The following is a 60,948-nucleotide window of genomic DNA, read 5'->3' as shown; positions in this document are numbered from 1 at the left end:
TGGTGATCTCTGGAAAATATTAAGCTGCAAACAGTTCTTTGTGGCTAAGTGGCAGATTTAAATGTTTCATTTCCTAGCAGTTTTTCACAAATTTTATTTTAATCATGATCTTTCTGTCACTGTGCACTCTCCAGTGTTGTCTATTGCATTAATTTAATTAAGTTTGTATTTTTTGTTTTTGTTTTTTTTACTAAACCAATGAGATATTATCAATTCACTTCCATGATTGTCTTTACCAGTACTACACCAGAATGCTAATGGTAACATTTTGATTTTTACCATTTTTTAATGCTGTTTCTCAAATCTGCAGAGGGTCTTGTAAGTTGGAAGGAAGTTCATAAAGAAGTGACACGTGACAAGTGGTTTCCTCAAAAGACAGTGCTCCATGCTAAACTGAAAGGCAGTCACTACATGCATGTCGTACAAAAAACATAAATTGCTTGTTAAAAACATGAGTTGAAGTCCTTCCTTTGTTCTGCCACAGACTCCTTGTACCTGTCTCTGTACCACTGTCCCTTCTGCAATTAGAAATGTTTGTAGGCAGTCACTAATTCCTAGGAGTTGAAAATGGCCTGCTGGAATGATCTGGTGCCTACTTGCCTTCTAGGCCCTGCCAGGCCTTTTCTCAGGAAAGCTGTGCCTGGAAACTTCCTAACAAACAGCGAACATCCTCAGAGCTGTTAGTAGGAGGGATGCTCTGTGGTAGTGACCGTATCACTGTTAAGTTTAACACTGTGGTAAGGGGAAAGTAGGTTGTATAGGTTCAGTGTGTGCATACTCGAATTTGAGGAAGGGAATTGGAAGAACTGTGGGACATTTTCACCACAGATTCAGCATGGAGAATCAGACAGAAATGAATCTGTGCTGAACTCAGTAAGTTGGGAGGGCACGGGCTGATAGGGCCTGGTGCAGGTGGAGCCCTGAGGTGGGCCTGGGCTCCGCGGCCCTGTCGGTGCTCGGGGCCTCGCCAGTTGAGTGAAAGCCATTCTTGTGTTGTGCTGTGCTGCAAGGAGGAAGGGAGAGCAGAATTTGGCTCAGGTGCATCTGCATCTGGGGATAGAGGAGGCAGCCCAGAGGACTGGAAAAGAATTTGGGCCTGAATCTTGCACCACAGATACTGCAGAGGTAAAAGCTGGGTGGGATCATCCCGGGTGCCTGTGGGGGAGGGGCTGCCTCAGCCCAAAAGGCCACAGTGGGGGTATGCACATGCCCCTGTCATGCTGTTGGTGATGTCTGCTCTGTGTGGGTCCTGCTTGAGCCACAAGGAGTGCTTGGGGAACAGGTGGTTGAGCAGTATCAGCCATGTTCAGGTTCTGGATATAATTTGTTCTCTTGGTGTGGTCACAGTCTTTCCAGATTAAAGTCAAAACCTGAGGAGAAATTCAAAAGCTGCTCTATGCCCCTCAGTGCAGACCAGGCAGAGTTTTTAATCTGTTCTTTCCCACAGCTGTATTTAACTTCTCTAATTAGCTCCTCATGGCCTTAATTGCATTATTAATAAGTGAGATAGTGGGCAATTGCTTTCGTGCATCATATAATTGCTGCATTTTTCTGTCATGTCTGTGGAATCCAACTCAGATTGTAGCTGGTGGCATCATCTTCAGCCTTTTTTTCCTGAGTGAGGTCACGAGTTACTGTTAAACAATCCTAACCTTATTCAAATTGATCCATGTCAGTGTTTAAGACCTGCGGAGATTGTGGCCTGAGGTAGTTTGGCGGGAGGCTGTGAGGTCATCAATTGAAGCACCATAGAGCAGTGCTGTGGGCACACAGTGCTATTTTAGTAACGATGAGTAGCTCCCTCAGGCTGACTTACGAACATTTGCATTTTTCTTCTTTTTCTTATGGCATCCTTTTCTACTTTCCCTGAAGAGACTTTGTTGTGATAATTGTGTTATGTTAATTTTTGCCTAATTGCATCAATATTCTGCTTTGGCTTCATGTTTTACAACACACTATACATAGACTATTACATTGTGATTCAGTCCTATTATGGCTGTTGCTTAATTAACTGCAAAGAGAGGACACGCACCATATATTCAGCACTTTTTGCTCAGAAAGTTTGTGAATGTACTGAACTGCTAGTCTTGGAAGACTGCCTTCTGGTACTCGGCAGCTTGTGGTGTACTTGATTACACTCCTCTAACGGTGTTCCAGGTTTCTCATAATTCAGAGTAATAGGAAAGATTAGAAAAATGTGGTTGTTCTATGATCTTACTTTCTCAAGTTTACTATCATAAATCATCCACAGAGCCTGCAGCTGCTGCTGTTGAAAAGGGCAATCTTATCTTTTCCTCTCATCCCCAGGAATGGCTGTGCACCGCTCTCTTTGTGTTGTTGCTAGCAGTTGTGTGGCCAGGCAGGTGGCAGAAGGAAGAAAACAAATTAACTTTCAGCTGTATCAGCAACTTGATCTGACTTGCCACGTCCAGTGATTGCTAGTGGTGACATGAAAAAGGGTAGGGTCAGGGAGATGTGAGCGTGGGTTCAGATGGGTTTAAGTTGCACTTGAAACCACATCTTAAGAAGCTGCATAATAGGAGAAAAGATTCATCTGAATACTGAATCTTGAAAGAGACTTCTGTTTTGCTTTAATCTTTCTAGCCTGTGGACTTTTGTACTCAGCTGTCTGTTACCACCTTCCTGCATACTGTGCAATGCAACCTCTCTTCCTTGCTTTCACATTTCAATTTTTTTTTTTAAATTAGCAGTTTGCGAATGAGAAATATTTTTGCAGTTTCTATGTCCATATTTTTTTTTAAGCTTCCTATCATGCTGCTTTATCTAGTATTTATCTGTACAATTGAATATTTAGTGAGCAGAAGGAAGTTGCTGGCTGAAGAACTATGGGATTGTATTTGAAATTCTTCTGGTAATACTAATATTTCATCCCATTGTGTTTTGCTTTTCTTTGCATCTTCTGTTGATCGTAGAAGGTAGGTGATCAGCTGCTGCTGCTAGATTATGAATGGTTGTGCCTTTTTCACGCTCTGTGAATAAGCCTTATTTAAAATAAGAACTTATCTATTAGCTTGACTGAAGCTTTCTTTTTACTTAACTTTTATACATACCTGAAGTCTGCTGTGTGTTTCAGGTGTTTAATACAGCTAATTAATAATTTTTAGGTAATGGTTTTTATTGTAGCTGTATAGTTTGTAATAAAAGTTGTCGATGTTCCTCAGTTCCAGAACTTTCATCAGGAAGGTTAATTTTATTTTTTATTGTGTTTTAATTTTAATTTTTAATATTCACCTTGTATTGAATGCTGTTTTGTTTTTGTTTTCACAATATCCATCTTACTGATGTATTGATTTATAGGCCTTCAGCTTTTAGGATGAAGTCCTATCTCATCTAACAGACCGCCACAAACTTTTTCTGAATTTTCTTTAAGAAGCATCCAGGTTTTCTTTTCTTAACCACAGCACGTATTTGAGATGCAGATGCAGAATCTTCTCTTTATATATGTAATACTGTAACCAGCTAACATGACTAGGGCACAGTATGGTGCATCAAAGTGTATTCTCTGATAAAACACGTATTTCCTAATGGGGATATTCTGTGTAAATGATCAGGCATTATGGATTCAGTGGAAGACCACGTGGATTTTTACTTTGGTTTTGGCATTGTTTTCCTTATACTGCCACTCAGCGGTCAGTAATGGTGTGTCTGGAGATTCCACCTTCAGGTGCCTGAAAAATGGTTATCCAAAATGTCCAGCACTTTGTTTTAGGAGATTTTATTTCATGATAGGATCACGCTAGAGCTAAGTTTCAGTATTCAGATTAAGTCTTGCTACATTGCCAGATGAAAGCTTTTTTAACCACAAAGATTTCAGGCAATGCGATTGTATCCCATGCCAAGGACTTGCTGTTCTGCACTAGGGAAACAAGATTGCATTGCCATCCATTTAGAGAAATGAGAATCATGAAAGAGCAAAAAGTTTCACTTCGTTTTTTAAAATCTCCTCTTATTAATGTTACATATGAATCTTGAGACATTGTCTAAATTAGATAATTAGATGATTCATCTACTCTAAAGGCCAGTGAGGGAGTGGGAACATCTAGAGGGCAACTCAAGCTAGCCCGAAATCATTCCAGTGGAATGAAAAATGGAGGTAAAATGAAAAATTCTTCATATCCAGAAATGTATGGCAGTATAGAGTTGTGATATTTTAAAATTCAAAAATATTCTAATTACACTTAGATAATCAAATGCTTTTGAATGCAAAATATTACTTTACAGATAATTGAATTATTTCCATTTTAGTGCTTACCTGATTGCTTTATTTTTTTTATTAAATACATTGCAAAGTGGTGAATGATTTTGATCAAGAAATCATATGGAATGCTTTGGTCTTCTTTGTTTTCCAGAACCATTTTATGTTCCATATGCGTTTTGATACAATTTAGCAGGACATGTCTGGGGTCTGTTCTGGAGCTGCAGATAACTGTGTTCACTAGTACTCTTCTATGAACGTTCTTCAGGCTTTAAGCTCTTTGAAGCAGATGCGTTTTGTCTTTTCTTTGGTTAATCGCATCTTCTGAAATCATTTTCCAATCTGTGATGGAATAACAGTGGTCAGATTTTACAGCAGACAACTTATTAGGGAGATAACTTGGGAATCAAACGTATGCTGTTATTAAATATTCCTGCCATTAAGGATGTTTGTAGAAAGAAGCAGTTTTAACTGCAGTAAACTCATCAGACTGCTATAAGAGTAGGGTACACAGCATAGTCACCACAGAATTGTGCCAGGACCTGGATTTTTCTTGTATTTTTCAATTAGGAAAGTTTATAGAAACTTAGAAAAAGTCATCTCTCGATGAAAGTGTAGTACTGTCAAAACTGTTCTCTCCAGAGCTAAAGAGGCAGTTTGAGTTCTTCCTTCACGCTCCTTATCTTTTACTGGCTCCATATTGCTGATGGAGTTGTGGGCTAGGGATGTGGAAGGCTCAATAAAAAGATATCCAGTGGTAAAATCAGAAGGGAAATTTCTGCCCGAGTCTCAACAGGCAGGAGGCTATCTTCAACAGACGTGTCTGAGGCAAGAGGAGTAGCACAAAATCAAGCTGTTTGTAAGAGGAGAGTGTTTGGGAAAATCAGTGAAAGTGATGGAATACGGAGGCTATGACAGTCACTGACTGACCTGGAAGAGAATGCATTTTGTTATAGAAAACAGTGGCCTTATTAGAATTGCTTACAGAACTGTCAGTAGAAAGGATGATAAAAGGAAGAAGAGAAGATGGCATGTTGAATTATATGGACAGAGATGCAGAATACAGGAGAGGGAAGGCAGCACTTGGAGGTAGTATGCGCCTATCAGTGCTGCTTTGGGCTGCTGCCATGCAGCACTGGCTGTGTCACTACAGGAAGGAAATAATCTGTGGCACACTGTGATGGTCAACATTTAGAATGAAACCCAGTCCCAAGACATCAAGTTAAAGGAATTTTTAAAAGAAATGCTTCTTTTTTTTATCCCATTAGACAATAAACTGGAGATTTATGTTTTGGAAGGAGGGGGTGAAGCAGGTGGAAGCAGATGGCTTGTGGGGATTACCAATAGAAATGTAATAGAAGAAATGAGAGAGCCAGAAATAAATAAGAAGCTTGAACTACATATTTCTATGCTGAAATAAATGAGCTGAGTAAGGCTGCAATTCAGCAAGAGCTTTTCAAAAGCTTCACCCAATCCAGCCTTATTCAGCAACAACATAGTTTTTAAAAAATGCCAACCTGCAAGTGAACAACACTTAGTAGTCTGTTGAATTATGAGTGCTCTTGAAAATGTTACACGGTAATAGGAACTTCAGGCAGACCTCTCAAGTGAGGACAGTCCTTAAGCAAGGGTTTATGTCCATTTCTGAATCAAGACTGTAAGCGTTACTTCCATGACAAATTGATTTTCACAAAGCTTAAGGACAGGATTTAAAAATTTTTAAAACAATTAAATGTTCTCTTGAATTAGAGCCCAGCTTAGCAGGAGGAAACAGCTGAAGCAGAAAAGATAAATTCATTGAGAACATCTAGAAATTGCTCTGGGAGTAATGTGAATGGAAATTGGGAAGACAAACTTAAACTGAAAAGGATTGATTTAAAATCTAGAAAAAATGTGCTAATTTGAATTTTTTCTTTACCTTTTCTCATGCTTCATGAATGACTGTTTAAAACAACAACAAAAAAGACAAATATACGCATCTAGGAAATATACAGGTCCTGAGGACAGTGAACATTATGCATTTGCTCTTGGAAAATAACCTTCTTAAGGCAGGAATAACTAACAGAGTGGTAACGGAGTAGTAGTGCTCTCCATTTAAAACTTTCCTACTTATTAATCACCCAAATCAGTCCAAGCTATCTTGTCTCAAAGTTTAAGCTTTCACAGTTCATGAAAATGTGGAGTTAGTTATGCAAAATAATTCTGTCACCACTCTGTAACAAATCTTTAAGGTTTACTGAACACATTGGAAAATATTCCAGGAGAACAGCTGCATAGGATTAATCATTCTCAGGGCAAAAGCTGAATTTTTCAGACGTTTGCATGCACTTCACAGTCTCTCAGAAAAATAGCATGTTCCTATTTAAAAGCTGAAACAAATCAGCAGTTATTTTTAACAAATTTGTTGTCTTGACTAAGCAATCAACCAACAGAAACCTCTGGCAATCTTTGAGTTACAACTGAGCCCTTTTGGATATGGGCTTTCATTAAATTCCAGCCCCAGAGCAGCACCTGCTGATGGATGTCCAGTCCCTGTGTGCAGTTAGGTTGGGGTCAGGCCTGGCTCTTTGGCAGTTGGTGTCTCAAAGCCTCCACTGCCGGTTGCTTTCATGGTGCGTGGTGGTGACCTCACCTGGGGTGGGTGAGGTCGTCACTACTTACCTTATACTGATGGTATGAATTTAACAGATGTCTGCCGTCTCCTGGGTTACTGAGTATATCCAAGTTCATACATATACCAAAAATAACAGAAGCTGTAATTTATTTTTGTCTCATCTGGTTTTGTTTTCTTTAAGCAAAGGGAAGCAAGTAAATAACTTACGATATAAGGAAACTACCTGTTTGGAGATATTTCATGCTTCAAATCACCTGCTGGTTTACCACATCCAGTCCAGGATGAGAGTTTTGTTATCTCTTTCCATAGTGATAGTTGTGTCAGTCTTAGTTGATAGGAATGCTGAAGTCTATGGGGCAAAAGCTTGATGAAACAGTAGCCTTTGCTTTGTGGAAGCATTTTTTTTGCAAGTTAGTGATTCCACCCGATGTATTAACATCAGTTAGAGTTTCCAATCTAGAAAATTAATTATTTTTTCTCCTTATAAGAATGGACCTTCTCATTCTGATCTTGCATGTGCCACTGTGTTTGTGGGAAATACTCCATAATAAAATAGATCAGAATGAGAACTCAGAGTGTTCTGGACAATAGATCTGGAATGTTTGTGTGGAAATTTCTTCAGAAGATTTCTGAAGATGCACAGAGTTCACCACCTGGCAGGCTGCTCTACTGAATTTTGCAGCAATAACAGTGAACAGTAAGTGACCCAGCAAGGACAAGACCCGCTAATCAGCTGCTGGTGATGTGGTCTGTTGTTTTGTACTGTAACTAGCTTTAAATGTATTCAAAATAGAATTGTCATTTTTTGTGATACAGGCCAAAAACCTAGAATTCTGGTCTATATCCTTAATTGTTAATAACTGAATGTGATGTAATTTTCCAGCTTACTTCAAAGCCTAGAAAAAAGAAAAATGCTTGAGTAAGAAAACAGTGTGTGAGCATTGCTCAAGTGAGCCTGCTAGACTTTTCTAGCCAGAATCCAAGAAGAGCAAGAGATCGCATTAGAATAATTGAACGTCCTGCATGCCATCCCAGTGATTCTAGGATTCAGTAACCGCAGTGCACCTGGCGCCAGACAGCGTCTCATTTTCAGAGTATTTCTCTGGATAAGAGTGATCCAGCTGTCAAATAATGGGTCTGCAGAACAAAAAGATAAGCATTATACAGATGTATGAAACTCTTGTCAGATTATGTTTCTGAAAGAGCAAAGTTTAAAAGGAATTCATGAAAAAATAAGCCAACAACGCAAAACAACCAGCAATAGTTTTTTAGGACAAAAATAACATCATCATGGCAGGGGATAAGTCAAATATTAAGCAGGAGACAACTGCATAGTTCTAGGAGTAAAGAGCTGAGCTAAAACAGGGTTGTGTGAAACCACACACAAACACATAAATTATTAAAATCTATTGCTGCAATTACTCAGATGCTCAGTAGAATGAATTAAAACTTGCCTGCAAAGAACTAAACAACAATCCCTTAACCCTACTTCTGCTGTTTATAGGCTTGCTTGGTGCTTATGGCTTATAAGTCTGGAAAAGGGATACTGTTTTATCTGTTATATGAAATTTGCTTTTGAAGGAAGTGTATTAAATCAATGACAACAAATCATGCCAATCTAATTGTTGTTATTATTATTTTTTAAAGTCATTCATTCGGTGAAAGTGATGTTCTGCTGTCCAGCATCAAGCCCTTGGTAGCCAGAGTTTTGAGTAGTATTGTCCCATCGCTATACCTCTGCAGCTCACCATCAAATTGTGCCAGTACAGACTAAGAATATTTCAGCCAGCTGAATTTATATGAAGGAGTGATGAATGCTAATGTTCATTCTGATGTAGTATTTTTTCTTTGCTGGAACTTAAAGTAATTTTTAATGGTAGCTACATATATGTTAAGTGGTTGGGGATATTGAGGCTGGTCACAGTGCCATATCCAAAGGGCCAGTGTGAGAGTGAAAATTTCTTGATAGGTAGCTGTTTACATGCTGTACTTGTAGCAAAGATGTGTGCACATCTGTGTGCGTGATAGGCATTTCATGAAGAACTGAGTACACTGATGTTTTTTTAAAACACCATTTCATAGGTGGAATGTGTATCTGTAGTGGAGCCTTTATTCATCTCTTTATATCTTATTCTGTTTCTTTACAAACCAACCCTAGTTTTGTTTGGTTTGGTTGTGGAAGCCCTTTCTCTTGTTGATTTTGGAGTGCTGCCAATTTGTAAAATAAATAAAAAAAAATAATAAAAAAAAACCTGAACATCTGCACCAATGTGATTGATCAACAGCCGTGCTTTTGTTCTCCAAAATACAGTCATCTATTTGAGTCCTCTAGACTCCTCTTTAATCAAAGGAAATAGAAGGACAGACCAAATGATAATTTATCTCACATACCCTGGATACCTATCTTAACATGCGAGTGTTAGGTTACTTGGTTTTCTGGTTAATGCAAATTTATTTAAAACATCATTAGCTAATGAAGTAGGTATGTGTGTTTATGTATATAAAAGAACATCATCTATTCCATTTCACCAGAGTATCCAAGTGATAGAAGAAGGAGTTTTTGAGTAAGTGAGTTAAGTGGCTTATGGCAGGGAGGTTGGTAATTGGTGATCTATGAAGTCCCTTCCAACCCAAGCCATTCTGTGATTCTATAAAAGACTGTCCTGGGCTGGGGGAGAATGAGTTGCCAATGCTTTTGTAATGCGTTTTAATTTTTCTGTTCTCAAAAATACCTTTGTAGTTAAGTGAGTAACGAGACAAAAATATGTTGCAGGATAGTCCCAGTAAGCAGTTTTTAGGTTTGGATCCTGTGTTTAGCTGCATGTTCTTCACTTACCCTTGAATTATGTGTCTAGATATTTGAATGCAGTTTAAGATTGAGCCTTTACAATGTTCAGGATTCTGCTCTGACATTCAAGTTAATAGGAATTTTTTGCCATCTTGTGTGACACCTGCACATAAGTACTTTAGAACAAAAGCATTTAGAAATAAATACATTTACTTTGCTTTTTGCTATAAAGTCTTTGGTATGAGAAAGCACGTTTGTAATACAGATAGCACCTGCTATGTAGTATATTCTTCATATAAGTTGTTGCATGTAGATTTTTTTGTGAACAAAATTTGGTGCAAGGAGTTGAGGTAGAAATCCTATGTGATTCCACGGTTTTTGTTTTGTTTTCTGTACCTGGGCTATAATTGGAATCTTTGCTTTATGGCAGGTTTCATTTTCAGAGAGATGGGTGACTGCTGGAAGACAAGGCTGGTTTCACAACACCCAGCTTCAATTTCTCACTTCACCAAAGGCCTTCAGTGTGACCTTGGGTGAAATACATAATCTCAGATGTCCAAAGATACTTCTGAGAACATGAGCAAATTAGGATCAGTCATATTTCTATTTCACTTCCTCATCTTTCTCATTTATTGTGAAGAAAGGTCCTGAAGTTGTACAAAACAAATGAAGTAAAGGTTTTGTGGTGCTCAGAAATTGCTGTAGGGGGAATTACAAGAGAAAGCAAAATTATAATTCCTTTCTGGACGGCCCTTGGCACAGCCAACAATCCCCTCACAGTGCCATTGTGTGTAGCTAATGAGTCCCCTGTAATGCAGAGCAGTTCACTTCATTATTTAAAAGTTTAGGGACCATCTTCAACTGTGGCAGTATCACAAGCTGTGCAAGCTGTTACCAATGTTAGCAAAATGCCACGTTCTTTCCATCCAAAAAAGACACCCTGAAACCCAACACTGGCTATTAATCTGCCCAGCTCCAGTGGGTTTAGTGAGTAGGTCTCCCACTCACTGCTTTTCAACGTAATGATAAACCACTGCAGGAGTGATGTCCTTTGCCAAAGCTGTCAAGAGGAGGCTGGATATTTGTTACTGAGTGAAAGGTGACATGCTTATTTTTATACCATGTTTCTGACTAAATTCTATGAATGAATTTGAATGATGGCCCAGATATTACCTCAAGCAAGCGCTGTCTTCTGTGTCAAAGAATGTTGTAAATCAAACCAAGTATAAAAATTCAAAAGCCCCTGAGAACACTGTAGAAGTAATACAGTCGTGGCACGATAGAGTAGCAGTACAGCAGGCACTGTTCAATATAATAAATATCTTCTGGTACCAGTAATGAAGTGAATACTGAGGTGAATTAAGCAAAACTTTTTCTATTGAAAATTACAGTTAACGTCTGAAACAGTTATCAGCCCCATCTTTTATAAAGCTGTACATGGAAACGCTTATGAAACACAAGGTAAAGAACTGTTTCCTACAGACCTGTTAATTATTATGACAAAGAACAGAGTATTAGAATAAAAAAAAGGGGAAATCAATGAGAGTTGGAGAAGATAGAAAATACTGATAAACTCTTTTATTTCTGTTTCTTTATCTCTTCCGATTGCTTATCATTACTGTTTCCATCTAATGTAGTAACAATTATCTGAGGGTATCTGAGAGTCATGCTCATGACGTTTTGATAAATTGTTAATTTCCATAGTAATGTGCTTCATTTTTCTTCCTCTGTTACAGAATTAGCTCTGACGGTCTCTGGAGGAACTTGAGAAGTGTGGAGGTTGGAAATGAATCAGTTATGCATCAGCCACATTTTATACTCTTGTCCTGAGACTAAAGCAGTTATGGTCTGGGCTCCTGGTTCCAGAACTACAGGTAATACATGTGGCTAAATCACATCAGTGCAGTAAGGTTGCATTAGAATAAAAAGTCAAGCACCTTGCCTGAGATCTCTGATGTATTTGCTGGAACTGTCAAAAACTTTAGCTGGGCTATGATTTAATTTTTTTTAACAAAAATAAGAGGTTAGTTAAAATGTAATTTCTATCCCTTTGCTGCATTATATTTTTTCATGTTCATAAAAATGGGCAAGAAAAGACTATAAACACTGGTGTTTTATAGTGTTAGGCAATCAAGCTCTAGCAGCAGTATTGTCTCTTTCCTCATGTCAATCTTTGCTGCTGTCAAAATAATAAGCTGCACATTTAAATCATTCTGGATCATCCTGATTTTCTGTAGGCTCAAGCCCTTCTGAGACAAAGTGAAGAGTTCTTGTTTGTAATGGGCTCTGTGCAGGTAAACTTTCTCTGCCAAGTTCATCTGTTAGCTGCCACTTGCACTTACAGCTGTTGTCTGAGAAGACTGAATTGCTTGCTGTCTGATTTGTTTTTATCCTTTTGTGACACAAATGAGCTCAGTGCTGTGTGACTTACCTGTGATTTTCCAAATGGCAAGCACAACACTTCAGTTTGTAATAAGGTCTAATGGGCATGAAGCTTGGTGAAAATGAGCACAATAGCAGCTGCTATTCAGTACTAGCATTTAGTTTCAAAGGAATACGCAGATTTTGTGTACACCATTTCTTTCTAGTGATGTGTTCCAAGTCTACAATGGAGACATCTTGGGAATACTTACAAAGAACTCAGTCCAAACCTCACCCCACCGCACACATCCACAGTGGCATGAGGGAAAAGGTATTGTTGTACTTGCTTACCATTATAAAAGGAAGGGAGAATAAATATTCTGATGCCATTTTACAAGCCAGTGCTGCGTGCATTTCTGAAGTACTGTGTTTAGTCTTCCTCTATACCATTTTTATTTTATATTTTTTCATTTCCTTCAAGGTTGTGGTTAGGAAGTTTCTCTATATGAGACCATATTTCATGGCAGTCCTGGGTTAATAGCTAAAAAAATGACTAAGACTAGTATAGTAGTAGTAAATTTTAGGTGTTATTCTATTCACTTAGGAGTTCCTGATTCCTTTATTCCTGTAATACATTTATTCAACAAGTTGCTGTTGCCCTTACAAAACTCTTCTTTTCTACTATCTCCTTTTATTTTCATATTTTGTTTTAAAAACGAAAGGAACAGCTTTAGTAAATAGAGATGTATGCATGTTGTTTGAAAGACAATACTCTAGAGGTAATGATTTTACTGAGAAATTTAATCTACAAAAAAACCATTTCATCCAATTGTGTAGTCTGAAAACATGATTTATGTCTGTGAAAAGGGGAAATTGCTAATAAGCAGATATATTTTCTTATGTCAGTGAATGAACACAGTAAAATTGTTTCCATGGCAGAATGGTGAAGAAAAAGAAGGATGACTAACATAAACCTTCATTTTTATTTCTCTGGAATGATCATGGTGGACTATCTTAACCTATAGTGTGGTTAATATTGTATTGCGCTATAAGGTTTGAGAAATTGGGAAGTGTGAATACTGGAAAACATGGCTCAAAGCCAGAGAAAGCAAACTCCATGAATCTCCTCCAGGAATCCTGTCAGACTCCCCAAGTTCCTAGTGTGAAGTTGGTTTTTGTTTTCAGGTGTGATACCTTTTACAGAGGCAAATTCTTAGCAATAAATCAGAACTGACCCAGTCAGTAGTGGGAATATAGTTTTGTAAGGATTACGTTAGATTCTTGCATGACTTGTTGGTCTTAAGATAGAGTCAGTTAAGTTGTGAAGATCAGTGTCCATCTCAGTTGGTAGGGAAGGATGCGATTTGCCCATTGTTGTCCCCTTAATCATTCCCTATCACTACTGTGTTTTGTTTCTCTTATGTTTATAATTTATTGGAAGTGATCACCTAGCTGTGGTTGGAATTCGTTGTCCCAGGAGGGACTCTTCACATCCAGCTGAGGCTACACTATACTGCCTAAAGCATATTTACTGCCACATTTAAGATAATGAACATAAGAAAGCAATCAATGAATGCTGGCCCGCAGGCAGTTTGGTCAGGTTTCGCTTGCTATTTGTTCAAAAGTTTAGGATCTGTATGCTTTACTCATATAGTTTTTCTGTTGTAACCAATTGGTTCAGGGTGTTCTTATATATTTAGGAATATATATGTACCTATATTCTTACATATAGAATATAAGAATAATAATGAGACTCTCAAAATAAGAGCTACGTTTGACTGTTCCTCTGATTTTAGTCTTCTAGGAAGACTAGTTGCATGCTCTGTGTGGGAAAGTCAGTGTTTCCCTTCACTACCTCCTCTGCAAACATAAGAAAAGTCAGTCTGTGATGTTAATACTTTTTTAGCTATGCTGGTAGGTAGCAGCAGAAGGTATTTGTGGAACATCTGTAGTTAGTACAGCAAGAAACGTGTAGAAAAGAAACCATGTGCCTGCAAGAAGATTGGTAGGGCTTACTTGTCCGTCTATACTTGTCTGTCTTGTGCATCTTGGAATCAGAGTCTGATTCCTGTTCTGCTAAACTGGAGCTTAAGAAGAATGTTTTTTGATGTAACACTTGTAAAGTCTTGGGTCACTATATTGCTACTTTTTGACATAATATTCCATGTAGACTTAACCTTTACTATTAGCATGTTATGTCTGCAGGTGGTAGTCCAACTTGTATACCTCTAAATAAGAAATGCATATTGACCTTGACTAATAAAAGTGTGCCACAGACAAGTTGTGGTGCTCCTTTATAGGACCTGTACTGAATCTGGGGCATGGATTTTTTCCCATGCATAATCAGGCCAAGTAGGTTAGTGAGACTGGGAATTGCCTTGGAGCATGTCCTGAAATCTCATGACAACAGCAGAAAACCTGTCAGTCCTACAGAGTAATGAAAAAGCAACCTATGGTTTTTCCCCCAACATATTCCCCTGCCAACCAGCACACCCTCCATTTAAGATGTTTCCACATTGGCTTTTCATGTTTATTAGACATATAGAAGGTATCATGCCGAACAGACGCTGATTTTCCTTTCCTTGCTCTCAGTGGTAATTTCACCTCTCCTAGAAGGCTGCTCAGTCTTAGAAAGTATTTCTTTAATGTTTCTACTCCCACTCAGATTTTTAACAGATGTCTAAAGCTGTAGCTTCTCTGAAGGATGAATAAGACCATGACTCTGTTGGCTGGTTGGACTTTTTAATGTACTCCATATGGAAGTAAGAAAAACATTAAAACGTGCTTTAATGTTGACAATGTTAGCTAGCAAGGAGAGCAAGATTGGGCTGTATGAGCTCCTTGGAGGCCTGCAAAGAACCAAACAAAAACCTTTTGGAGAAAAATAACTTTGCTATATTCATTGTTGGTTTGTCACTTCTATTGTGTATAAGCTGGAGAATGTGAGATAGTGGGGAAATGCTGGGTTGAGGTAGACTTCTGAGATAAGTGGTGAAGAGTAGGCAATAGTTTTGCCATAATGTCACCATATGTACCACTGTCACAGGGAAGGTCATGTCCCAGGCATCTTGTACCCGTTACCTCAAGTAGACAGCTGGTGTAGGAAAGAGTAGTGATATGCAGAATGGGATGAGTTTTCTGTACAAATCCTGAGATTGGAAAAAGAAGAAAAAAATCAGAGAACATGGCTAATCAGAGTGCTTTTCTCAATCCTAAAGTTTTATTGTAGCCTTTACAGGTCAAGCATGCACCCAAATTCAGTTACAGTTGAGATTATCGAGATAATCTCTATTATCGAGATTTCTATTTGTTTATAATTCTGGACCGTAGTGTCCACGATGTTTCTCTGGCTTTTTTCATCTATTGGCCTAAGATAGAAGGAGATCAAATTATTCTGGATTATTTTTATGCAACACTATCTTTTTCTGTCTTCAAGTTGGCTAGATATAGGGCTGTACCATTTTATTCAGAAGCTGTAAATTACAAATTTCACATTTTGTTCTCAAAGCCCAACATTTTTTCCAGATTTGTCACCTCTGATTTATACCAATTTAAATGAAATCAGAATCAAGTTTCTGTCCACATCTTTTCCTTTCCAGAAGGGGCTGTTGGAAGAACTCAAGTTTTTCAGAGTTCTCAAGTGTTCCATATCCAATCAGCTTACCTTCATGCATAGATAAAGATATCTTTACGTTTTCCGTGCTCAGTTTTCTCTGACTGTAGAAGAGGTCAAATCAGATAAAATAGGATTGCGTGTTCTGTGTTAGCACTTTCTGATGGTCTAACTGAAAAATCTTGATTTCACAGGGTATTTCAGTGCTTATGAAAATTATTAAAACATCAGTATTTTTTTCTAAAATTAATGTTTTTTTTAAAACTGTATGAATGATGAGACCTAGAAGAGATTCTCAGCACCACAAAAACATTTTGTAACAACTGAGCACGACATCATACCATATTGATAGGGCCTACTGCAGTGTTATGTCAGAGCTCCAAATGTACATGAACTTTTGTTGATAGAGTCACAGGGTGACACAGCAAGGATGCTGTCTGGAACTCATTTGGAAAATGAAGTTTATGATGAATCCTGGGATACATAGTCTAGTCAGCAAGCTCTGACTCTGGTGAGAGCGCAAACCAGGTATTTGGTGGCACCTTTGGCAAATACTGCCTATCATTGAAAGAATTAAAAGCAAACTTCAAACTTGAGGTATAATGCAGAAGTAAAGATTTTTCAGAACAGGTTTATGTGACCTGAGGACAATCGCTATATTTTCACCAGGGGGAAAAAAAAAAAAGCAAAAAAAATTAAATACAACCACTACAGAAAATACATCAAAACTTCACTGCAGAAAAGGCCAGTTTTGCAGAAATTGTAGTGAAACTTGGTAGTGATGTAGTCTGGAAAGGTTCCTTTTCTGCAGCTTTTTCCTACAGGAAAATCCCCTAATTTATACTGTCCTGCCCTTGAGTTTGATGATTAAAAAACGATCCCCTTTTTCTGTCATTCTTTGGAAAGGTGAAGGAGCTTTGCCTGTGGGAAATGGGAAGCAGAGTCCGTGTCGACAGGGATGTAGCATGCCAGCTTCCAAAGCAGCATCCATTTCACTCTCCTGAAGGCTTCCGGAAAATTTTGCCACATAAGCTTTATTGTGTATGATCCCATTCAAGGTGTAAAGTAAATATATAATTAATAAGTGTAACTAATCAGCAGAATACTGTTTTGAGTCTTGGGAATGAAATTTTCTTCTCTCTATCTCACTGTTTAGTTTATGCATCATGCTGTATCACCCAGGCACTCCTCTGAAGGAGCAGGGCTGCATGTGTCAAAGAGCAGGCTCAGCCTCAGCAAGGGGGCAAGAATCAGGCTGCTGTGAGTTCACTCCAGTCACAGCCAGTTAGTCCCTGTTAAATCATCTCTAACTATGGAGACAATGAGGAATTCTGTGGGAGAAAAACTTTCAGCTGTGCCTCAATTCCTGCAGAGAGCAGGATTTAATGCTTTCAGTTGGAAGGTCACCCACGTATTTTCCCGAGTGCATACATCAGCTGGTTTGGAAGACAGCACTTTACTAATTGTTAGTGATTGTCCTCCTTGCAGGACTAGCTGTTATATAGAGCTCAGCTTGTTCTTCAGTTTGATCTGATTAGTTCACATTCATTCTATGTCCTACTCACCAGCGTGTCAACTTAGAGCACTGATTCATTTAAGTCAAAATTGGTCATCATATTTATTTAACTACTAAGTTATTTTCCATAGTAAATCCATAATACTTGGCTAGTATTGGCAGAAAATTTGTTAACCTAATTGAAAGTGACACACATTTTAGGCTTACAGTCTTAGTAGGAATGTATAATATGTTAAGGAGTAAGGTCTTTAAGGAAATTATTGACCTGGATCACACTCGTTCCTATACTGTAACTTCCTATCTATCAAATGAAAACATCAAAAACAAACACACCCACAGTTCAGAGCTACTAGTCCAGGCAAACTACAACTAACTTCTTTTAACATGGATAAGAAAAAATGTTTTAATATTTTATGTCAACATTTCCCATAGGCTGCTTCTTCCTGTATTTAATATATATGAATGGCGTTTTCCCTCTTGTTTCTCTTGGAGTGCTGAACTTTACTGTCACTTCCACAAAGAAAGGTTATTTTTATTTATTGAGTACTTTATATAGAAACAGGATATTTATACTTGTATATATCTATATCTTATATCTAAGATATATAAGCTCTATAATAATATCTACTCTATATATAATCTTATGTCATACATATCTTACGTCTTTATCTGCAGGAATAAAATATGCATGCCACATATGACTACAATCACTATTTTGATGTGTGTAATATGAACACTGGAGCTTCATACAATGAAAAAGGAAGTATTAAGATACTTAATTTTATTTTGCAGCTTGCACTTTAATTTGTGTGGTGAATTTGCTCTTCTCAAAGGAAAACACTGGAAATCAGATGGCCTGATTCCTCAAGGCCTGCCATAATTGCAATGGTCATTTTATTTTGTTGTAGTGCTGCAGCAGGAGTTTTAAAGAAAAACTGGCCTAGATGTTTTTCATCAAAAAGCACCATCTAGTGTTAATTATTCAAAGTTTGGCTGAAAATACAAAGAAAAATGAAAAAAAAAATCAGAATTTGACTTAAAATAAATAAAAATAATGACAGCGACTGAACAAGTTGCAATTGGTTCGTGGTACTAGTATCGTGTAAAGTAACAAGTTAACTCTCAGGTCATCCCAAAATGTTTGGGATCATATCTCACCATTACGTATTTTTGATGTCTAGCATTTTAACGTGGGCAGAAATCTTTCTTTGTGACCTAGGTTTAGGTGAAATGAAAATGAGTATTAGGGATTAGCTACAGAAAGGGAATATTTCCTTTCTTATAACTCATGTGGCTGATGTTAGGACTATGCAGAATGGGATATCTGGGATCTCTCCCATGTCTCAGTAAGCATTTTATACATGTCCCTGTGAAGCATTTCATGCAGAGTGTAAGAGTTTCAGCAGAGACTACTGAGAGTTCCCTGTAACCCCTCTAGGATTTAGAACAACCTTTGTGATGTGGGTGAAGGCTCTTTGTCAGGATTTTGCTAGTAGGGAAAACAGGCAACTTTCTGCTGACAGTACCCTCAGATTGTGTGAATGATTCTCAAAGTTGCAAAGAACCCAGTCCTCTGTCTTATCTCACTAGAAGCTCTAGATGTAATATCTCTCGAAATACTGCTAATATATAAAGCATGTATTGATGGCTGGTGTAAGGAAAGGTCTTAAACACCCAAACATGTCATAGTTATTTCCTCTGGGAAAATGACAGAACTATGTTTGACTTTTAGCTGGAAGAAGGATGGAACAGTTCTTAACTTGCCTGATGTGTTTTGAATCTATAATGTGAAATGTATAGCAGAATTCTAATTTTCAGGCTGTGGGAACCAAATGCATATATAGCAATAATGATAAAGAATCTAATCTAAAACTCATTGGGAGTCTAGGAAACATTTTCAGCAACTGCTGGGAAATTTGGATCTGTCCAAAATTAATTTGTTTGATTAAGTAAAGCAAACCATGTTCTGAAGAAATCAAAGATGCATAAATAAAGTGCTGGCTAGTAGCTAGGGAAGCCTTAGCAGAATTCCTTAGAGAATTTATATCTTTTCAAGTTGAAATGAAGTCTAAAGTTTTAGAGAACAGAGAATTATTTTTCATACACGGCAAGATTTTGGCTCTAGAGAAAAAGGATGGAATAAACTGACAAATGTTCTATGGAATCCCAGCAAAGTAGAAGAGTCTGAACAAAACAAAAGAGAACTAAAAAGAAATGAAATAATACGATTTGAGAACAAGAGACAGGAGAGATGTAGAAAGCATCTGAATCATGGAGAAAAGTCTGTTGAGTGACTAAAGCTTGGGATTTAGTGATAACAGTGAAATTCAAATTTATTGGGAACACTAGTGGTGGGTTGGTCATTATTTTTAACTTTACTGTGGTAACTATTGCTTAGAGGTGTAAAACTTTAGATTCATTGAGCATGTTGAGAACTGGTTGAAAAAAACACATGAAAGCAAATTTTATTGTTTTAGACCAATACAAAATGGAACAATAGCATTAAAATGTAATGTTTCCATTTTGTTTGATTTGTTTGTTTGTTTTAGAGTGAAATGTTATCTTTTAGGGAAGAGGAGAAAATGGGGTAATGTTCGTTTCCAGTAAAGTTTTGTTCTTTATGCAGATATGGGCATCTGCTACTAATCCATACTTTATAAAGCTGAAAGATTTGTTAACTGCCTCAGTTTTTGGAGCAGTCCCTGAAGCATTAAACTTGAACAGTACAACATGACCATGTTTTCAAACTGGGTGAGCTAAGCCTAGATCTCCCAATTGCAGAGCAGCTTCCTTAGCTCTCCTGCTTCATAAATCAAAAGGTTGCATCACAATCATAATGTCTTTTTAACTTTTAGTTTGTTACCAACATAGCAAGAAACCGTACAACATATGAGCTTCAAACACATGAACTCAGAAGATATATGGGATACCTGTCCCAAAGCTGTCATTATATTTAAGACAATTTTGTAATTTTTGTAGCTGTATGTATGTTCTTGGAATATTGGGATTATTTAATATGTTCAGGGGAAGAAAAACTACAGCATGTTTTCTGCTTGCCTGGAAGCACCATTCTTGCAGTTGAATTTTATATATATATATATATATACACACATGTACATATTACTGATTTACTACATATCTACACACATTATATGAGTACATCACTAGATAAATTTATTATTATCAGTATTCTTTGATATCTTTATCTATAAAATTTTCCAAGAAAAATTCAACACTGAATTTAAAATTTAAAAATAATGTCAGTGAATATGGTTTATAGTTAAATTTTTCAGTACTAGTAAAAAGAGTCCATGGACCTACAGATGCTTGAAAGCCCGGATTGAGAACGACAGGTTTAGCTATAAATGTATGTGGTTACATGATCTGAACAGCAGATGGCAGTAGAAGGACGTTGGAAACATTTCCCTTTGTACGCTATTCTGCTTTTGAAAGTGAAGGCCAGTAAAACTGCTTTGTCTCTGTTGTCTAAAAATGTTGATTAGCAGGAATAGATATTCCAGCCAATGAAGCATGATTTTCTATTGAGGAAGGCTGAGGATTTCATGGGTAGTAGGTTTTGAGAAGAGTTGCATTAGAAATTGTCTCAGCTGTCTGTTTAAACCTGAAGATGCAAAAATAAAATTTGTAATGCATTAGTAGCTGTATTAATATTAGCAAGAGACTGCAGACCTTTCTTGTTAGCCACAGCCTCAGGAAAAAATGAAACAGATGAAACAACAGTAGCATGTCTGCCCTGTTCATGGGAGTACTGTGAAGAGATGCCTGGTCTTGCACTGTCCGGGCTGCACAAAGTAAATGACACAGGATGTTTGTAGGTCATTCTGAAAGTAATGCTTCCTATTTATTTCCCTGGAAACTACAACAAATAAAAAGAGCACGCTAACACTGTTTGATAGAGCAAATTCTCGACTACAAAACAGTATTTTTCAGCAGTCACTATCGTTAGCCAATTTGCATGGATGAGCTGATCAAGAGACAATGTTCATTTTGTGTTATGACATCTGTGCATGGCCATCCAGAATGTGGCTTGTCTTTCACATTGCTGTTGCTACTGCTGAAATGCACCACCCACTGCCTCACTGTGCTCCCATCCACTGTTTGGTCTCCAGAAATGTTCAGCAAGCATCCATGAATGTCAATGAGTACAACTTTCTCCACATGAAGGAATTAAATTCCACCTCTTTGCTTCATCCACACTTCTACCCATCTTGGCAGACTGCCCCTCTGCTGCCATCTGTTGCACAGCAACAAAATGTAATGGAATATTGGTGTGAAGATTTAACCTCTACTGCCATACCACCAACATCCACCTGTGACATTGTGAGCCAAGATAATAAAATAGGAGGCATTATTTTCAGAGCAGCCCTCAAGCAATGGCATCTGACCAGTTGTGGAAGCAACTAGGCTTCCAGCTAGCCTGGAAGTATCACTAATGTCACTAGAGCATTTCTGCAGATTGGCTTCATCTGACAGGGTTCTGCTGTATAGCATGCATGGAATTTGTTGTGTGCTTGTGCTAGGGGAACCTGGTGGCTCTAGCAGCTATCTGAAAGAATTAGATTCACCTTCAGTCAACAAGATGCTTTCTGTCAGTGAAAGTTTGAAAAAGACAGTGATACTTGCTAAGTTATTCTTAACATCCAGTTGAAAAACATTTTCTCATTCAATGCTGTTCTTTTCATTTCACGTTACTTCCTGCTTGTGTTAAAGAAATGCAGAAGAGGTTGACAACCTCATTTAATTTCTGCTACAGCTGAAACAATTCCACTCCCCCAATTCCCAATTTCAAGCTGAAAGTCAAAAAATGTGATGTTTTTCTGTGCATAAGAATGAATTGTGGCTGCAGATTTTTTATCAAAGTTAGAGTAAACATTAGCCTATAATTCTATTCGATATTGAAAAAGTAATCAGGTAGCTCCAAAGAACAAAAAGATTATTATGAAGGTTTCAATCATGCTGAATTTTGACCATGAATTAATGCAGTAGTTTTTGACAGATGTAGTCATACATTTATGTGTGTCTGCATGCATAGAAATAAATGTACTAGTATACACCTTGATGTGGAGAGTACTGATGTATTAATTGCAAAGGTGAAAAGGTCTGCAAGGTGTTGACATAAAACTAGTAGCAATGGTTAATTGGTAACCTTTTTTTCAAAGAAGACATCTGGAGGCAGTAGAAAGTTACCTTGAAACTATAGCAGCATTTAAGATCTCTGTTTTGCTTAACAGATGGCAGACAGAAAGCTGTGTGAGGAAGCCTGAATTGCAATGCCTGGTAACTGATTTTGTTACATTTGGAAGACCTTGATAGAGGTCTAAAAGCTCGTTTGACGGCAATGAGACTAGGTGATATATTCCCTAAGGTACAACAGAGAAGACATTTTTCAACATGCCACAACAGTAAGTAACTAGGCAAAGTCTGAATTTTGCCACTGGTGCACGGTTCATGTACAACTTTTTCTCCTTTCCAGAAAACTCTTTCTCTGGGCTAACCTCAAGATGCAGGGACTTCAATCTCTATTGTAGTTGGTGTACTGCTTCATAACTGCATAGTGAGAAACTGAAATTCTTTTACTTTATTTCCACTGCATTAAATGTCATATTTGATTAGAGAATGGAAACAGCTGACTTCTGATCTCCAGTGAGCCATTCCTTTTTGATAATTTATTTTTCATGTTAAACAGTCCTTTTTAGTGCATAAGGAACGAAAAGAGCCGGAGGAAGCAAGCCCCTTATCTTCTTTTTAAAATCAAGTGCTTCTCAACAGTTCTGCACAGAAACTTATTACATTCACCATTCTTTATTTTTTCCACTTGGCTGTAGTGGAATTGACATTGAGGCACGTATGGACTGAATAGGGAGAAGAAGGAAAACCAGATTTGCTGCTCAACTCTCTATTTCCATTTCAATTTATCACATTGTTTTTACTCGTTCTAGCACAAGCAAAGCTGGGACTGCTAATTGATTATTGTCAAAGGTTTAATATTTTCTAAACCCACTGTTATTAGACAGATCTATTATCCTTGTGGTAGAGAAATACATGCTCTAAATTGTTGGTAGTCTTTATTAAATGTGATCAACTGACTTCAATTTTAAAAGCAGTAGTGCTAGCCATGGAATGATTCCATAATAATGGAAAAAAGGAAATTATAGAATCATTCTATGGCTAGTGCTACTGCTTTAACAATTAGAAAATTGTGCAGCTGTTTAGGAGACTTCATTTAGCTTTAAAAATAAGGAGGTAAATCTTCCCTTTTGCACAAAAAAAAATGGGTTAATCTCTCCATGTCCTACTCAACAGCTTCCCATATTCAAGACTCTCACCACTGCGTTTTGTTATCTTCCCTTATTGTCACTGCATACAGATAGTCTGAATGGCAAGGGTTATTTTCTGCCTCTTCTTTATTTTTACTCTATGTTTCTTATTCTGAGTTCTGCATTAACGTGTCCACAGCTCTGGGCAGCCTCATGGACCTGCTAGATGATAAGAAAGGGCACTGGAGTCATAGCAAATGAGACAATTCAATATAAAACCTAACAAAAAGAAACAGAGATGAACAATTAATAATTTCATGTAACAGTTTTGCATGAGTTTGCAACAGTGTTCCTTCAGATCAATGTTCTCTATGGTATGCTTTTGAGTTTCTTTGACCTCTGTTGGATCAATAGTCTGATAGAGACATGTACAAACTAATACATCACAAAAGCAAGCTAACCAAAATGCTTCAGACCACAGCACTCAACAGCAATGTTCTTGCCCTTAACATTTGAATTTGCAAGGTCCCCTTTTCATTTAGAAGACTGCACAGGCATTGTTTTGACAATATGAAGATCTGAAAAACTTTTGTAAGCATTTGCTGCTCCAGTCATGGTCATCATTAATGACAGGTATTGCTTCCATTTTATAGATGGTGATCCAAAACCATGTGATTTAAGATGTTTCCTAAGGCTGCATTATTAATTGCAAAGCCAGGCCAGAATGTCATATACTTAATGCAAGTACCTTTTAATTTATATAATAGCTGTCCATTTCTCACAATACGTCTTCTATTTTAAGCACTTCCAACGATATCAGTAGCTTGGCATTTTAATTTAGAAAGTATTAAAGTACAGAAAAAATCAGTTTGCGACATTTTCTTATTTTTCTCTGCCATCTTGTCTGTATTTGGTGTAAAAAGTCTTTATTTTGTAACAACTGCACCCCAGATCATAATGAATCACAGAACTTCTAAACCACAACAACAGGAGTCTGAATGGTCCACTTGGCCTTGTTAGTTTGAGTATAATAGCTTTAAGTAAGAAGTTCTTTGCATAATTGATACCTAAAAGAAAATATGAAAAATTATATAAATGTGTAAGATATATTTGAGTTAGTCTTCGATGTATTCGACCATATGTATTTTCTCAAACTCCTTGAAAAGAGCATAATTACTGCTTATCTGAAGCAGCACAGTTTACCAAACAGGGGAAGGGAGATTAACCTTTTGACATTTGGAAAGTCTTTAGGTTTTTCCTCAGTATTTTTCTTGCTGATTCTTGTTTTTTCATTTAGAATATGTTAGCTAAAAATTCAAGATTGTAATACTCAGAATAATCATGTGTTTGTATATACAATATCATTGTAGTATCTTTGCTGGGAAAAAAATGTGTATAACATTTCTTCAAGCATCCACTTTGGCCACTGGCTTAGACAGCCTTAACTAAGTCAAGCAGGAGTGTTTGCCTGTGCAGGGGTATTGGTCTCTGAATATCAGTGGAAACGAAAGAAGCCTTTCTGTTGCTGACAAGGAAGATGAATTGTGGCAAAAGTTATGAATTTAGGTTATGTTGCTAACACAGCAAATCCAAGCAGAGAAGAGTGGGCAGGTACATTTCAGTGGGATGTGGGGTGTTCATTAACTCCATGGCAAGGTGGGTATGATAAAACCTGGAACAGAGCCTTATAAGGGATACTCCCTTAAGAAGCACAGGCCACTGTCTCTCTCATGCAAGGAGGGAATGATGGAGATGTACCCTTTGGTACTCAACAGTGCCTGAAGTATCACTATAAAATACTGCTTGATGTTAGCTCTGCATTTCAGACACTCACTTTGAATTTTCTGCTAAAGGGGAAAATTCATAGCAGATATTCCTTCTGGAATTGTGTCTTCCTCTCTTTAGCCTGTTTTCATGTCTTAGCGTGGCAAGGAGTTCCAATAGTGCAGTTCTCTAAAAATCAGCCATTTAGTGCTCTTACTTGCTCCACGGTGTTAGTTATAAACACACTGGTTTCCCAATAGTACGTCTAAGATTCTTTATGCATTTCTGCCAAACTCAGTTAAAAATGGATGATATTTTGAGCCTCGGACAGGTAAATGGCTATCATTACCAACTGGAATGGATCAAAAATGCCTTGAAGGGATGTTTTTGCATATGTTTCCATTAAAATCTGAAGACATTATTCATGATCTCTGTCACAGAAATACACAGAGCATGCATGTATATTTTTACTGTGATAAGGTGAGTAACATAAATACTTCTGAGTGACTGAAGCTGGAAGGTCTACTCTAGCAATTGTGACTTGCGTATTTTGAGAACTCAACCTTTCCAGGAGCTTAGTGTTTGGTTATCTAGCTTGGGAACCATATGATATTTTGTAAGGAAATAACAAATTATTCCAATTCCTAGTCAAACACTTTTATAAAGAATGTTACATTTCTGATAACAGAGCAACATTGCCAGCTGCTAGGGCTTACTAATTCGATGAACATTCTCATTTTCTTATGTATGATTAGTGACATCACACCACACATAACAATGAAATACATTTGCAGTTTTCATTAATGAAATATTTACTAAGTTAGATGGTTGTTTTGGGTTTGTGGTTTTTTTGAGTGGAGGTTTTTGTTTGTCTGTTTTGTTTTGTTTTTTTTAATAATTGTTTACTTTTTTTTTTTTTTTTGACCGGGACTACTCTGGAGGAGAGGAAAAAATCCCACAATAAATTCTATATTTTGTAGCCAATTACTTTTGTGGGTACCAAAATATTAATTGTGCAGTTAGATGAAAAGCAAATGGAAAGAAAGAATGAAAAATGTATATTAAGGATAGTCAGGCTAATGTATCCTGGAGCTAAATTTCCAATGTAAAACCAATACTGAACATTGATAGTACCTAAGAGTAATGCATGTGCCAGAGAAAATTATATTGCAATATGCCTTGATTGCCATCTGCTTGATTTTAATTAATTTTCTTAATTGGAGAACAATGCATTTTCTAATTACACATGAAAACACCACTAGCTATTGCAGAGTCTTTATCCACTGCACAAACTCTCTCAGTAGACCTACTGCCTGCCTAATTTATACAGACCTCGTTTCAGTGAGCACGAGCTGTTTGGCAGACTCTTGACAATTACTCAAACTAATCGCATGTGAAGGAACATTCTAAACTTGTAATTTAGATGCAATAAAATTCTAACTGTGAATAACTCAGCTCACACAGATACCAGGGTGAAATGTCCACTAGAAATATAATTAGAAAGCAATACAGTTGAAGCTAGAATCAAATTCCAAGTGAAATGTAACATCTGAGTAAATGCTTTGGAGATAATAGCTGTGACCACAAGAATGGAAATTAGTTGCCTTACTTTAGACCAAAAAGGTAGTGTAATATAAAATTAAGACAGCAGGTGAATAATCAAATATTTAAGCCACACAATCAAAACATCAATCCCAGGGGACAAATTTATTCTGCTTGTAGCTCTGTTGAGATCTAACTTAGTTACAGCCAAAATAAAATTGGCTCACTGATTTAAACTAGAATTTCTTCACACTAATGTCCCCCTTTTCTGCAACCTAATGGAATTAATCCATCAAGTTATGTCTATCTTGCAGCTTAATCCTTTCTTGGATATAGTCCATCACAGTTCAGTAAGGTACCCGTTCATAGATTTCTGTTTCTCTGGCTGAGGTTTGAGAGAGTCCTAAATAAGAGCAAGGAGGCTTGGTTCTTATCTGAGTTATCACCTGCCTCCCTTTTGCAAGATTAATTCTATGCCAGCTATTTGCTTTTTTATAAAATGGGATACCATTTAGCTTTATTACTTGAACCTGTCTTCAAGGGCAAACTGAAAAATGGACAGTTCCCAGGCTGGGAAGAGGAGGCAGTGGTTCAAAGACAAAGAACAGCAAAGATTTCCTCTTCACCTTGGAGGAACATACTTTGCAACACTGCAGGAAGATACTCCCCTTATGAATACATGATATCTAGTTATTGTGACAGATTTTCTATATTGTCTTTGAGATCAAATTTGCTAAGAGACGTTTCTAAAGTTCTGAATTCTATGCTGTAGTAATGTCTGATTTCAATAGCTGTACCTAATTTTGGCATTTTAAGGGAGATACAAATGTTTTGGCACATATGTTAGCGTTTCCCGATAGAGAAATTTCAGTCAACATAAATATCTTATTTGAATACGCAAACATGAAAATGAGGCTAGTGATAAACTTTACACGTCTGAGAAGGCAGTTTGTTAATTAACATGCAATAACTTTCATTAAGTGTATTACAGTGCATCTAGTAGCAGTGTTTATTGTACATCGTTAAAACCAGATAGATCAACAGCCATGTTTTTCAGTTTCCTAGCTGCATAGGAAGATATGAATCTGAAATGTGGCATCCATAAAGGTGTTTTATCAATCATTAAGAATTTTTTATTTAAAAATTCTAATCACCTTACAAACGTCAGCATAAGTCCCTTTTAGAGGCACCAGACTGGGTTTACTTCATGTTTCTGCAGGTTTCTTTACCGAAAGCAATCAAGTTGCCTAGTATCACTTTGACTATTCTGCTACAACCGCATACAAAAGTATGGCCAGGTTCCTCTTTGTGGCTGCTTGCAAAGGATGTACTTTAAGGCTTACTGATGATTAATCACACCTTTTTTTTTTTCTTTTTTTTTTTTCATTTTTAGTTAGTGACTAGAAATTCCAGGTTCCCCTGGCAGCTGTTAGCAATGCTCCTTATTCACCTCCCATAAATGTTCTATTTTAATTCTATTGTTCATGTAAATACTGGTGACATAATTTCCTAAAGAGTGAGATCTGTTTCCAAATCAGAAATATTTCTAATGATCAAACAGCAAAGTCTGTTTTATATAGTATTTCTGTTTCTGAAGTACAGAAACAACTCAGGAGGATTTATTATCCTAGTTCTAATCGTGTGCCTCGTGCACCACCAAGATCTGGGAAGATACTCAAACTCTCTCTTCTCCTCTACTAACTCTAAAGATTTCAGTCCAAACATGTTACATACAAGTTTCAGGAAGGCTTTATTGGGACTCTGTTAGCTGATTTAAATGTTCATTAGAAAACATCACGCTTCATTTAACTTCTACGATTAATATAAATTCCTATTAGTTGATAAAATATAAACAAAAATTTTAGACAAGAAATGGACTTCCTTCATTCTTCCAGTATAATCTCAGTCCAACTCCTCCCTATGGAGCACAGCTCCATGGACGTTTTTCCTGTTGCTCTTTTCCTATCCTGGGCATGTGCTTTCAGATTCGTAGCTTCTGCACCAATATGCCTCAGCAACTGCTGGCCAAAGGTGGCAGTCCTGCCTCCCACCCTGCTTGTGCTTTGCCACTCTCTTGGTGGGCAAAGAGTGAATGCTGGGGTTTTGCCAGGTCTGTTGTGAGAGAGTCTCGAAGCTCTTTTACTCTGGCTCCCTTATGTGCTCTGCTGAAGGGAAGTTTTTAACCTGTTGAGCCTACCTAGATGACATTCCTTAGCAAAATAATTTCTGCTTACTACTTGAGGCAATTCTGTGCTATCAAGAAGCGCCAAGCCTGAATATCCACATCAGGAAAAGAACTTTATCTGAGAGGGTAGGTGAAACACAGGCCATGATCAGATTTTTGTTCTGAGACATTCTTAAACTTGTTTTATCAGTGTGTTGCAAATGCTTATTTCATAAAATTTTCAAATTCAAAGCATTCTATACCAAACTATATATAAAACTGGAGCAAGAGGCAATGCTCTTTATACATTTAGACTTTTTAACTACGTTTTTATAGCATTACTCTTCAGAAAGAAATAATTGAATTTAAGGGAATAGAAGTGTGGTTTAAGTTTGAATGCTGGATGTGAGTTGATATTATCTCTGCTTCCAGTCTACTAATTTTCTTAATTTAGAAATGTGGCCAATGATCACACTGTATCTGACAAACTGATCAAGATCTTGCTATGTATAAATACACAGACTGATTGGACACTTCTCTTGATCTAAAGAAGAACATGGACAACACAATCCATGTGATGTGTGTTGTGCTTCAGTTTTTTTCCCAGAAAAATGACACAGGTATGCTTGGGATACCAATGCAATGTAACATCAGGGAAATAATTTATTTAACATCTGTACCAATTATTAAATCTCTATGAGAACATTTGAGGACTGTTCTTTCCCATAAGATATTTTTGACAATGTTTGATGAAATATATAATTTACTTACCTTCAGATAGCTATTGTCTTGATGCATTTTTGACAGGATCCTCCTGCTCTTTTGCTAACAACTTGCAAGAAGACAGTTAAGTGGTACTATGGGAGGAGTAAAATTATAGCTAAATGTCTCTCCCTTTTTTTTTTTTTTTTTTGTATGTGTGTATGTGCATATAAAGCCTGCTGGTTATGAGGCAGTAATGCAGACATACCAGTGCATCTTCAGCAGAAGCTTGTGAGATCTCATGAGATTTAAACTGAAGATTATAATTCCAGAGTGGCTATATTTGAAATGGAATAATTCTAAATCATTTTCTAGCAGATTTTAAGAGTGGTTTTGCAATGTTCAGAACACTATTCATTTTTTTTTTTTCTGATAGTGCCTTGGGTTTTGTTTCTAAGGTCAGTGTCTTTCAAAGATTTGCTGCCAAACTATTAAACTTTCTGACTCATTTCTCTCTGAAGGAATAAAAGATAAAATTCAAGGGTAGACTATAAAAAGGCTAAATTTCCAGAGAGCAAAGAGTAATGATGAATTGCCTGTAAAATGACACTTGTACTCTTGCACCCTTCCCTCAGCAATTTCACTCAACTGTCTGGAGGTTACTTCAGTTCCCCAAAACTATCCAAATATTAAAAAAAGCCTGGAGGCATATGATATTTCATGTCAACAGTAGAAGAAAATGGATTGACATGATTAGCTGCATTTTATATCCAGCAAGAGTTTGCCAGGAAGATTCAGAATGTTACTGATGATCAATTAATCTTTCTTTTTGAATGCATGGGATGGGAATAATCTGTTTAGGGTTGATTTGCAGGATCATATAGGCAGTAAATCCTGTTTTAGCTGCCAGTATTTAGATGTCACTAGCATTCACAAAAATCTGTACTCAGCTCTTGATTGACCATGGAGGCAGCTCTCAGCAGTGAGACTTTTGCTTGGGAAGGACCTATAAATATTATTCCACGGAATACGTGTGTAATTAACTGACAACACTGCCATAGTCCATACCTCCTGAGACCTGGCAGAGTTCACTAACAGTTACGTCTTTATCCAGAGGCTTTTCATATTGGTGGTACAATTTCCACCTCATGTACAGTAACTCATTTCTTACCTGGAAGACAGATGAGAACAGTCCTGCCTGTGCTTTTGAAGTGGTGATTTCATGCAGATCTTCCATTTCTCATGACAATTTCTAAGGTCTGATGCAGAAATGTTCTAGAAATAATCCCATTTCTCTGTCCTTCCCCTTGTTCCAGTTTATGTATTAATTTAAACATTCCTTACAGCAAGTTTCTAGCCAAAGTAATTACTGAACTGTAGAGTTGCTCTCACTTTGCCATTAGCCCAGAACATGCTTAGGAAAGGCAGATAAAAGCTGTATCATCGGAGTGGGATAAGCCAGCTGGCTCTCTGCTTTTGACAAAGAAATGTAGAAATGTAAATAATGATTTGTTGTCCAACTTCTATTGGGCTAATTTTGTTGGGACTTGGATTTAAGGGCTTATTGGGTTGATAAAAAGAGGACAGATTACCCCCTAAAAGCAAAGCTTCATGAAAAACAGAACATTGTAATTACATGGCAAGACTGATGTTTCCAAATCAGTTATCCTGAGCATTTTTAATAACATTTTCCATAATATTTTAATAGAGTTCAGTAGCCTTATGAAAATCATTTAATAACTAGTGTTTAGATACTAAACATTTTATAAATTGTTTACAGAAAGTTGTATAATGTTGTGGAAAGCATAGTAAAGCTTTTTAAATGATTCTAGAATTTTAACTTGTGGGAAAAAAATCAGAATTTGATATATCAAAACACTTTGATTAGCTCTAAAGAAGTGATATTAGCAGTATATATGCCCATGGGTTACAAAGGGGCATACCTGTGCTTTCAGATTATGGCAGAGATTCATCAGCTACTCAAGTTAAAACACTGGCTAGGACATGAATCTCATATCTATAATTCAATAATTGATCCCTAAGACTTGTATCTAGTATCAGGACTGGGAGTCAAATATTTGAATAGATAATGGTTTGTGGGTTTTTTTTTAATTATTGGTAATTCTTAGAAAACATCCTATTCATTCACTGCCTTTGTTATACTGCCTTTTTTACAACTATAAACTCATTATATTTTTCTGTGTCATGCACAGCCTCATCTTGCTTAGCAAAAAAATTACACTGCTATTAACTAGTTAAGATTGAGTTCCAGATGCAGTAGAAAGTGTAAATCTTTCTGAAACTCCCTTTTTCTATGTATTTGTAAACAAAATTTCAAGAAAAATCATCTCTGATATGAAAAAGATAGTAAAGAGCAAAAAAGAATTTGTATGTAAGGCTAGCTCCTTTCTGTACTCCTAAAGGCTTCTCCAAGAGTTTTTTTATCTTCTGGGTATGATTTAGAGTCAAATAGTTTAATTGTTTAAAATTGTCACTGCCTTTACTGAAGATCCTTCTGAAGAGACAGAATGTGCAGAAGTTGCAATATTGTGAAGGAGAAGATAAGAACGTCCAACCTGAAAGTTAATGCTGTTGATAAAATATTGTGCGTTAGTACTCGCTGATGTAAATTTAAGGCAAATAGTAAGTTTAACACAGATCTCTAATTTTTCATGTTTTATTATGAAATAAATGCATTTCCTGTATGAGAGGTGCAGATGGCAGTGTTGAATAGATTACTGAACTGTGTCTTTGCAGAAAAATTGACAATTTTGCTTGCTTGAAGTATATTCTAAAGCTGTGCGACTGTCTCTCATTATTTAACCAGGTCATCAAACACCTCATTGTATTACCTTAAATAATTAAGAGGGTAAAGCTTCTGCTAATGCTACAGAACAGCAACGATTTTGTACCTTGTATAAATTGAGTATGATTGAAGTGTTTGCCAGGCTGCATTTTGAATCTTGCTTTTTATTTAATCTAAAATGGTGTAGTTCTGTGGAAGGCATTGAAATTATGCCGATTACCTCTGCTAGGAATTCATACTTTTAATTTCTTCTTAGAATGGAAACCTTTTTTAAACAGAATTATTTCATAATTAGTTATTACTTGATCTTAAAATGCTTAAAGGTGCTGGGTAGCTTCCCATATACTTAAAATAATGGGCTACTACTGCAGTTCTAGGTGCTATGGACATGTGCAGTGTCACTGGCTCTGAGGGTGGACTAGACTGCGTGTGAAAGTAATAGTCCATTTTTTTTGATGGTCTCAGCTCAGGTTTCAGTAGCTGTGGCCACCAAGGGTGCTGCAAAATTATAGGATGATTCCTACTGCTCTAAGAATAAAAGCTGTTGTCAGTGCTGCAGAGGAATTTGATGATTTTTCTGAGGTATGAATGAGGGAGCCTAGTTTCTTCTGGATTTGTGCATTGTAGGTGATTGCCTGTCACATTAAAGAAGCTCTTTCTGATGTTTACGCCAGATTAAAGATATACGTTAAGAGTTTTATTTTGTGTGGGTGGTGTCTAGCATGGAATATTTATAAGTCTTCTATGAAGTTGTTGAATTTCAAGGAAACCAGCCAATGAATTTATAAGCCACAGGCTGACAAGTTTTCATGCACACATTTGGAGAGAGACCCAGTTTCCAAAGAATGAAAAGGTGTATGTAGATGGAGAGGAATGTCTCGATTATGAGAGAGATCAGAGCTGAAACATGTCTGGTGCAGTTGCATGGCTTTTGCTCTGGGGTAACTTTCAGAGCTATGTTTGGATAAAGGACAGATGATCTTTAAACCTTGAACCTTCATCCACACCCTACCTTTAGTGAGGTTAGGATTAACATCTCTAAAGTTGCTAGGTACAGATTCTCATTCTGTTGCAGTTCCTCCTTGAGTATTTTGTCTCCTGGTCTCAAACGTGTACACAAGAGACCAGGTAAACCAGACAATAGGGAATGCTACATCATGTTAACAACACGTCTTTTCTGATTTTTAAGTACCTTTTTCAGTATAACTGAAATACCTGCCTTTTATTTAAGATTTATAGCCCCTAATATTCTCCCTTCTTTACGAAGCAAGAAAACTTCAGGCTTTCCTCTCAAGAATATCTGGTGCCATGGTGTTCTCCTTTATCAGCAGCTTATTACTTAGTACAGGAAAGATTGCCAATTTCTGGGATGGCATATTGATTTCAATAAGAAGTTAGTGAGCAAAAGCAAGCATGAGTTTCCTAGGAAGAGGTACACTGGGGTTTCAGTCAGTTCCAATGCATTTTCTGCATTAAACAAGGCCAACTGACTGGAAATTTTAAAAGACTAGTTTTTTTCTTTTTGCTTTCATCCCAAATTGTATCATAAATCTAGGGCTAAATCTCTTTAAGCTTTTGCAACTGTGCAGTTATTATACTTTCCATCTTTTCAAGTTAAGAATGAAATGGATATTAAAGCTCTTTTGGAATAAGATCTATGATAACCAACCATAATTTCTATGAAAGATCAGTGTTTGATTTTTTTTTAATCAAAAAGGCATTACCTAAACTATATGTAAAATATTTTACACAATATGGCTGCCAAAGGCTAATGTCATTTTCTGTCTTCCAGCTTAGACTGTTTAGGTTTTCCTTCTAGCCCTGTTTTGACTAAAAGTAGTTTCCACAGTGATAAAGTCCAATAGAACTAGAGGCACAAGACTACTGCTGACAGTATTTGGAATCTATCTTTTTTTCTATGGAATGTATCTTCAACATATCATCTCCATATTCCTTCAACATAGGATGTTAAAGTCCAAATCAATTCTTCTGTGGCATTCTAGAATCTGCACTTGACACAAACTCTGAAGAATTTTCCTTCTCAAGAAATACGACTGCATTATTACTCCAGTTATGCAAACGGCAAGTTGATGTCTGAAAACATTAAGATCAAAGGTATGCATATTTAATGTCAATAAAAAGAACACCGAACTGAAAGTACCTGCTCCTTACCATTGTACGGAACAGTTCCCCTTGATTTCAGTTGCAGTGATGAGCACCCAGTTCTTCTGTATCGGATGTTACATGTTAGAATGCTAGAACTGCATCCTAATTCTGCAGCCTAATTCTAGATGCTGTCTTTCCATGCCTCCTTGTCCTTTCCCTGCCATGTTACCATGTGTCTCAGGGATACATGGTTTCTGGGAACAGACTGCAGGTCTTTTCTATCACTTCATAAGAGAACAAAAAGTAATTAGTAATTTAGCCTCCTTCACTGTACAGTCAGATTCATTATGGCACAGCCCATTCTTGCTGAGATGGCCAAGAGTTTCTTTACTGGCTCTTCTGGATATGTTTGTATTCAGACTTCTTTTTTCATTAAAATTTATTCTAGTCAAATGGAAGTCATTTTCTGAAGGAAAATGAGAGATATTTACCTTATACAAAGGTGTTACTTCTATAGCGAGTTTGAATCCCTCTTCCAGAGTCTCAGATTATTACAATATAAAATTGAAATAATTTAATAACTTTTTCAACATAAGCAGTACAATATATTTCCTCTATTTTTGTCTTTGAAGTTGGCTAAAGTTGAGCCAATTATACTGAAGTTGAGTCAATTATACTGAAGTATTCCCAAAGTACTAATTTTGAAATGAAGTCAGAATTCATATGACAAGTTAGTGCAGGAAAGGAAAGTGCTGATCAACTTTTTACATAAACATCATTTGCATGTTTGAGAAATGAGTCTAAGCAATTACAAAAGAAAAACTACATCAGTTAAAGGAAAGTACGTGTACTTCAAAAATGTCAAATCCTAAACTGCCATGGATCAGAGGCTTTTCCCTATGAAATCCACAGTTAAACTGGAAGTATGTTAATGCTAGCAGAAGTACAAAACTCTAGCTTTTGTTCTTCATTTTGCTTATCTCTCTCACTTCTCAGCCTATTATTCTTATCTGAAGCATCTGGTGAGTTGTTCTAGAGTGTCGTATCCACAGATGAAGTCAAGGAAGAGCACATAATTCTATCTCTTTGTCAGGAGATTGCACTAAGTTCAGTGTAATCACTTTGCCCTTCCAAGGAAAGGACCAGGAAAATGAGAAAAGACAGCAGAGTTATGAAAATAAGTGTTTGGTGTTTAGTTCTATTATATGAAAGGTGAGCAGAAAGGAGAAGAAAAGGGTGAATGTTCTCTGTTTACATGAGGCACTATTGGTAAAACATAAGCCTTTACATTCCTTATCTGTATCCTGTGGAGTACCTGACATCTGGGGAGATTTGCACTGCAGATCAAAGTGCTGTGATTTCTGCATGCAGTATTTTCCCAGATTAAGTTCTTGTTTTCCCGTATAATTGCATTTGTTGGATAGCACAGTCATTAATGTGCTGTGACACCTGTGAACACAATCACTTAAACCATCACAGTTATATATAAAGCAGGGAGCTTTATTCACATCTACAGAAAAGCTTCCTTACTCTGATGTTTTAAAGTTGCAGTAAATATTCTTCAAGTTCCTTTACATTGACTGAGTGGAAAAAATGACCTGATTACATATGAGAATTTGACTTACAGAACCCTCTCAAATGCTCTCAACTAGGGAAATCACATTATGCAGAACAAGAAAATACAACCTAATAAGAACAATATTTTCTGTTTGTCTGTATACTGATGATCTTTGCTGTCATTTTTATATCTAGATAACAAATTTTTCTCTCAACTCCTCAGAGATTAATTTTTTGCCTGACTTTTTTTCCTAAGGCACAGTAACAGGAAGAAATCTGTAGATTGCCTGTGAAAAATCAGTTAGTTCATAGGTTGTTCTCTGTATAAGTGGGAGCTTGGCTGAGGGGAGGACATGCATGCATGAAAAGCTGACAAATGGGCAGATGAAGTTGGCAGATATACCCTTAAAAGTATGTTAGAAAAGATGCATATGTTCAAGGAGATACTCTGGAAACTGTGAGTGTGTACTGCTTCATTTATTCTTGGAAATTAAAATGGAGAAGATGCAATGAGCAGCTTGATATGATTATGGTTTGTAGTATGCCAGAGGATTTAAAATCACTTGTGACTGTGACCTTAACTGCTAATGAGTGAATGTTTCCCTTGGTTACACCTGTGCTGCTCCACTGACTTCATGGTTCTGTTGTAGCACAGTGGAGTGCAAGTGAAATAAAGTGCTTAACATTCATTGCTGTAATGAAAATGCTGATCACACAGTAACTGTTTTTTGAGGAAAATTATAAGAAACAAATACTTATGTTTTGTTTGTATTGTTTTGTAGTCTCCTTTTCTTCTTCTTTTTAAACTAAGAAGAGTTGGTTTAGATTAGATACAGTGAAGAAATTCTTTACAATAAAGGTGGTGAGGCACTGGCACAGGCTGCCCAAGGAAGCTCTATCCCCAGAAATGCTCAGAGCTGGACTGGTTGGGGCTTTGGGCAATCTGGTCTGGTGGGAGGTATCCCTGACTAGGGCAGGGGGTTGGAACTGGATGGTCTTTAAGGTCCCATCTAGTCCAAACTATTCTATGATTCTGTTAATCCTTCTGTGAAGCTACCAAATGCAGGCTGGATCTTACAGAAATCATTTGTGAACTAAACTTGATCTATTTTGTTTCATTCTCATTCAGTGATTCAAATGAGAAGATGCAAATACAGCTTTGCTCTTTGCATCCATTCATCTGAAGCATGTGTACTGAGGAGCCCACTGAGAAAATATTTTTACTATGAGTCAAGAGCCTCGGAAGCTCTTGTTACTGAATTGAAATATATAAAGCTGAGGCTATGACAGATTTCTCCATTAATATGGCCTTATGAATTGTAGCTGTATGACATCCTGTTTAATCTTCATTTCTTTCAAGAACCCCTTATTAAAATTCTTGCCTCTTATAGGAATAGGAATGAAGAACTTCTATGATTGGCATCTTTTGAAAAAAAGTTTTTCCTTGCATCTTTTATGGCTGACACTCACTAGTTTTTCCATCCTCTATATATCTTCTGTGTATTTTGATTTGCTAAGAGTCACTCTCCTCACCTGAGGTCGAATTTGTGAACCTTCTGTCTTAAACTGCTCCAATGAATTCTCAAAGAATAAGCATTGCAGTAACTGTACTATGTTACCGATGAGCTATCTGCTCTTGGAGAGGAATAATACTTTGTCTCTGGGAAACCTAAATCCAGGCATACAGGTAAGAAGTATCTATTTTAATTGTGTAATTATAATAATTCACAAAATTATTTTCATGGAATTGTTAGTATACATGTTCTGGGGCTAGACATCCTGAGAGACTGATAATAGGATACTAAATTCCTCCACACAGATGAATTCATCCCATAGACATAGTTGAAGCTGTTTCACATTGCTGCTTGCTCTCTGCAGTATGAATAAAATCTTGGTCCGTGTTTGTTATTAGCTGTAACCACTGTAGCAGAAGTAATGTTGCTCCAATAAGTTAGTATGTAACAAGGTAGAAATTAGACCATCATATTTAATTAGTTATTAATTGGTATTGTGAGTGAAAAGCTATTTCTGGCTCTGGAAGTAGCCACTCTGGAGCTGAACTGAAGCACAGCAGTACACAGGAGGTGCTCTTTTTTCTGTTCTTCTGATAAAAGTGGAGCTTGGATTCCAATATTGCCAGTTTGGCACTTTTAACTAAACAAACTTGGCACGAAGAACATGGCACACTGAAAGAATTTTGTAGTATAATGCATTTTACACAGTTGTTGTTGTGTCTGATAAGAGAGTGACTTGTTGAGTTAATGCACTGTGCACCTATCCTGGATTATCACTCAGTCCATTTGATCTGATACATAACCTTATCAGATAATTCCCCACTGAATCAAGTATATTTTCTGCCCACTCCTAGCTTTAATATAATTAATCAAAGTTGCTTGCAGTTAAACTTATCATGATTGAATCAAGTGGTTTGTTGGGCAATGTAATTATTTGTAAGATGTATAATTTATAAAGTAAAACACTCCTGTTTGTGACACCCTAGCTGATCCCGTTCAAGGGACTCGGGACTCTCATTTTCCACAGGCAGCACAAAACTGAGCTGCCCATGGTTATGGACTATCATCTACTCTGTGCATTGTTATCCTATTTACATTTTATGTGTTACTCTTTGATTAATGGGGCAGGATCTGAAGCCATTTCTGAGGGAAAAAAAAAAGAAAAAGGTGTTTGGAAAGGGAAATTATGCTAGGACTGTGTTGCTGACAATTGTGTGCTCAAATTTTGATAAAGAAGCAACACCATATTTCCTGATCCTAGAAGCATCACTACCTTTGCAGCTGTAGCCCAAGCAGTTTTAGTGTTAAACACAGACGTCTCTGAGAGGTAGACTACTGCAAACAAAATGCCCAGAGATTTATTTCAATATGGAGTTCTACAGCTGTAGTAACCTCAAGTGCAGTTGCAGAGCATGTAGCAGCTGGATCCATGTGTGCTGGTGCACAGATGCAGCAAATACATTGTGTGAGTTAGGCTACGAATTGCTTCTCTGAGTTTCGAAAGCAGCAGCGACAGCTTCCTTTACAAGACCTTGTAAGCAAAGGGATTGTTCAGGAGCAGAAATCTTCCAAAGACATGATAAAAAGGAGGCATACACCAAAGTCAGTCATGTCACGTAGGGATAAGTAACTGCCATCTGAACCCGATTCTCGGGCACTGTCACAAAGGAGGTTAGACACAAGTCAGAAGTGAGCAAGGCTTTTTACAGGAAAGATGGAATATATCACACTTTTGTACATCCCCAAACAGAGACCTAAAGGAATTCAGGTTATTTCTCTCAAGAAAAGCTCTTACAAATTGTGAAAAGCTAAGTGAGTGCCACTCATGAGATCCATATGGGGCTCTGAGTGGGCTGCTAACCTACTTTGGGAGGTGTGTTCTTGTTGGTAGGGATGTTTCAGCAGTATCATTAGCAACTCCATGCTCTGAGGGTTCCCAATTAAGCTTGTTATATTTCTGATCTGAACTCGTACATTTTAAAAAATACTTGAAGTTTTTTTCTTGTTAGCTCAGAAAATCCTTAAACTATGTCACGGAAGTCAGTGTAGACATTTACCTACAGAAAAGTGCCAGTCCCCCAAGTTTTGTCTCTAGAAATACAAGACAACAGAAAGACTGACATAACTTGAAAACCTGTGGGAATACTGAGACTGTATGTGACACACCCATGACCAAGGCTATCAAATTCCCTTTTACAATGAGTAATAATAACTACTGCTTTAAACTTTCTTTCAGTCGTCAATGTTTCTAAAAGTTCTTTAAAAATATAGTTAGCAGCTGGGATTCTCAAAGCTTCTCCAGCAAGCTTGGTGCTCAGTTCTCTTTAGCAAAGACGAGGCTTCCATCTGCAGCCTGCTTTTTATAAGACTGTTATTCGCAGCTAGAGATTGAAAAAGAATTATTCAGAAAATATGCTAGAAAGCTAAGAAAACATTTCTAAGATTTCACAACACTTGATCAAAGAATAAGATTAGTGACCAGGAATGTTAAGCAGTAAGGTATTAGAGCAATATGAACAAGATTGTTTGTATTTTTGGTGGTAATACTTGTCCACTGACATAGTTTGTTAGGAAGGGTAAAATACAGGACCACCTCCCCTCTTCGATGCTTGTGTTTGACATCTGTTTCCCTCTCACTTTCAGAGATGGTGTTCTCCAACTGATTTCACATTGAATTTTGAATCAAGACGGCCTCATCCACAGGCTCTCCTACATCAGGTGGCATGTAGTACACCCTGACCACCAGATGTCCTTTATTGGTCTGGTCCCTGATTTTCACCCAGAAGCTCTCAACCTGATCATGGCTATATCTCAGGGGCAGCAATTTGCACTCTATCCACCTCTTAATGTAGAGGACAATTCCCCTGCCTCTCCTTCACTGCCTATCTCTTCTGAAAATCTTGTACCCCTTGATAGACATCCTTCAGTCACATGAATCATCCCACCACGTCTCTGTAACAGCAATTAGGTCACAGTTTTCTAATTGTGTTGTGGCTTCCAACTTTTCCTGCTCATTTCCCAGGCTGTAGTGCACTCAGCTGGGCTATTGGCATTACTTTATTTCTGCCACTGCTCCCTCATGCAGTTCCTTCAGGGAATGTTCTCCTGCTTCGGAGCAAGGTGCACCCTGCTCATGCTGCTGCTTCTCATTCTTTTCCTCACAGACAAGGCAGCATTTGCCCTTTGCTAAACCCATTTTCCAGCCCCACTGCCACCAGCCTCTGATTGGTTGAGCCGCACCCTGTGGTGGACTCTTCCGGCACCAGCCGGAACCTTCTAGAACTGGCTGGAATCACCTGTTCCGGCCCTGCCCTGTTGTCACACAGCCCCTGCAGCCAGCACCTGCGTATGGACCCCCACAACAAAAGCACAGAAATGACTTCTCAGAGCTGGCATATGCAGTGCAGGGGTGAGGACTGCAGTGGGGTTCTTGCAGCACCTGACAGCCCCATTCTGCCTGCTGGTGACTTGTTAGTTCTGTGTTGTGCCGTTGACCACCAGGATGTCAGACTGCAGTGCAGAGGTACAGTGTGTTGCACAACTTCATCCAGTCAGGATTTTTGGAAATCAAAATCTTTTACCACCTGTAGGTGAATGAGATGTCTTCCTGCACCTGTGGCTGTTTTGCAAAACGTTCCAGACAGGCTGGAAATAGACCTTGTCCCCTCAGAAGACCACTGAAGGGCAAGCCGGCTCCTTACAGCAGCCTCTGCCGTAGCAGAGCCACGGCGTTGCCCTGTGGAACTTTCCCTCACCTGCAGGAGGAGCCTTGGAAGTGTTGGCCCCGTGCCTGTGTTGGAAATATCATAATAATTGATCAGGACGGTATCTCTGATAAAAGCAGATTTTATTCGCAATTGCAATGGCGGGCGTCCTGCAAGCAGGCACGCCACAGAAAGCAGTGTTACAACTTTTATGCCCTATTACCCGACGCTTATCTTTTCCTCCCCTGGTTCCTCATTGGCTGAGTACTTCAAGTTCACAATCTTCCCGACGCTCAACTAAACATAAAGATACTGGTTGAACATAAATTGTTGCTAGCTAAGCATGTATATTGCTAATTAATTAACTTCTAACTCTTGCTTACTCAGCACCTGGTCATTATTTCTGGACACCTGTTGATTCTTGGATAAAGATAAGTGTGGAAGGAGGATAGAGGGAAGCATCCTGAGGCCTGCCTGTTGTATCCCTCCCCCAATCCTAGAGTGAGACAATTTGGCCTTGTGTGGAGGCCCTGGCTTCTTTGATATTTGATAAACCGGCTATTCTTTTGCTGAGGGCCTCTTAGCAAAACAGAATAACCTTACAGTATGCTTTTAGTCTAAAATACAGAAGCTGTGGTCTTGGTACTTATTAATTACTTCATCTACTTACTAAGCATGCATCAATATCTAAAGGGCAGTTGATGAAAACAGAGACCCCCTTTCAATGAAATAAAGAGAACCCCAGAAAGAGTTATTAGTATCAATAAAGAGACCACGAAATAAAGTATGAATCTTGTTAGTTCTATATGCAGAAGCAACATTCAATTCCTACACCTGGAGTGCAGGGGAAGAGCCCAGCACAGGTTGTTCAGTGCCTGCTGCAAGGTTTGAAGAACTTTTGGGTCCCGCTTTCTAGGAAGAATAATGCATTATAAATCATGGACACATAGCCCATCAATCTGAAGTGAGGGTGCAGTTCAACCAAAACTCTCTAACTCAGCATATAAAATACTTTTTTTAACCTGAACTTTCTGTTTCCTGGACTGCATGTTCACAGGACAAGGTAAGCAAAATTCTTTCTATAAAAAGAAAAAAGGCCTCTCACAAAGCCTAAAGGCAATCAGACAGTTATCCATTATATCAGCCTTTACTAGACATTCGCTTTTGAGACAGTAATGTTAGGAACATCGGTGTTTGCTTAAATATTGAAAAGGGAGATAAACATTTCCTTCAAATTCTATTTTTTTTTTTTTTTTTAGGAATGATAATGTAATGAAATGAGATTTCCTGTATACACTTTTATCCCATTTTAAGCATGCAGTGTCCCTCTTTGGATTTTAATTATCTTTGACTTCAATGCAATTAGTTGCAGTGGTGGTTTGCTGCAGGATATATGGTGGGCCATTTGGCAGGATGCAGAATTCCATTATTTTCTGGGGAAAATACAGACCAAACATTTAAATATGTCCAAAAACCCAGAACTGACAAAATTCAAGTGGGGAAAGTGTGCATTGACTCGGTTTGCAGGAACTACTTAGGAAGAAAGAGTGGAAATATAGTTATTATTCAAGCTTATCATGTAAAGATGAGTATTGCTGCATTTAGAAACGTAATTGTTTTTTTGAGACGTGGTCAAATGGGTATCTGAGGGGTTCTGTGGAATAAGAAGTGAAAATGCTGAGAAAGAACTATGGTATACTGGTTTCCATGCATCTTGTGTTCCTCCTCCTTTGGCATTTTTGCTGATCATGGTGGAAGGGATGGAAGGGATGTCTGCAGCAGGTAGATGAGGACAGTGGAAAGGACTGGTGCATTTTGGCAGGGTACTAGCACAGCTCAAGATCTCTTGCCAGAAATACTTATGATGATGAGACAGATACAGAACAATTACCATTTGCCAGGCATTAAGTTTGCAAGATTTATAAAGTGGTGAACAGAACTAACTGGAGTAACGTATGAATTGGGGCAACATTCCAAAAACCTATCAACACTATTTACAGATTTGGTGCACCAGGTGATCATTCAGCAGTAAGTTGCAATTTCTGTGCTTCTTTGTTTCTGTGATATGCAGTCATCAGTGTGAGACCATGTGCTCCCTTACAGTTTCTCATACTGTGCTTCCAGTACTTCTTTTTGCACACAGATGTGTCTTGGATAGACAGAACTTTTGAGAAATGTCTGAACTTGTAGAAAACCAGTTACATGTCATCAGCTTTCCTACTGTGATGAAAATGGTTCAGTTAATAATTGCTATGTATGCTTGTGTTTGTAATACGGACAATAAGGAATGATTTTAGGGAATTTTAAACAGGAAACTGGAGACTAGTTCTCAGCTTTGTCAGACTTTATTAGTATTGTATAGCCTGTTCATACTTACGTATCCCACTTTTAAAGGAGAGGAAGATTGCTGTGTGAGGGTAGCGAATGTGTTTGTTTGAAGCCAGATACCTCATTCAGTAAGATATATATAAATACCAAGAATAGATGTGACATTTTCAGATCATCCTAGACAGGCTTGCTCTTAAAGGCTGGGTTATTTGTAAAACCAATACTCTGCAACACACAGAAACACTGACATGCATACATTCTTAATGAGTGTTTTAAAAAAAACCAAACAACAAAGCAGTATAACAGTATTATATGATATAGAGTATGGCAGTTGTTACAATAAATTTACAATTTGCTCTGAAGCAAAAAGTTTCCAAGGAACTAAGCAATCTCACTTTCAGCTGCTTGCTTGCATCCTATTTAATCCAGAAAAAAACTCTTACATGCACAGATAAGTTAGACCGCTGTCAAACTTCGTCCCATTGAAATCAGTGGGGATATGCATCTACTCATCTTTACAATCTGGAGCTGTTTGGAAGTGGGGCACTATTAGTACCTCTCGTGTGGAGTTTTATTTTTTCCCTCCAGTTTCCTTGCCTCTTGCAACATTTTTATATGGCCTTCACTCCCTATAAAGTAGGGAGTATGGTAGCAATACTGTAACTGTTTCAGCTATACACTGTTACACATGATTTGAACAAAGTGATTGTGTGAGAGGGACATTCATAGAGTGGAAGAGATGGAGCATGAGCTGGAACTTTTTTATTGGGATTTATTTTCAGAAGTATTTCTCTTTAATGACTGCTGTACTGTAAATGATTTCTGAAGGTGAGCTTAATGTTCTCACTACTTGGTACTTTTTTTCTCACATTTTAGGTGTAATGATGCTAGTGGGAATGCTTTATCTTGAAGGAGATGGAGTAACACTCTGGCATGTTTCATCTCAAGTCTTTTAAGAAACCTGTCTTGTAGTCTGAGCTTTATCTAGTAACAGTCATTGTGTGGCAGTTCCCATATTTTGTGCCCTTTCCCTCTAATAAGTGCCACAAAGACTTGTTTTCACATATTCCCGTCATCTTTGGCATTTGTACCTCACTGGAACCTCTCTGTTAGACCACAGTCTAGCTGACCTCATGTGATTTGCCCAGCTTCACTGACTTTAAGGCTAATCTTGAATATTGATGCCTATAGCACTTGTCTGCACACATTACCAAGGAAGCTGGCACTGCATAGACATAACATCAAGTGTAAGTTTACTAGTATATCATGTTTATCAAGTGTATGACTTACTAGTAAATCTGTTGGGAGAAATTCTCACTGAATATGAAAAAACTCCCTAACTTGTAACATGTTGTCAGAAGTTCATAAACTCTCTCTCTCTCTCTTTTTTTTTTTTTTTTTTTTTTTTTCTGTTATGAAGTAAGTCTTCTGGCTACAGCCCCTGGGCTCATCAGTATAAGCTGATTACCTGCAGTTTGGGGACTTTCCTTCAGACTGAAAGAAGAGCCAGGATAGTAACATAGGCAGTTCCTTCCTAAGGGTAGTTCAGGATGCTAATGCTCTTGACCTTGCCTTCATATTACAAACTGCTGGTGTTGTCTTTCCACAGTTTCTACTTGGAATCTGTCTTTATCCATCCTTCTACCTATCACCAATTGTGATAGCAATTTATTTTATATTAAATTTCACGATCTCAAAGAAATTTTCATTGAAACAGTTGAAAACAGGTTAGTTTAAAAAAACAAACAAAAAAACAAAGTCCTTTGTGTTTCTATTAATGTTTCAGCAATTTGGGGTGAATTCTGAAGACTTTATCTGCCTTGGACTTTTAGGAATATGGTAGCCTGCAAAGTTGTGGTAAAATTTACTGAGCACATATTGCCAAGTTGGTCTCAGCCCCTTTGATCAATCTGGTGCTTGCTAAAATTGTTGAGCTTTTTACATGTATAAAAAGCAACACTCCTCCAAGTGTCTGAACTCTCTGCCGATGAGCAATACAAGGCATATTTCTGACTGGGAAAACTAGAATTATGCAAAATATCTTTTTTGACACTCCAGAAAATTCAGTGAGTTTCTGTACATAAGTGTTTTGGACAAGTCTACCTTTTTTTCTTAGAAACCACTTTTTTCTTAGAAAACACTTACACCATGTCATCTATTTTGATTAAATTTTTTCCTCCAGACTCTGCCTGACCCTTCTGGCTGTTACCTCTGGATGACTGGAATTGTTAGATATTCTCAAAAGACAGATAGTAATTGGAGATGAGCAATATCTACAGGAGGATTTCAACTGCGAGGTCACTGCAGTGGATTAGAGCCATTGCCCTGGATACAGGACAGTAGTGGTAGGGAAGTGCACTGCTAAAGCTGTGGTAAAAACCTCTTCAGAATGATCACCTCTCATGGTTTCATTTTTAAGTGAATGCTGGATTTCTCTAGGCCAGGCTGGTAGCTGAGGTGGACTCCTAGAAGGAATGGCCTGGAAGAAAGGAAGGAAGGCAAAACCTGGTTGTTCTTAAAGGAAAAAAAAAAAGAGGTGAGAGTGAAGAGAGAAGTGAAGGGAGAGGAAAAAGCACAGCATTGAGGAAGCTCTGAGGTTTTCTTCTGCTACACTTTGCTAATTTTGTTGTCTTCGCGTAGTAATTCACAGGCATCCCCCATGCAGGCTTAGTGTTGCTGTGTTAATTGCCATTGTAAGCAGCCAGGAGATTGGCCCTGTGTACATCTTGAAAATTACATGTTATGTCTTTATGCCTTAATGTCTTATGTCTTCAACTGGAGAAAATTCTGGGCAGTTTGTTGCAGAAAGTTAATCATCGTGGCCTTCTCCAGATCTCTGGGGAGCCATGAGGCAACTTAGACTCCTTTGTCTGCTATTGCGACCGTCAACTGCATTTTGTTTTTCTGGTGCCAGTAAGCATGCATCACATTCTCATGGTATTACCTCTTTGCTTTAGATATTTTTTGACCATCACAAAATATACAGCATCAAAATCCATCAAGAAACGAAGCTACTATATTCTGTAAGAGTTCTTTGTCGTGTTATCAAAACTTCCCAATTAATATTTCATGAACACAGTTTAATAAAACATTACACAATTAAATATTTCATATTATCAATTGCAGTTGATTAGCAAGCTCATGAATAGTGTGAAAAAATATGACTGGTATAATGGTCTTCCATATTATGTGTGATACTGGAAGGGCAAACCTATTACTTTAGTAGATCATAGTTGATGTGGTTTAAATCATATTTTTTTCACAAGTTTATTCTTTTAACCAAGCAGATCATAAACAATTGTGTAATGCTGCAACTTGTCAGTAAGATTTTAATTAATTTAGTTTAGACTTTAACTGATGTGCAGAAAGTTTAATTTTTAAATAGGTTTATTCCTGCATTATTTATTTAGATAATTTGTATTAAATAATTCCCCAAATTGACCTGGTAGGAATTGGTTTGCAGGAAGACAGCATTTACTACATGTGGAGAGATTTTCTGCGTGCATTCTGGCTTCAAAGACCTGTTTCGGAATAAGCCTATCTGTATAAAGTATTTATGTAGCAATTACATGGTATTCATTTGTGCCCTTATGCTCCAAAATAAGGCTGTTCTGTAAATGTGTAGCACTGGCTGGTGAGGAGCGCTTTCCAGGAGTGGGCTCAGCAGAGACAATCTGATGCTACTAATGTCACTTTCACAACCTCTTGTTCTCTTAGTGCCCTAGTATTTTCTCCTCTTCTCTCCATTTGTAAGGGCTGTATTTTGGCACTGAGAAACATTTTGTGGTAAGGAGTCCTACTCATTAAAGCACCAACTCCTCTGAGACATGTTCTTCCTTCCATCTTTAGCAATGAAATAATGCATAAATCTTTCTAGCTCACAGTGTTCTATTTGCTTTGAGGTTTCACTGCTCAAAAAGTAGGTGTTTTAATGGATCATGTATCAGAATGTATCTATACATATAGATATAACATACTTATGAATTTGAAAAATTTTGGTCTTCTCTGGCACGTTCACTGTAAGGAAAATATCACGGTCCTCTTAAAGCTTGGCTGACTTTGCTGTTCAGCCACTTCTCTGGCATTTAATGTAGTTCCACATGCTATTTGGTGCTTAGTCTTTAAATAGCAATAGATACTGCCTACTCTTCTTTTTTTCTGAAGGTAGTCTGTTCGTCCTGAAATCCTGTTCTGTCCCCTTTGTTGTGGAAGTTTTCAGCTTTTCTGAGAAAGATGCTAGAAGAAAAACTCTACCCAGAAAAGTGTTGTTTTGTTGACAATCCTGCAACAGCACAGGGCACAGCAGCAGCTGGAATCAGTGTGAGCGCTTAGGTGGGGGAAAGCATCCTCAATGCAATTCCAGGTAACTCAGATTCTGGTATTCATGCTATCTTGCTGTGTTTCTCTAGTGGTGACCATTACTAGTACAGTTTATGCTGAATGTCCTCAAAACCACCTGTGAAACTTTTGAAATAAGGCAAACAAAGGAAAGATGAAACATAAAGATTTTTTTTTTTTCTTCTTTTAAACCTTGATACATTTTTCTTCTTATAAATCTTGGTACAGATTCATTTAGAATAAGCGTTAAGGTAAACAAGATCCATGAAGTAATTTGATTGTTTACAACATCTTTCAGACCACCTGATGTGCTATTAAACTTTTATCGCAATTAAAATCACCATCCAAATGAGAAATGCAATACTGATGTTAATTTACCTTGTTTACTTAAGACCGAAAACTGCACTTAGTGGGTGCTTAAGAAGGAAAATACCTGAGGAAAATACCTGAAGACATTAATTTCATAAGCTGTCAGTTGGGAATATCTAAATGGAAAGACCTGTTTGAAAGGGAGGATAAGCAGCATTTATACGCAAAGTAATCACAGTCACTAGCTACACAGTTAAAGGGCTCTTCTGCCTTTAGGAGAAAGAGAAATATTTTTTTACAGAGTTAACTATACTAAATGTGATAAATGTAAGACAGAGTTTACTGAACTCAGAGGATAGGAGAGAGGAAAAATCTAAGCATTTTTGAGTCATGTTATTACAGTCAGGACCTTGAAATTTTTTTTAGGGAAGAAGATGCTGACCAGGGAGTAAAAGTGAACTCTCATAAAAGTACATCACAGGGGATTTGGTCTGCTCCAAAAGCTGAGAGCCATTTCTGAAGTGAAAACAGAAAATCTTGGTTCTAAGAGATTAGGTTGAAATCCTTGCTTTGTCGAAATCAGAGGCAAATTTGTTACCAGACTGAAAATGGCCGAGGCTTTCTTACTGGGACAAGTTGGAGTAAGCACTGAGACATTCTGTATTCCAGAATTCCAGACTTTTCAGTGTATATAGTAGGTGTGTTCTTAAGATCCTGATCTCACTTTAAACCTGAATGGTGTTTCTGGCTGGCTGCACAGAACAATTAAATGTCTCTGTGTGTATGTGGCAGTCGTTAGAGCTGCTTAGAATTTCCTGGTTCTTAAATTCTCTACTACACTTTTATATTCAGTATTCTGCTTTGGCCTTTTTGGTTTCATTCTTATCAGAACTAGAGAAAGGCTTTCGTCTAGCTATCAGTCAATCATTTTTTGACACTGGCAGCCTGGTTCATAGTGCTGACCTACAGCTGAACAATACCATACCCAGTAAAGCTGGCTAGAGACCTTCAAAAATATTAATCATATAAATGATAGATGAATTTTGCTGTTCTTCACTGAATAATTTATTTTCATGACTGGTATTCAATAAACTCTATACCTAGCCTTATATCTGCCTTAATAACTAGATACCATCGATCACCTGCCAGTGAACTGTGCAGCCCCACTGTGATTTGGGTCCAATTGTTCCCCATTTTAGGAGGGAAAAACTGGTATGTATGGTCACCTTTTCTTCTCTTTAAAACCTTTTCTGAATGATGCTTCTGGTAACTTTTCTGACAGATTTTTAGTCTTTGCAATACGGGTTGCATAATTCTGTTTCAACAGAGATGTGGCAGTAACACTGTTTGACAGTATAGTATAGTTTATCCTGAGCCATCAGTAGATGGTGCTTCTTTGAGACATGGAGGAGCGAGGATGTTTTATTTCAATCCATCTGGAACGTCGTCCTCAGCAGCAAGACTCTGTTATCTAGTTATCTTCTTCGGAATGCTTTATCCTGACATAGATTTTTCTATTGACTTACTGTATACCAAAACTAAAACCTACTTTTGTATGTCCCTTCTCTTCCCAGTCCTGTGCCTGACAAAGTAGAGTTGACCTGCTGTTCTCATATTGACTACCAACATAAATTTAGTTAGTTTGTTTTCAGATGTCAGTGATAAACCTCATTTAGGCATTCATTTAACTGTATGAGACATTATTCTGTTGACACTCAAGTTCTCCTATAGACATTCAGGAAGAACCAGGTTTGTGTGACTTTTGGATGATTTCTACCCAAATTTGTGACAGTGCATCAGTTGGTGCTAATTATTGATTCAAAGACTGTTGGCTGTCAAAAATATTCCGACAGATTTCATGTCATTTGTTGTGACAGTAAGCTATATTTTATCTCAATGAGAAGGAGAAGTTGACTTCAGTTATACTCTAGTTTTGGTTCTGTCACACAGTCATCTCTACCAGCTGATAACCTGGTATTTATGAATTTTCCATTAGTTCGAGGCTTGCAGCTGCTGAAGATATGCGGGTAGGTTTTTCATGCTATATGCTAAGTCATCAGCTGGACTCAACTTTGTATTGTGATTTTTTTCTCTACTTGGAAATCTCCTCTCTTCTTTATGCCTTTGGATATCTTTTGGACGCATTTTATGATCTTGTTTATAACATGGTGCACATCCTGAACTGAGAGGTAGAAGATGGGGTAGAATGCCCAAATGAGTCACAATCTGTTTTTATGCTTCTAGCTGCTATTTATATACTGTATTTTAACTCATTGCCATTTCAATTTTAACATGTTGGTATATGTTGTTCAGTTGATGGGAAGAATCTGAACATTCAGACTGAAACAATACATTTGAATTAATAAGAAATAGTGTCAGTTTTAGTACTGGAATGCTTCCTTCAAAAAAAAAAAAAACCAAAAAAAACCTGACAAACTAGTATTTATTTAGTCAAAAGTCTATTCATAGGAATACATAAAGTTAATTTAGATGTGTATATATCAGGGATAGAAAAGTGGTTATATAACAAAAAAGTGACATCATTCTAAATGTCATTTCTTGTTAAGCTATATGGCTTGAGTAGTTATATAATGCTCTGAGTGAATAATTTAAAAGCAACAAGTAATAACAGGAGTTATTAGCATAAGAAACCTTTTGAATCACTTTGAGATACAAGCTTATATTTGAAAGGAGATAGAGCAACTGAAAGAAACCTTAGGAGCTCTCTTTTTGTGTGTGTGTGTGTGTGTGTGTGTGTGTGTGTGTGTGTGAGAGAGAGAGAGAGAGAGAGAGAGAGAGAGAGNGCTCCGTACCGCGGCCGCAGCGATTGGCAGAGCCGAGCAGCGCCGTCCAGGAAACGGCTCGGGTTGCAGCGGGGGGAGTGACCAGGGGAGGAGGGGGGAAGGAGTCGGAGGAGGAGAGAGAGAGAGAGAGAGAGAGAGAGAGAGAGAGAGAGAGAGAGAGAGGAGATACAAGGGCAAAGAGTCAAAACGATCACAGTACCCCTGCACAGGTGGAGATAGCAATTCATTTGATGGTGTAGTTTATAACAACTGATAATAACAACTGCCAGAGAATTTTTTCCAGAATACAAAGTGCTGTTGCAAGTTCATATCCTTTTTTTATGATCCTGTACAACCTGCATTAGATCAAAACAGGGAACTGCGCAAAAGATGGACTCAAAGTTCAGTGTCTGTCTCAGGAACAGTGAGCTGGCTGATCTACATCCACTGAAATAGTTAACTGTGAGTCATTTCCTCTTCTGTAACTTATTTTCTCCTATATGTAATAGTGATCATTGGTTATCATTTATGCTTATTGTTGTCTACTGAACAAAATATTAAGCAATTTTCAAACTTAATTTCCCCAAGTAGATTTTAAGAAGTTAATATTTTTTTTTGTTCAGTAGACATTCCAATCTGGGACCCAGTTTGTCGGTGCTTAGTCCAGTTAGAGAATTCTCTGTCATGGTAGCATCAGAATAGTAAGCACTCTTTATTGTGTTCAACATACATCTTATATATCCTCCACTCACAAGCAGTAAATCCACTCCCAGTTAATTGGCTTCAAGTTCTTCCAAACAACATTGATAAAAGACAAAGGGTTCCTTAACTGTCCCAGATGTGACAAGATTAGCTGCGCATACCAAAGGAGCATCCTGTTTTACCCTTTAGCCGTGTCTGCTCTCTGTCTTACTTTACAGACTCTCAAGGCCTCATAGCGATAAGGTCTATCGCAGAGTCTGTTGAGCTCCTTGGTGTTACATCTCCCCCACACCAGTTCACACCTCTTGCACATTTTTTCTGAAACGGTTTTGACAAATCTCCGCTTTCTTCCTAATATGTGCGGCTTCCTTTATGTAAATGAGAATTTCTGCTGAATTGCCTCTATACCTTTAAGATATACCTTAGCTTTATAGTTTTATTACTTTCCATTTGATTAATGCAGTTTTCTGCTATCTGATCTGCCAGATGTATGAGTGGAAATATTTCCATTAATGCAAAATGCCACTGCTGTAGTTACTACTTGCTTGAAAAGCTGAAGTATGTTATGGCTGTTCTGAAATCTTTTGTAACAACATCTGGTTCAACCTTCCTGCTTTCAGGAATTTTCACTTGGCGTACAAGAGATACCTTGCTAGACCTCAGAGTACCATATGTACGTGATTTTTCTGTAGCTTTTCAGCCTTGGTCATATTTTATTCTCAGTTTTGCTTCCATGTTTTCCACTGATATGTTGTACTGACTTGAAGTTGTGGATTCAGTTTCAGACCTGTGTTTAGCTTATTCTTACAGCTTTAGAACTATCTTTAATACAAATCAGGCTGGATTGTTATCTCAATTATAGCAGGGCCAATCCAGTGTAGTTTCAGTAGTTTTTATGTTGCCTAGGAATGTTTTTCATTAGTTGTATATAAAATGGACTATCTGGAATGGCTTTATCGTGTTTATTGTTATTGCATTTGTATATTGATTTGTTTGTACAAAGCGATTTGTTTGCCATGAAATGTGCAATATCACCGATACTGTGGGTTGTCATAAACATTTTGTTAACTGCTTAGACCAAATGTAGCTAATCTTGGGAGTAAGTCATCTTTTTGATTTAAAAAAAAAAAATAATTGATTTGCTTGTGTATGACTGAGCTTTGCAAGGGCTTGAAGTGTTGTTAGTAGTACGCAGCCTCTTCCTGTTCTATCTGTGAACGTCTGACTTTCTAATATGGGGCTGCCTCTTTTCACCAATAGCCTGCTAAAAGTCCATGAAAAGTCTAAGGGCCTGGGGAACATTTTGATGATATTATTTTGCCGTGGAAATGTTTGCTTGATTTTGGTTTACAGATGGGAAAGAAGAGGTAATTCTTGAGACTGCAAAAGCTCCATGAGGGATGGTTCTCTTATGATAGTAAAGAGTTTGAAATAATATTGCTTAGATTGATGGTGGTGCTCATTAACATTAACTGGAAAGCCCAAAACAGAAAATTGATTTTACATCCCAGGTAAAAAATAAAAAGTATATCAACATCAGCATTTCTCATTCCCTAGCTTTCTAAAAAGTCAAATTATTTCTTTCTATAAAAGAACAATCCAGTATTCTCTTATGCATTAAAGTGGTTTTGTTTGTTTGTTTTTCTCAGATATGGACAGCAGGAATTTGACAGTTTAGTCAGATACAAGGAGTCTAGATGAGACTCCTGGACTAACAGTACACATGTGAACCATTAATTGTTTTCTACAAATATAACATATTTCTTTCTTCATGTTTTGGACAAAAGTGAATAAAACCCAAATGGAATATTGGCTGCTTCCATAGGCTTTAAGGTCTACTCAAATTTACTTTCCGGGATTGTTTGAAACAACAAAGGATACTTACCACATTTATCAGCATGCTCTGAGAGCCAATATGCAGTACTGTACGATTTCATATTCCTCACAAACCTGATGCTTTGAATATTTATCTTCATTCATAGTCAGAATACCTTCCCTGCTTTGTACTGTTAAGATATTACTTTTCTCAAGAATCATATGGTTCATCCCCTTCAAGATGTTTTCAACCCAATGGCCAGTTTCAGTTAGAGAAGGGTAAAGGCCTCAAAACTAAATAAGTGTTATAGATGCCACAGGTGCTGTTGAATAGACAGATAATAAACAGTTCTGTAACTGCAAGAAAAGCAATAGCATGGTAATATCCTTTCAACAGAAAAATCTGCAGAAACAACACTGTGTACTCATATTTCAACATGTATTCATACATCAACTGTTGAAAATACTTCAGTGAGAGCTTACATTTTGTTAGGAAAAAAGAATCACAACTGGACGTTGGATTGGTGGTTAGATTTGCAAAAAGAGGTCTTGGATATTTCTACCCCTAATTTGTCTTAACACTCTGGGCAAAATATTATTAGAATAATTTAAGATGGAGGGATGTTTCAAAGCCATTTTGGTCCAACCCCTGTCAGAGCAGGGTCAGCTTTGAAGTCTAGTAGGTGATAAGAGGTATAGAAGAGCAATTGTAATACGTGTGTGTATTAACAGGGTTTATGTAGATTAGACAAGGTGCTTCTCTTTGTAAAATCTTTATTGTGGATGTTCATGGCATTTGCTTTATCTGTGTGACTGAGGATTATTAGAATAATACAGATAATATTTTGTATTTGATCATTATATGAGAAGAGTTTTGTAAACTTGGGAGCAAATTAATAGAGAAGATTATTCACTGTTTCTAATTAATTCAGACCTAGTGGGCAACTGATAAAAAAAAGATAAAGGGTGAGTTTAGAGGCTGTTAGTTCTGTTAAGGTAATCAAAATGCAAGTTAAAAGTTTGAAACACAAAACTATTCTGAATGATTATATTAGAGAAGAAAGGCACAGATGTCAAATGGCAGCAATTACTCGGGCACTCTGCCACTTTGGGACATCAGACAATGAAAAATTTCCCACTCCATTACATATACTTTTAACACCTTTTCTGATGATGCTGTAATCTGCCATTCCCAAAAAGAACTGAAGGAAAAGAAATATCTTTGAAAGTAAACGTATCCAACCAACTTCATTGAAAAGAATCAGCTTATCCTTTGTTTGCTTGTCTGTATTTGAAGCCTTTAACTTCAGCTGGCATTGTACCTGAGTGTACATAGGTCTGCCAAATCTGTTTATTTTCTTGCAATAAGCTTAGATGGTATCCACTATCTTCTTATACACCTCAGAAAGATCACAACTGGAGTGTAAGAATCTGTGTTTTAACCCAGATGCTTTTTGTTTTAAATGCAGTTTATAGCTTCTAAATGAGAAGAATGTATGATAAACATGCTGGCAATACCTTGTATTCAGGTATCAGATGAAGATCACAATAGGTTGCACCATGGTCACATCCCGTTTGGTTCCACAGGCTCTGATTGTCAGTATATACTTTTCCGTGATTTATCTGTTTTTAATGGCTTAATCTTGTGGTTTCATACTGTCTAATCATATTACATTCCAAACACAATGTAATGCAATTCACGTTTTTTTTCCTCTCTCTTCCTAAATTAACAAAGAAGAAGAGGTATGGAAAATGCTCTACAGAATAGCTGAGTCACTTTCGCCTTCTCTTTTAAAACACAAACAAAAAATGAAAAAGGAAACAAAAAAACAACTTTTGCAAGATTACTTGGCTTTCTTTATAGCTGAACAGTTTGTTCCCTTGAGCTGTTTTCTCAGGGAGTGTTCTGTCTTTTTGCCATGCCATTTATCATTATTACTTTCTTCATTTGCACAGCTTCTTTTGCAATTTCTTCTGTTCCGCTTGTTCTTTATCTCTTTGGTTTAGGGTTTTGCTTCTCATTTTCAGTTTATTCTTATGTAGAGTTACACTTTGTAGATTTAATTATCTTTGCCAGACATAGCAATATTTTATGATAATCACTCTTTTTGTCTTCACGAAGATCATTCATGTTAATTCCCATAGCTCCAATCTCAAGTGACTTGACTAATATTTTGATCACTTATTCATTATTTTTTTTAATTTTATATTTTTATATTTCATGGTATTATTCTGTTTTGATTTGTTTCCCTGTATATCTTTGTTTTGTTTTCAATTACCTCCTCCTGTGTCTGTCTCTCTTAAAAATTCACAATGTAAAATTACTGACCTGTAGCTTTTAAAAAATATATATATCCCAGATGGTAGCCAATTGTAAACTCTGGAGTTGGCAGCTGTTGCCTGTCTGCAATGCCTTCTGCTGTTGTCTGCCGTTTGATACCTCTAAGTGCAGATTTATATGTCCAAGAGTTCAGTCAGCCACACATGCAGGCAAATGCACACAGTGAAAATACTGCTTAAGCTAAACACATAAGAACCTTGTGGAGATTTGAAGGACATGTATTGAAATGTTTAATAATATCTTTTATAAATAACTTTATAGATACTAGCCTATTTGTTATTAAGTTCATGGTAACAAAGACTTCTAAATATTTAAGAACCAGTCCAGTATTTGCTGAGACTTAATGAGCTTTGTAACCTTCTCTCGAACTGGTGCTGCAGTAGCTGTAACAGCATTAGTGGCTGCACTAAGTAGTTTTCAGCTGCTCAGGTACTAACTGGAGTTGCTCTTTTTTTTTTTTTTGGTCATAAAGTGAATAAATTAAAAGTGCTTGGGTTAAGTCACCCAATAAGTGATTCTGAAAGAATCAAGGTTATACTCATTTATGGCAGCATAACTTACATTCCCTTGATTTTGCTGATGGATCTCACAGAACCAGTTCCCTCCTTTCTGGGTCCTTCGCTTTCTCTTAGTTCTTCAAATTACACATAAATAGTCAACATTATAGTTTTACTTCTAGCCAAACCTGGTAATACTACAATCAACATAGTCTTATTTTTTTTTCCCTTATCTTTAGCAGAATTTCACTATGTATTGCGTTATCATATCTGAAGATGCCTCTGTGCATTTTCTCCTGTCTGATTGAGGATCCTGTTTTCAGTTTGATTAGGAAAAAATAGTAAATGTAGGGAAACGGAGATGGTTTTTTCCAGGCAAAAGGAGTTTGATGAAATGTGGCCATTAGTTTATTTTAATTTTCTTTAAGTCAAGGCCAGGTGACAATTTTTATTTGTAACAGTATACTGTTACTTTATTCTGTGCCTCTCAGTTTTGAGTTTTTAGAACTGCATGACCAGTGATATCACACACACTAAAAAGTGAAAACTCTAGTGGATGGCATGCAGTTAACATATTCTGAAGGAGTTACTAAACTGTAAAGAAAACTCATTATGCAGTACCATGATTACATCAATACTTTTAGTAAGAAAGTGTATTGTCAACCTTTTTTGGTCCATACTTAGATACTAAATGAATAGTGTGAAATAATTACAATCTTTTCCACTCGTTTCGTAAAGGTAATTAATATATTTAACATCGAGAATGTGTATGCTGTTGAATTCAGTTATCTCCCAAAACAATAGGAACTATTCATATACTTCAATTTCTTTAACAAGGGCCATATCTTTAGATTCTCAAAAATAGTTTTAAGTATACACAATTGGGTGTCTAGACCTTGAACACCTGACCTATGCCTAGGTTTCCTTATCATCATGGATTTATTTCAGTTGATTATACACACTAGAAATAATTTTTTCAGATTGTCATGTAATTTTAAAATTTACATCTTTGATTATCTGTTGTAAAGCACGGGTAAAAATAGAGACATTGATTCATGCAAACAATTCAGTCCGTGTTGCTGGACATATTTACAAGTGTTTGGTGGCACAAAGGCTCTGAAATTGGACAGATGTAAAAGTGTACTCTTGATCAGTAATCTTATTTAATATGCTGCCTTTGTGATGACTCTTCTCAATTCCTTAATGTCTCACTGTGGAGCTTAGTTACCTGAGCCAAGGAAAAACAATTAATCAATTTCCATTTTCTTTAGTGGTTTAAATTTCTTTTGTAGTAAGCTTCCTCTTCTGCCTTGTTATTATGAAATAAACAGATGATGGTTTTCATGTAACTGCTTGGAGTACCTAACTCACCTACCTACTCTAAATAATCCCAGTTTGTTCTGAGGACTTTTGTTGTGAAAAGGAAGTCCATGAATCTCTTATGTAAATTAACTGAGAAGGTAATTCCTCACGTTTTCCTTCCCTCTGATTGTTATACCTTGTACAGTGAGGACAGGATGCCTGGTTGCTTATCCCGCCATCATACCTAAAAATACCTAAGTTAAAGCACTTTAATGAAGCAAAATTTCTAAAGCTTTAGGATATCAATATGGCCGCATGAGGCTAGGGACAGCTTTCTCTGTAAGACTGCTTTTTAAAAAGTAGATGTCTTCTTCGATCAGAAGAATGTTATTAAAGTCACTTTGAAAAGTAATCTGTTGTTTATGACTCCTTATTTCTCTTCAGAAATTATGGATTACTGCCTACTTTGAATTACTTTAGAGTCATGCACTCTTTGAAATACAACTGCTGGAACTAGCACTTCTCACTTTGATTTAATGCAGCCTCCAACCTTTACAGATAAATTGGTGGTCCTTTTTTAAACTTGTCAGTGTTGCTCAGCCCTGGCACTGTTCCCAAACTGCAGGCTGCACTTCCACTGCAGAGATAAGTGTTTTCGAGAGGTGTTGAAAGTTATTAGATGCACTCTTCCTCCTTCTATTGAATTATGGTGGATATGTTAGGTATCCTAAGCTTTTTTAAAAATATATTTATGCTAATACTAATTTCTGTAACATTGTTTTTCATCCTTGAGGTATATTAAGTACATTTCAGAACCTAGGGTTTAATTTTTAGTTCACATAGCATTTAATTCCTAAAATTCCATGCCATCACAGTCTTCCCTGTCCCTGCATTTTAGAATTCAGTGCCCTGTAGCTCAGGTTTGCTGCCCTTTTTCTTACTTGGGGCAGCCTATCTTATATACGTTAAGTGTCCCTATTCTCTTGTACTTGCTGAGCAAAACTTTTTGATCTTGCTTAGATTCTGTGAGTTAGCAAGTAAGAGCAGACAGATGATCACAGGAGTTATTTTGTCAATGAACAAGTAAAATCATGTCTCTGTATTGCTGGCAGCCCTTCTTTCTCCCAGCTTTGTTACTGGGAACAACGTCATATGGTATGGGATATCTCCTTGCTTGGCAAGGGTCAGCAGTTCTGTCACAACTTATTGTGCACCCCTGGTCTGTTCACTGGCTGGACAATGTGTGACCAGAAAAGAGCCTGACTCTATGCACCCGCTGCTCAGCAATAGCTCAAACAATGGTTATCAACACTATTTAGGTCACAAATCCAAATGTAGCACCATAAAAGCTACTGTAAAGAAAATTATCTCTATTCCAGCCCAAACCAGTATGTTCTGTGAAGAAAAATGCTTCTTCCTTCATTAATAATGTACTCTTTTCCTCTTGCAACACATATTTGTTTTCATGTCTTATGTTTTAAAGTCTATATTTAAAAAACGATTTTGCATATTATAACTCTTTCAGGATGACTTTTGTTTCAACATTTTTTTTCTTTCAATTAAGTATTGCTTCTTTAGTATTCTCACGAATATTTAAATGCCTTTGGAGACTTTTGCTAATGCGAATATAGAAGTCTGCAAAAGGTGTCCAAGCATATAAATGTCTCACTTTTTTTTCTTTTAATAATTATGTGTGTGCAGCTGTGCAACCTTCACACATTGCTGACCTGTTCCACTTTGTTCTTGACATGGATTCTATTAGAGTGACAGTGTTTAGTCCTGCAGATTACTAGTTTAAGTCTTTCTGGGCACACAATGAATTCTTCAAGATGACAGAAAGATTTAGACCTTTAATATAGGAGTTTTAGGAACATTACCAAGAATGCCTTTATATGCTTTATACTGCCAGTATAAAAGTCGAATGACTTGAGGCATTCTTACAGTTGGTTTGATGCCATAAGGAAATTATTAACAATAAAACTAAGGGTGAAAAGAATAATGACAGTGAAAATATAAAATTACTGAGAAATATTTAAAGTCATGTTTCTAACAAAATTAACTTCCTGAATATAAAAACAGAAATAAATTCAGTATGATCAGAACAGAAAGAAAAACTAAGTAACATAACCCACCTTTCAAATTGCTTTCAATTCAGCACTGAGTAATGTGCACTCTTGAACCTCAGTAACTACCAGAAGCTGTTCATAAGAAACTGTAGCAAAACAAATCCTATGCTTGTGGTATTTTGACAAAACCCTATCAAGTGTAATGGCTCTGAGCCTGTTTACATGGCTACTTTTGTCCATTGCAAAGTATATGCATTAAAACTGATGCATTATGTCTATCCCAGATAGTGTGATACAAAATTTCGCTCCAGGATTTGATTTTAGCACACAACACCAACACCAATGACCAGCTTTTAGCAGTTAAAGCCATACCACTGCTCCAGCAGGTGCTGTGATATGCTCACCATCTTTTTTCTTATTTTATAAATACAGTGATAAAGAGCAGATGTATCCTTCAGCTGTCTTCTTTAGAAGCAGAGGGACAAGTACTCTGATTGTTTTACTGGTTAGCAAAAATTTAAGGATTTATTGCAAATATCATTTGAGTAAATGTTCATCAAGCTTTTTTTCTGCAGCTTTTGCTTATCTCTAGCTGTTAAAAGCCCCATATCTGTTCTTTATGCTCTCAGAGCATAAAGAAGGAGGGGCACCTGTGGCATAGGGCACACCTGGCAGCAGAGAGCTACACACCCAGGAGAAGGTCAGAGGAAAGGCACGCCACAACAGGCAGCTGCTTAGAAAGTGTAGGTGGGGAGAGTTCCAATGAAATATAACAAAATGTCTTTTTGGGGGGAATGTTAAGATGTAGTTGTTTTGTTTAGATTGAAAGTATAAATGTTTAGAATATAAATTTAATTTTCTTCAAAAAAAAAATGATGATCGTGATGAGTGTGAGAAAACTGGTGCTAGCTTTAATGATCTAGAAATGCCTGAGAGAGGAAGACTTGTGTTTTCTACACAGTAAGAGCGCTGATATATTTTTTTTATAAATACTTCATTTGCTTGCAGTGTTGGTGAAGTGGTTGTGTTTATTTCCATGTTTCATTGTTGCTATAGTATGTGAGAAATAACAGTGATTTTTTGCTCTATTAGCTGGAAGAGTTGGTAATAAAAGCACAGGCCCTGAATAGGAACTGTCCTATTTGAACTTGCTTTCCAGAAAGTTCTGTTACAGACTTGATTTTATACTTTATAAATCATGTAACTGATTTATGAGTCAGTG

At 37.2% G+C, this 60,948-nt stretch overlaps 1 long non-coding RNA gene across 3 annotated transcripts; it reads left to right on the top strand.

Moving 5' to 3' along the window:
* On the top strand, nt 395-17,701 carry LOC110398458. Of its 3 annotated transcripts, none has more exons than XR_002438387.1 (4): nt 395-1,125; nt 11,355-11,492; nt 12,207-12,310; nt 16,499-17,701. It is a non-coding gene; the product is annotated as an uncharacterized LOC110398458 (long non-coding RNA). The 3 variants fall into 3 exon arrangements; XR_002438386.1 differs by lacking the exon at nt 395-1,125 and adding an exon at nt 2,319-2,936; XR_002438388.1 differs by lacking the exons at nt 395-1,125; nt 12,207-12,310 and adding an exon at nt 2,319-2,936.

The sequence above is a fragment of the Numida meleagris genome, chromosome 4, assembly GCF_002078875.1.
Source record: "Numida meleagris isolate 19003 breed g44 Domestic line chromosome 4, NumMel1.0, whole genome shotgun sequence".
Taxonomy (NCBI): domain Eukaryota; kingdom Metazoa; phylum Chordata; class Aves; order Galliformes; family Numididae; genus Numida; species Numida meleagris.
This window is presented reverse-complemented; position numbering and strand designations above follow the sequence as displayed.